Here is a 72,089-nt window from a genome sequence, read left to right on the forward strand (position 1 = left end):
GTGCCTGTAGGGAGGAGTCATAGCATGCTCCGTCCCAGTGATGCTACTATTGTTTGTGAAAAAGAAACTGTGATCTTTGAGAGAAGTGTTAACTTTATGTAACTCATGGGTCCCAGGCTCTACCAGCACAGCTGAGCTAATAATGAGCCAGGGGTTCATTATAGTACCAACTAAGAACCTGAAAGACCTTGTTTGTACTCTTGCCTGCAAGCTAGTCAGCATCGCTTCCCTTAAAGCCAACAACCACTCCATTTACCCCACCTCTAACACACATGTACACACACGCACACACACAAAAGTTTCAAAGATCAGTTTGTATAGATCTCAAACCCACTTGTGAGTTTTTAACAGCTGCCATGGGACATCCACGACGTTTATCTCCTTTTATTTCTTTGCTGTTCCACAAGTGCTGTACAAGAAGCTGTCAGCAACTATCACACTGGCTATAGTCAGTGGTGCCTTTAGGAAAAAAAAGGATCCAAGCAGCCAATTTTCCCAAAGCTCGCAGCTCTGAGGCCTAGATGAAGCCTGTTTCTGTTAAGAGTTCTCCAGAATGGGCCCAGAGCTCCTGTGACTCATCTGGAAACAGCACTCTAGTGTCCTGTGTCTCATGGTGTCTCTCCTCCAAATCAAGTCAAAGTGAAGTCTTTCTCTGAGTGCCCAAATCCAGGGAGAGGAAGCCTGCAGGCAGGGACAGTACAGATGCGCTTGTGTCTTCAGGTAGCAGTGTACAGGAAGCATGGTGTGCCTTCTGGAAATCCACAAGTTACCTATGCATTAAATGTAAAATAATGAAGTACCTGTACAGTGATTTTGCTATGCAATATGTCCTCTTGGCTTCTCATCCCAAGAAGTGTTAGAAAATGTCAAATACAAACTCCTTGCAACTTAAAAGATTCAACTCATGCTGCATTTGTGGCAGGGTGGGTTAGGGGAGGTAGTAGAAAACTGCCCATTAGTTTTAGTTTCTGTGTGTGATGGCTACAGCCCCAGGGACCCCAGGGTCTGAAAAGTGAGGTGCAAGAGTCATTCATGTGAGTATAACTTCCAGCTCAGAATCTACAATGCTATCCTCCAAAACTTGCTCCTTCCTCTTGACATGAAGTGGTCAGACCTGCCTCTGTAGTGGTCCTCATCCAGTTTCAGCCTTCTGAGCCTCCCACTGAAGCTGGCAGGACAGAATTCAGAAAGCTGTGAGGTTGAAAGAAAACGTGTTAGGGAGGAAAATGCCAAGAACAGGGGTTTATTAGGTGGTAATAAGTTTATAATACAGCTCAGGGCCTCACTGTGGTCTGTATCTACAAGGGTGGCACTGTAATTAGAAGGAATTTAAAAGGGAACATTCCAAGCCAGAAATAATATGATTTTAGTCTTTTATCCAAGTATTTTGGTGCCTACACACATGAGCTTATTAAGCCCTGCGGACTCCCAGAATGGGTGGTAAGTATCATTGTGTCTCTCGGGCAATAAAAGGAGCTGTGACCATGGAGTGCTACCTCTGGGCTCCCAGAGTTACCCGCCAGCCCAGTGGTCCTCCAGGGGTGGTCCTAGCTTCCCCGGTGGTCTGCAGGGCTTCCAGGGGTCTGCGGTTGGCCTCCTGGAGCAGTCATGCTTCTCAATAGCACTGTCTCTGCTTAAGCTCTAGGAGGGGTTTGTAATTTACTTGTGCGATGCTTTCTGATAGTTTGCCAAATTTTTAAATACCTCTCCTCTTGTTTCTCCTAGTGACATTGTCCATACCCACTCTGTCCCTCGTTTTTTTTTTTTTTTTTTTTTTTTTTTTTAATGCTGACTGGTTGATGTGTTGGATGGCCTGACCGTTCTCTGGTCCTGACAAACGTAGTCCTTTACTTGAAAGTGTTAGTTTCTCTAGTTTCTCCTGGCTTTAGTTAACTCTGTCTTCAGCTCCTGCATTTCACAACTGTACTGAGCACGGCACTGTTCAGATGTGTTAGTGCAAAGCTCATCTCCTGTTGTGATAACAGTCGTTTTTCCTCACCCAAAGGGAAGTGTTGGTTGTCAAGATATCTCCCAGGTTATACTGCCGGCTCTTTTAGTAAAAGTTTCAAAAAGGAAACTGAAAAGCAGAGAAATTATCTTGGGTCAAGGTTTGTTATTTAACATTAAGATTTCCTTTAAGTGGAAAGAAAGGAAAAGGAACATTCTCAGGCCCACCCAAACAGTTTATTAGCATGCAGTCTTTTGCTTTTGTTTTTGGCTGTTATTTCAAAGGCTTTTGAATGTATATACAGTCATAATTTTTAAAATAGTAAATTTGCAAAATTTTATATTTTTAATTGAACTTCTCTCTACTGGTTCAATTTTTCAGTAACCTAAACTTAAATCTCAACAACCTCAAGATTACTGGAAACTTTTAAACTTTTTTTTCCCTGACAATAAAATTCCACATCTGGTCTGACAAGCCTGGTGCCAAGTTTCAAGCTAACTCAATTTTGAATGGACGAGGTATTATAATCAAGTGAAAAAGAAAACTTGGCCTTCTAATGGGATTGCTTGGTAGCACTTTACACACAACTTGCTGCTGAAATGACAGGATAGCTCTGCCCAGTGATCGGTGACCTCAGCGTCCCGCTGCAGACTATTTTTTCTAGAGAAGAGAAATGGCTTTTTAAATTCATTCTCCCACACAGTTAGTTATCAGACAGTGCCCAAATGTCTAGCCTTTTTCTATTTACACACTCTCAAAAGCCTAGATGTGAAACTCCAGTTAATGGTGGTTCAGTCATTCCAACCAGTCCTCCTGTAGAGGATTGCTCTCACACTGATTACTTCCTGCTTCTCCTTTCTCCACACAACAGCAGCAGTGCTTCATTCAAAACTGCATGCAAGTGCTGTGACAACCCCCCCCCACTGTGTGTCATGGTTAAATGTAGTCAAAGTTTATTTCTTGCTTATAGAGTGTCCAAAATATGCTCCCATTTGGCAGCCTGCTCTATTTCAGTACATGACTCCGGGATCCTGGGTCCTTCCACCTGTGGCTCTGCCATCTGCTTCATGGTCCACCTCGGACAATGTGGCACAAGTAAAAGGCATGGTAGCTTGCACCAAGAGGTTTTTAGGGTTGTGCATGGAGCATCATGTAATCACTTGTGCTCCCAGTTATTTATTTACGAGTCCAAAGTGTTTACTTATGAACCATGAAAAAGTCAGAGAAGCATAATCCAGCTTTGGGTCCAAAGAGAAGCACAAATGGGATTGGCGATTTCTGGTCTGGTGCTGTCTGAGATGTGTGTTTATTGTTACCTTACTTGGGACCCCACCCCACCCAGAGATCATGGGGCCCCCCAATGCAGGCACTATAGTAGACTTGTGTGTATCTTTACTTCGGGTCCTGCCATTTGATAAATGAACAGGTAAATTTCAGCCCAAAGAGGAATAGTGAAGACATGTTTTATGAATTTTGAACCTCCTTATTGAAGGAACAGAATGTGAAGCCAAGCAGATGTAGCTGTTAAGGTCATCTTTTGAAAAATCAAAAAGAAGATTCTTGTCTTTTCTAATTTTAAAATTAATATATGCTCATTGTAAAAATTTATAAAATGCTGAAAATATTTAAGAAAGGAGATAAAAGTCAACCATGTTTATCCAAAACATACTAAAATTTTTCTTGTTTATGGACTCCAATAGATTTATGTGTGCACCATTTTAATTAAATTAATCTACATCTGCAAAACAGATCATATTGTACTATTTAACAATCTTTTTTTACAACAAAATGCTGTTTGCGCATCAGTACATTTAAATAAGTATATAACTGCATCATAAGTTTGACTACACATTATTCGATTTTATGCACATATGAGGGAATAATTGGGTAACATATTTAGCTTAATGAACAAGTGCAGACTGAGTGGTTAGTGAGATCTGAGAGTATGGCTATGTTACTCATCAGTTTACCCCCAGAGCAAGATAAGGATGTCCTACTCATAGTAGTTGCTCAATAGTGCCCTGATGAAGCAGGACTCCACAAGATCGAGAGTCCCTCTCAGACTTTGATGTGCATGTAAATCATGTGACATCTGGTTAAAATATGAACAATGATCCAGAAGGTTTTAGATGGGCCCCGAGATTTAACAAGATTCAGGGATATGTTTCTGCTGCTATGCACTGAGGAGCAAAGATCTAGATCAGTGATTCTTATGCCCCACCCAGGGCATATTCATCAGTGTCTAGAGACAATTTTGATTGTTATGTCTTTTTTTGTGTGTTTGTTTTACTGGCATCTAGTGGATGGACCACACATGCATTTATGCACACACACACACACACACACACATTCACACACTGCTGCCTCCTACTTGTTCTGGTTTCTTGAGACTGCTGACTAATAAATACAGTGGACATCCTGTCCCTTCTAAAAAACGATGACCTCTGTGAATACCATGACCCTACTCCTCTGGTCTCCAGGTGCCTAGTATTTATCCTGGAGCAGAACTTGAGCATCTATGTTTGCACAAGTCAAAAACACGTACAAATATGTCATTACCTAAAGAATATTTGCTAAGCAAATTAACAATGCAAATAAATTACAGAGGTAAGGAATGAGTTCAAGTATTAAGATATTCGAGAACAAACTATGTTTAAGCATCTTAAAATCATCCATTAATATTTAAGTAATTTTAAATTAATTGCAAATGTGTTCTTCCAGGCCACAATTTGTGTGTGTGTGTGTGTGTGTGTGTGTGTGTTTTATATCTGAAATAAGGAAATAGCTGCTTTTAAACTACTCTATGACCCACATATCTCAAACATCCTCAACATACCAACTTACAGACTTGAAAGAAGTGTTATGACTACCACTGCCCATATTTTGGAAACCCCAAGGCCTCTAACTGTTCATAGAGTTTTGCATGCCATTCTGCCTACATATATCCTAAAGAATGACTCATATCTATCATTGAGTCACCTTGGGGACATTGCTTTTTGCTCCCTCTGGTCGCATGTGCATCCTCCCAGGATCTCTGCTGTCCACTGGCCCACCCCTGTCCTGACCTGGACCACCATGACTTGGCCTTTGTCATCTGCAGCTGCAGTCTCCTGCAGACTCTGCCTCCCTGAGTCACATTCCTGCCTTTGACCTGGACCTTTTGCAGTGGATCTCTGCCTGCTCAGGCTAATCCATTCTGTCCAGCAGTACTATCAGTCACTGCAGCACCTGACAGCTTCACAGTTTCTTGTAAATTAGAGAGGAAAACATTCGCTCCTGCTGTCACCTTCAGATGGTGGTGATGGTGAGGCCCCACAGCATGGATCCTCAGTCCTTGGATTAGTATGAGGTTTATTGCAATGCCTATCAGTTTACATTCCCAGTTCCTGTTCTTCAAGAAATGGACTAACTTCCCCCAGGGAGGCAGGGATGTGGAGGATTTCATACTTGAACACTGTGCTGTGTGTTCCAGAAATACCAATAGCGCTTGGAGCTGCAGGCAGAGCTTGTTGGAGGGTCTGGCTGGCAGGCCTGTATTATCTATTTAACGCATGCCATAAGCTCTCCCTGGACCTCCTTTGTTCCTCCCTACATATCCCCTACTTCTTCACCCCTTCAAAACTGGTTGCATATATTTGAATCACATTAAAAAGACATGTAGGCAGCAAGCCCCCTCCATGTTAATCCACTGATGCAGTAGACCTGAGGATGGGGTGAAGTGGCATAGGGACAGGAAAGGGTGGGTGATATTTAGCATATCTTACAATCAAATGCATATTTAATAAGCTCAGACTTTAGGCTAGCCAAGGCCCTTACTATCTATTAATTCATTTTACCATTGTATTCCATTAGTCTATGTTAGTACTCATCTTTGGAGTTCATTTTGGATAAAATGTCTGTACTCATCTTTGGAGCTCATCTTTGGATGTCAACCTGGAATGGGGTCAGTGATCTAAAACCATCATCCTAGGTTTCAATTCTCAATTTCTAACCTAGGGACACTAATAGAGAAAACCCAAGTGTGTAGGAATTATATTTTGAAAATTTAAGATGCATAATTTCTCGAGCTAATAGAGATCATTTTAGCTGAAAATGATACAAATTTGTATGAAATATTTTTTAGTACAAACAATTCAAAAAGCCAGTGAATAATATAATACATACAACAAAGCAGTGTGACTCCATGCATATTTTTCTAAAAGCTCTTAATTACAAAGTTACTCTAATTTTCCAATTCTTTACTGAGAAAGCATTCCAAGAGACTTACAGAAAAATCATAGGTAAGATACTAGAAGATTATAAATTAAATATTTGAACACCACATCCTATCCCCTAAAATAATTTTAAAACATTCTTAGAATTGTTAGGGAGATAGGACAAGGGTTACCTAGACTTAATCTTTGTTCTTTGCCTTTGCCAGCTATAGTACTGCTCTTGAGATCAAATCTTACACTGTCATTTTAACGTCACTCCCACAAAAATGGTGCTCAAAATCCATCTCCTGAGCCCTGACCACTCTGTTAAACCTGGGATTTGGGATTGTTCAAATCAACCCCGGCATTCCTTCCCTTCATCTGAGGCTCAATATCTAAGGCCCAATCCACTCATTCTCTGTACTCTAAGCAAGGTTTCTCTCCAGACTTGACCATTTTAGTTAATCATTCTACTCAGTGATTTTAGTTATTGTATGAAACTTGATAAGTATTTTTTTTTCAAAAGTCCAACAGCCTTTTAAAAAGTCTGTCTAGCACTGAGTGGGATTGTTTCTATTTCTTTTATTGCTTCTTTGAAAGAATGAACAAAGCTGAATGACAGCGGGTTATAGTGGTTGCATTAATAGTGAAAAGAAAGTTATCATCTCCACTGGCTGAGATAGTGAGTTGGCAAAGACGCCACCACCAGATGTCAACCTGGAATGGGGTCAGTGATCTAAAGCCATCGTCCCCCCCCCCTTCCTAGCATCCCAGGGGAAAGCATCTGGAGGTGGGACCTTCACTAAGTGTGATGAGCATCTCCAGTCTCATACGCCTGGGCACCAGGAATGCAGATGATGTCCAAGCTCAGCAGCTCTCATGTGTGCCTTGGGCCTTTGCTCTCAGGCTAGCTCAGGGCCGGCACCGCTCCTGGCTGGGATCAAGCTCATTCTGCGAAGTCGCTGAGCGCACTCTGTGTTTGCAGCCTTTCTCTGACCATGCTTTTCGTCTCCCATCTATTTCCTCCAGAGTGGAGGCTGCGGCAGCTGCTGCTCGCAGCCTGTTCTCCAGGGTCTCTTTCCACACAAATGTCAAGGTTGAGAATGTGGCCTGACAGCTGACAATGATTGGATTTTTGTCTTCTGGTCAAATGGAACACATTAGTGGGGAGCTGAAAGATCCAACTTTCCTATTTCTGTTATTCGTCCAGCTTCTGAGTTTCTTGCAGAGGTCGGAAGCAGCCAAGTTATCTGGGTTCAAATCCTCTGACTATCATTTCATTTCATAAACTGTGCTGAGAAATTTACTTAAGTAAATCTTCCTTGTGCTTCAGTTTCTCCATCTATTAAAAAGAACAAAAATAATATTTATTTCACAGTTATTGTGGAGAATACATATATATTAGAATAGTGCATGACATATAAAATACTCTAGTTATTACAATTTTTATTAGTGAGAAGGAATTTGCTCCACAGTGATCCACACCACAACTGAACTGTTATTGTTTCAAAGAGAAGTGTGAAGTAATAAAATAATAGCTATTTGCTAGCTAATTGTAACATAAGTCAGTACATTCACTATCTCACTAAGTCTTATGAAATAGACAAATAGGATTTTTTGTTATAGCTAGTGAATGTTTTAATAACTTACCTAAGATCAGAGAATTTTTAAGTAGTGAAGTTAAAACTTAAGGAACTTATCTTTTTTCCTAAATTCTGTACTTTTTCTACTGTATCAAGCTGCCTCAGAGTTTTATTGATTCGTCCAATCAATACTTGCTGAGTGCTGACTTAGTACTGAAATAGGTGAAATGAAATTGGATGGGATGATGAACTAGCTGCAATAACCTAGCTGCAAGCAGATTCAAAGCCAACCACTCAACAGCTGTGCACTGCATATGTGTAAGGTGTGACTTCTGTAAAGTGGTAATGGGTTGGGTCAGCTCACTATTGAAAGTCTTCTTTTTTTTTTTTTTTAAGAATGTGTCCTCCTAAATCAGTCAAAGTTTATTCAGAAAAATCCTGCAAAATATTTTAGCAGGAAAGGACTTAATTCAAGAAATTATCTGCCTGAGAAACCATTATAAGAGCTGGTAAAGTCCAGGTCACAGGAAAACTTTGTTATCTTTGAGGACATTGTAAAGTGCCTGTAGCATTCTTAAAACAGGCACATCCTAGGAGCTCCTGGAACCCACTGTAGCTGTCACTTGTATTCTCCAGAGGCCTACTTCTTGCTGCCATGTGGAGAGTACCAAGGGCTTATTCTCTTCTGCCAGCTCCATCTGGCATCACTGTTTTCACTGGCTGAGTCTGAATGGGAAGTCTGTGGCAAAGGAGCATGGGAAATATAGTTTCTCAGCATCCAGTTCTGTGATACAAAGAAATAAGCTCAGAAGGACAAGGATCAATAAACACTGTATAGCACTTCTCTCAGTGATATCTAATAATGGAGGTGATTCTCTTCCTGGGGTTCAAGAGGCTAAATATTTTTTAATGGATGTAGATATCACCATTGTCTGGTCCTATCCAAATAAAAGGGCTGAAAGTATTTGTTTTGTCATTATTTTAACAGGATCAAAACTCCCTCAGAAGCATTGCTTTTATAGCACTGTCTCTATATATTGAGACTGTTATGACATATATCTAGATGTCCCCCCAAAGCCTCATGAATTCATGGGTAGGGCTTTAGTGAGGTGGTTAGGTCATGGGTGCATGATCCTGGAGTAAGGGTTCATGGTACTAAATTAGTTCACTGATGATTTAGTTCTTGGTACGGCTGAATGCATTTACTGAATACAGAAGTTCTACCCTCATGTCAGTGGTACCAACCATCAGCTTTGTAGCCTAGAAGGAATATAAAGGGAGAGAAGGGGAGGCAGGTTGGCTACTTCGCCCTGCCTGCCAGGTCGTGGACTGTTTCTCTCTGCAATGCCTCCTTGCCGTGCCACCTTGCCTTTCAGTCAGCTGATGATGGACTAAACTCTCCCAAACACTGAGTTGACATAAACCTCTCCCCGTTTAACTAGGCATTGTTAGGCATTGTGTGTTGTCTCAATGATAAGACATGTAACTAGACAGGGCCCATGAGGGCCCTGAGTATCAGTTTGGAGCTTGAGAGTCACTTGTATTAGGTGATAAATAGGTGACTTGGAAGGCAAAGTCAAGAAAAATCCTTTTCTTGCTCACATGGCTCAACATTGGTAGCGGTCATAGTCCCTTGAATGACTGTTTTGAAACAACCATGGAATTCTAGGATAAATAGCAATATCAGTCTTTTTTAAAATTTTTTAAAATTTTAAACAGATTAAGAAGAAAGAGGACATAACAAAGCAGATCAGAACAATTTAAGCAACACAATATTTCACCACAAGGTAACCTGATAAAACAGTAGCTACCATAATGCCTCTTTTCTTGAAATAGTTGAGCATACCTTCATACACAATAGTATCAAACATAACAAAATAGTATAAAACCATTAAAGAGAATGAAAGTATTACAGGGCATTCAGAATCAAATAACAGAAAGTGAACAATGGTCACTATATTATCTCATTGTCCATAAAAAATTTGTTTATACACCACACATAATAAAATCCAATAAGATATTATATGATAGAACCAGTGGAAACAGAAGAACAAAAGTATGGTAGGACTTCAAAACAAGATGATATTAAATCAGCACTGGCTATTATAATGTCTTGTTTTCTCAGATAATAAAATTAAACAATTCAGGATAAAACCATTCCAACTAATGAATGGAAACATTATAAGGCTTCAAAGCAATGTAATGGGGACTCATGATTACCATAAACTTTTATGTACTCATCATTTCTTACACTAGACTATACAGTATTTATACATGTGAGTTTGATTTATTTCACTTACGAGTAGGGTCTCAAGTTGCATCCAATTATTTATAAATATCTAACGTGATCATTATTTATAGCTGAGTAGTACTCCATTGTATAAAAATACTACACTTTTTTATCCATTCTTCAGCTGATGGACACTTTGGTTGTTTTCAAGATCTGGCTGTTACAAATTGTGCTGCTATAAACATGGGCGCACATGTATCACTGTGGTATGATGTTTTCATTTCTTCTGGGAATATGCCTAGAAGCAGAATAGTTGGAACAAATGGGACTTCCAATCCCAGCCTTTTTGAGAAATCTCCAGACTGACCTCTATAGTGGTTGCACCAGTCTACACGCCCACCAACAGTGCAGAGAGTTTCTTTTTCCCCCCACAGCCTTTCCAGCATTTGTTGCTGGTAGTTTTCTTGATCCTGGCCATTCTTTCTCGAGTGAGATGGAATCTTAGTGTGGTTTTAATTTGCATTTCTTTGATGAGTAATGATGATGAACATTTTTTCATGTATTTATTTGCCATTTGTACTTCTTCATCTGAGAATTGTGTATTCATCTCTCAGATGCCCATTTTTAGAATGGGTCTTTGAATTTCAGGGGTTCGATTTTTTAAAATTCTTTATATATTTTAGACAGAAGTCCTAAAAATATGGAACGCTTCATGAATTTGTATGTCATCCTTGCACAGGGGCCATGCTAATCTCTGTATCGTTCCAATTTTAGTATATGTGTAACATCATTCTTGTTCTCTCTCTTTCTCTGTCTCTCTCTGTCTTTCTCTCTGTCTCTCTCTCTGTCTCTCTCTCTCTCTCTCTCTCTCTCTCTCTCTCTCTGCTGATTCTTTCCTCCCTAGATAGTGCTTCTGGCCAATCACCTAGCCTTCAGGGGATGTGTCCCATCCAATTCTCTCTCCTTCTACCTCTCAATCCAATGTAAGTTCCTAGCAATTAGGAATTATTAGTCAAAGTCTCTTTTATGTTCTAATTCAGCATTAACACAGCACCCAATTTCCTTTCAGAGCTCAAAGGTTTTTCTAAAATGTAGCTCTAATAAATAAAAATGTTGAGTTTTAAAGCAACTATCTACAGTATAGGTAGCAAGCTCTTGCTTCAAAAGGCAAAAAGCTGTTCAATTATTTTTCTCTAGAAATACTTCCAGAAACAAATCCACGCATATCTAGTCACGTGATTTATGACAGAAGCACATCTCAGTAATAAAAAGATCTTTTTCATGTCATATTAGAACAATTAAATTTTTACATGAAATAATCTTGATAGCTACTTTACACTGTACTTAAATATTAATGTAGGATAGAAAATAGTTTAAAATGTGAAAAACATTAATAAGTATTCTAAAAGATCACTTCTAGGCCTTTTGGTGAAGTATTCTAAAATAAAACCTAGGAAAGAATTTTGACCTTTAGACATGTAAAATTTTAAAAATTTAGGACACAGAGAAGACCAATCATACAAATGCTAATAAATTGGACTTCTTTCAAATAACAACTTATGGTCATCCAAATTTGACAGGAAAAAAATACAAAGTCAAACTACAAACTGGAAGAGAATTTTAACAATAAAAATCTGACAAAATAATGGGGTCCAAAAATCCCCAAAATTGACATTTGTGATATATGAAGAATTTCTATCAATAAGGAAAGGTAAAATAATTGAGAGACCTGAATAGGCCCTACATAAAGGAGAATGTATGAAGGGATATAACCAGATAGAAAAGTGTTCAGCACTATTAGTCATTAGGATAATATCGGTTTAAAACACAGTGCAATAACATTTTGCATTTGTTAGAACTGAAAATATTTTAAACATAGAGAAAGCCAAGTGTTGGCAAGGTTGTACACAACTGAAATGCTCATACATTCCTGGTAGTAGTATAAAATGGCAAAATCACTTTGGAAAACTACTTGGCAGCACCAGTGTTGCTAAACACACATCATTTTCCTATTCATATACACCCCAGAGAAGTGTTTACTTCCAATAAAAACATGGCAAAAAATGGACACAAGAGCTATATTCATTATTGTCAAAGCTAGAAATTACACAAATATCCATCAGTGGGACAAAGGATGAATATATTGTGATATAATTTACACAGTGAATATTACATATAAACTTAAGAATGAGCTACTGTTGTACCAAGCAGCACATACAACCCCCAAAGATGCTGTGTTGAGTAAACGAAACCCACAAAAGAATTCCACCCTGTAAGACTGCATCTATCTGGGCTTCAGGAACAGACTATTTTTGTGGTGACACAAGTGGGAAGAGCTATTACCCTGGGAAGTCTGGGTGTTGACTGTGAAAGGTCAAGGGAAACTTCTGGAATTTGTGGGACTGTTGATGTCTTGATTGAGTGGTAGTTACATGGATACAAATTGTTTGTAAAAATCTACTAAATCACATACTTGAAATTAATACATTTACTGTGTGCATGTTATTTGACAAGGGGAAAATGGAGCCTGCAGTCCTGCATCACTTACTGATGGAGGTAAGTTCTGAGAAGTGAATCAGAGTGTATTCATACAGACCTAGATGGCTTGGGCCTGCCACTCCACATGGCTTATTGATGCAATCAAGAGGGGACTGTTTTAGGTCAATGTTTTTTTTTAACAAAGAATAAGAATACACTCAAGACATCAATAAAAAGTATAGTACATACATGAACTAGTAAGATAATCTTTTATTAACAAGCCTTGTGTACTGGACATAACCATATGTGCTATACATTATTACATGATTGGCAATCAGGTAGGTTTGTTTATACCAACACAACTGCACAAATGTTAGGAGTGCATCGTATTATGACTTCAGCATGATTCCAACATCACTAGATGACCAGACTTTTTCAGCTCCAATATAACCTTGTGGGACTACTATTAAATATGGGTTCCATTTTTCATGGAAACCTTGGTATGACCCAGGTGATTATATTTAGGAAAAATTTTAAAACATCACATTTAGTTTCCTAATGACTTCTTGCAGAAAATTTAATTCTTTTCCTGAAATGCACCTGTGATTGCCACCTATATGTGAGGTCCCACAAAAAACACACAATTGCTTTTTCTCAGAACATGTAGAAGAGATGGCTGTGCAGTATATACCAGAATAGGGTGTGGGAAGGCAACACAAGAGCCAGCTCAGCTGCCTTTGTAGCCCTCAGTGCCTCCTAGCACACTGCTTCACACCCAGATGCCTGTAGACTCTGAGTTTTTGTAAGCATACTCAACCCATTACAAGCAAAGAAAACAAGTGTATCTCATCAAGGTGCACACAGTTAACCTAGGTGTCTTGTGAAGTAAGTATGTGCATCTTGACACTATATACTTGTTCCCTCTTCTCAATATAGGATGAGAGAGACGGCTCAGAATAACCACGTAGTGATGCAGTGTCAGCATAGCCTTTTGCAGGGAGATGGCAGATTCACTTGATAATTACCTTTCCAGTTTAGGGAAGTCCCTTCAATATAAAACTTTCTGGCCTGCTTCCCACTTTCCCTCCTGTTTTGCTTGGTGGCCTCTGAATAAACTAGACATCTTACATTTGAACAAACCCATGATCAGCAGACAAGTTTATCTCAGTCTAGCCAGAGACTTAAAAGTACCTGCATTTTCTGTTTTGGAAAAGCCATCCTGTGTCTACAGAAATGAACATCCCCTCCCATGAACTCCTAATAAATATCTGGAAGATCTCAAGGAGTGAACCTTGGCTGACCCAGTTCTGCACATCTTTGAAATCCCTCCCTTCCGCACTTTCTGTGGAGTCAGGCGAGGGGTCTGAAAACCCTTGAACACTTTTGTGAACCATAAATTCAGAGAACTGTTAGTTTGGGGATTTGAGGAACAGATTTCAGGAAGTAGCAAGGAATAATCATGCTTTGGGTCATTTCATCATTGTCCATTCCCAAGAGTTTACATATGTTCTTTGCCTCTATCCCTACAGAGCTGCATTTCCTGTTGGAACAAAAGGCACCAAGTCAGTATTCAATTTGCAAGTGATATTAATCACAATTGAATTTTAAGTGACAGCTCTCTGTAATATGTGGGGATAGCCCATCTCTCACAAAAGATCTATTTTGTCTGCTTGAAAATGAACAAAAAGCAATGTATGTGGAAGACATACAGAAAGAATCATCCCATAAATATATATTCCCTTCTCATATGCCACATCCTTACAGCCTAGTTGCATTCAGAGGAACAGTAAAAAGGAGCTTTCAATTGTATTGTACCAGGCTCATGCTCCTTTAAGAACACAAACGTTTGACCTCAGCTCAGAGTCCTACTTCAAACCGATGGATTCTATGACTTGTAATTGTAAAAATGGGAATTCTTTGTTTGATGAGTTTATATCATCATCTCTTTGAGGTAGAATAAATGATTAGAGTGATAATTAGAGAAAGAATAATTCATTTTTGTCTCTGTGTAGAAGTCGAATCCTTAAATTTTGGGTTAAAGCCTAGAAGCGGAATCCTTTGGTGTTTGAACTTGTTTATGTTAGTCAAGATGTGACTATAGAGGGAAAAGACTAGAATGTTTCTTGAATGACTTCCAAAACCATCATAGACATCAAAAGGCTTTTATCAAACAACATTTTAATGATTTAATGTAAATGAACCAGAAATGGACATATTACATTTCCTTTAGATGTACAGGAGTTTCAAATTAAAGAGGAAATGCCTACAGATAAAGTTGCTGATTTTATTAAACCAAAAATGTTCCTAAGACTGATTCTGTGTTGGATAGAATAAAAGACTAGCTTGCTTTTTTAAAAAAGCATTAATTTGGTAAAAATTTTTAAATTGATGTATCTCAGTATTAGCTAACATTTAGATGCAAATTATCTCTGTTCGTTATTGAAAGTTGGAGGCTACTATGTAACAATGTTTCATTTGCTTCACACTAAACAGTAATTTATAGTAGTGAAAAATACAAATGAGATGTGAGTGTCAGCAGACATTACAAGAACATGTTAAAGCAAAGGTTGCAAGCTGGTGACCCATGTCTGAAATGATTCTGCACTCATGTTTATTTGGCCTAGAGAATATTCAAAAATGTTTTTGAGGACTTAAAACTTGGGTGATTTGATTGAAAAGTTAGATTTCTAGCTTCCATTGACAAGTAGAAAAACCTCATTGCCACTAAATCTGATTTCAGCATGGTCACCATCAACAGGAGCTGAGAGCTGGCTGCCTCTCTCTGAGACATGGGTCCTCCAGACTCTTCTGCTTTCTTCTGTAATAGCACTTGACCAGAGGCTCTAGCCTCTGAATGCACGATCCATACTGAGGAATAGAAGTATAATGCAATGCCCACTGAAAACTGCAACCTCCTGAACAAAGATATGGAGATGTCCCTCAAATAAGAAATCAATTCTGAACCATTTCAGGTTTTAGCAATTCTCACATGCACACTTTTTGCTTTACCTTCACTTACCTGAGTGCCCTAGCTTGTTGGTCATAGATACTTCATCAAAGGGGCCAGAGAGTCACAGAGATCACATCTCTGGTAAATACTTCAGCTGCTGTTGAAAGAGATGGCTTTTGAATATAAAATTCAAGTACGGGATTAACTACAATTCTCCAAATTCTATTCTCAAGCACTTTGTATTAGGAGCTACATAATTCACTAGCCTGTTTATTGCCAGGAAACTTTGGTGGACACAAAATAATGATTAGTTCTATTGGCTTAAGCATTTGGTTGGTTAAGATATTGTCCTAAAAATTACAAGACAATGAGATCAAGTAAGGCATAGAGCATCACAAATTATGACTGTAGAAAATATATTACAATAAAGCTAGCTACTTTGCATAAGTAAACTGTTTATCATAAGTCTAGGAAATGTACCCAAATTACCATGAAAACTCATTCTCATTATGAATAAGCAACTAAGAACAGGTACGAGCAGAAAAAGGTGATGTTGTAATAAGTTTGACTTCTGTATTTTTTCATGCAACATGTTTTTCATTGCTGAGACAGAGTACCTAACACCTGCAAGTTAAAGGAGCAGAGGTTTATTTGGCTCACCTTTTGTAGAAGTTTCAGTCGGTGGTCTGCTTGCTCTAAGACAGGATGACATGGCAGAGGGGCGTGGCGGAGGAATAGCTGCTCAGGGCATGGTGGACAGGAAGCAGAGAGAAATCAAGGGAGGAGCCGGGAGAGAAGATACACTGTTTTGACCAGACCCCTTCTAAATGCAATTGATTTATAATACCCTCATCATCCAGTCACTTTTCACAAACTTCTCTTCAGCCCTTGAGGCACTGGGGAGGACATCCCATAGAAACCACAGCAGCTTTTTCATAGTTGCCTCACGGCCATGACTTGAGCAAAATGGCTAAGGTTATGCAGGACAATAACTCCCATGCCAGCCTCTCCGTACATGCTGCAGTCAGCCCAAATGCCACATCCACGAGGCTGTGGCTTACAACATTGAGGTTAAGCCAACAGGTGACTGTTTTGAGGCAAGCCAACTCAATGCTAAAAACAAAATTCATGTACAGAGTTGGTCCATATTCACTTTCTTGGCATGAATTAGAGTCATCATTTGATCACAAACCACTTTTTCTCCAATTCAGATGGATATAGAGAAGACTCCCCTCTGCCATCACCATGTGACAGTGGCATGGTACATTCTTGTCTTCTCGTTGACTCTTCTGGAGTCAAATCTTACTACCATTGCTCCTCAAAAAGGTTTCTGGAATGTTCCTTCCTCTATACTGTGAGGGGCTAGGTTATGGGGCAATCTTTGGTGTTCTTTCTCAACGATAGCTCTAGGGGCGTGGCAAAAAGACCAGTGTGGAGATTAGTCTCTGAAGAAACCAGAAGTTATGATTTGCAGTTATAACTGATGGCACGTATTTGCTTCCCCATTCTATATTTACTCAACAAATGTTTATTAGCTATGTACTCCAGAAGAAGTATAATTCCTGAGCTGTGGCCTTAAACAATCAACAATTTCTCAATAATCACCCGTAATGGAAAATGAATCCCTCAGTCTGCAACCCTTGCTAGAGTATTAATTTTCACATAATAACTTTCTTATTGTTGGTCATTTTCACATACACACACACATACACACATATATATCACATTTATTGGCTTAAAATTATTCATTTAGTTTCTTCTGTTTCTGAAAACATCTCACAAGGATATATAATGAATAGTAATCAAATTTCCATTTGCCTGCTCTCTTTCTTTCAGATGAATTAAATGCTTTTCAAGGGGATATTATTGATGGTTCATTGTTTCTTAACTGAGAAACAATGTTATTCTTTTATTATTTTAAACATTTTGTTCCATCTAGAAATGCACATTTGCCACTTGGTCCATACCAAATTGTGAAGTGTAGCAGGCGTATCTCACTCCGAGAAGGTTATTTCATCTCCATTTTCCCTAGATTATCTCAGTTAATCTGCATTGTTGTCCATACTTACAAGAGAATTTATATAAAATTAGAAGTTGTAGCCATTGACCTATGAACCGAAGTGTCAGGTAAAGATTTATGCTGCCACCGTAATGACATCCGGAGCATGATGGAGACTTCACGACAAGAGGCTTGTGTATGTGTCTCAGATTCCTCAGCAATTTAGAGCTCCAGAGCCTAACTTTGTTAATGAATGATCTATCTATCCAGGACATCAGGGTCCATCTGTAATTTAGTTGCAGAGTGGAGACAAAAGAAAATTGTGGGAGAAATTTGGACAAAAGAAAAGCCCAGAGAAGCATGTGGGAAGAAAACTCTCTCACCTTCTCTCAGGATGGGTGCCTAAAATATGTTTGTTATATGTTATATGTTTGATATGTTATAATGGGATCTATTGTGCCTTGAGGTTACAGTGAAAGCCAGTTACCAATAATTCTGGTTAGTGATGAAACTTGCAGAGAAATGAGTTACTCAAAGTTATGAAAAAGATGCATATCACTAAGTAGAAAAATGACTGGTTTTTGTTTGTTTGTTTGTTTGGTGGTGCCTCACACTTGCCAAGCAGGTGCTGAGCTAAACCCCTGGCCAGAAATGACTGTTTATTCATTTGAACTCCAAATTTAGTAAGCACTAGTGCTAATTTCCATGAGTGTAGCTTCCTATCAAAGTTTCATGATAAATGCAGAAACTTCCACAACTCACAGACTGCATAGGAAGAACACAGCAAGCGTACTCCAGCACTGTGGTCTGCATCTCCAGCTTTTCCCCCATGCAAGAATCTGGCCAGCTACCAAGAACACCACTTCATTTTTACCCATGAGTATCAATTAGTGCTGACAGCAGGACTCCAGAGCTCAGCTCCCACTCAGCTGCCTGAGCACCACCAGACACTGCAGCCAGGCCTTGGGAGCCCACCAGCTAACTAGACGGACTTCCTGGAGGAAGCGCTCAAATGCAGAGCGGTCATGTAACCAACATCAGGGAATAAATATTGCTGAACTGGTAGGTAAGGAGAGGTCTGTATCAACTCTAGAAGCCCCAAATATAATCTATAATTTTATCATTTGGTTATTTATTTAATTCCTCTAGGATAAAAGGCAAGACTAAGCAACTGGGAATTACATTAAAATTTTTATCTTTTGTTAGAAAAGACTTAACTAGTCTTCATGAATTCTGGCAAAGATATTCAAGCTAAAACTGTTTTGGAGTCATTAGTTCAGTCCATATTAAATATAATTTAATTACTCATTGAGAACAAATTAAGATATCATCCTGATATGGTTATCTTTTGTTGCATAGAGGGAAATTTAAAAGTGGAATTATCATCAGAACCAAATATGCGTCAATAAAGAGAGACTCAGCAAGATATCTTAAAAATAATTTTAAAAATTTTGTTAGTGGCTGGGCATGGTGGCACATGCCTGTAATCCCAGCTCTTGGGAGGCCAAGGCAGGAGGATCACTGCAAGTTCAAGACCAGTGTGGGCTACATAGTAAGTTCAGGGACAGCCTTAAGTAATACAAGACCCTGTCTCAAAAACAAACAAACAAACAAAAAAACCACCAAAAAACAAAAACCAAAAATCATTGCTGTTAGAAAATACTATAGAAAAAAAAGGGGGATTAGGTAAGGATAAGGAGTTTAGGGAACACATCAACAATTTTTCATGGCGAATTACAACACATAGTCAATGATCTAACTGTCTACATATTGAATAAAAACTTTGAACATCAGCTGGCCATGATGGAATACATATTATCCCAGGAGGCAGAGGCAAGAGGATTGAAAGTTCTAGCCCAGCCTAGGCGATTTAGTCCATAAAGTTGTGCTCTGTGATAACAAACATGAAGAGGTTGTGAAAACTGCTGAACTAGTCGGGCGTGGTGGCTCATGCCTGTAATCCCAGCACTCGGGAGCCTGAGACAGGAGGATCATTTCGAGTTCGAGACTAGCCTGGGCTACAAAGTGAGCTCAAGGCCAGCCTGAACTGCGTAGCAAGACCCTGTCTCAAAAAGACAAAAAAAGAAAAAGAAAACTGCTGAACTTGTAGCTAGTTGATCAAAAGGATGACCTAAGGACCTTACACATAGCTGGTCTCTGAAGTAGGGGAACTCTTCTGGGGATCACATTCTTAAACCTGTAGAGTCTGATACACATTTCCAATGGTTACCACCAGAATTAAACTGCAGTACATCTTGCTGGGTAGAAGCAGGACAACTGATGTGTCACCATTTATCTCTATGTCCAGTGCCCAGAGGTGTTTCTGGGCTAGCTCCATTTTGGAGCACACACTGGTTCTAGGGGAGCCCGTGGGACTCTTCGGTGACATGAGGAACTAACACTGTGTTTTGACCACTGCCACCTCCACCTACTGTCCAGAGCAGCTGTCTGCTCATCAGCATGTGGATGCTCCAATCCCCTGGGAGTCATGGTCCACTCAGGCAGAAGACCAGTGAGGCAGGCCAAGTCCAGCCCCCTTCCTTTGTGATCCAGAGCCCTGCAGGGGCCTCACAAGTGTGGAGAGCTCTGATTATGCCCCCTCCCACTCTGCCATCTCCTCAAAGATGTATCTCTTTGTGAGAACACCCATGCACTTGGGTTCTGTTGTCATTTTATTAAGTCTTTTTGTTCAGCTTATGACTACACAAAGGTCATGCAAGTCAGACTTCAATGTGAGGTTGATAATAACTGTCCCCTCTGAAGTAAGGGAAGGAATTCATTCTGTTAAATACCTACGTTCCACTCAAACTTAGGTTTCTGACACCCCCACCCCCACCCCCGCCGCCTCCAGGCTCTTTTAGGTTGGAGAGGGATCCTTGACTGGTGACAGTGGGCCGGATGTCATGAGCACCCATAGCAAGGTGCCTCTGATGTGCACAGGTTTCACTAGGATGCAGGCATCCTCAGGTTTAGGTCTCACTGTTTCTGGCAGAGTCCTTTTATGAACAAACAAGCAAACAAATAAGTGAAAATATGCCAGATTAATTAACGAGCGCATTTTGGGCAACCCATTTCCTGCATTACACCATGGAGTGAATATGGAAAACAATGACCGGATTCATGGTAAGGAGACCTTAGTGCATTAAGGCAAGTTAAATATCTCTAATAAGAGACGGCGCAGGAAATCACAGATGAGGGAGGGAACTGGTCCTCATCAGCAGCCAGCTGTAATTCCATGTTTGCAGTTTGTGCAGTCCCCCCCCCCACCTCCTCCATTATAGCAGCACTAATTACAGGCAGGGGAAGGTAAGCGCTGCATAACTAAATTGGATTATTTTTATTGTTTCCACAGGAACTTGCCATGTGGGTAATTTTTTGTTCAGGGAATAAGCTATGTTTGTCTTCACTACACCCAGTTGTCCACAAGAATATTTGAACTTTATGTTCTATAACTCTAATGCACACAAAATGTGCGTGAAGTGTATACACAGGATGTGAATGTCAAAGCTCTTGAGCTGTATCTCTTTGTGCTTCTCACCCATGTACTTGGATTCTGCTGTCATTTTATTAAGTTGATTTTCATTTCTGTGTGGCTTTGTTAAATTACAAAAGCTCAGTGGCCATTTGCAAACCCTTGTGGCTGGACCTGAGGCTCAGTGTTTGTGCCTGGTGCCCACTGCCATGCTGGAATGCATTTTGATGGGACCTCTACTCCATCCCGCCGCAGCACGGAAAGCGAGTAGTATCACCCATACCAGAGTCTAATGGTTGGAAAGTCAGGCAGCTCTGTGACTTTGGAAAGTTGCTTACTCTTCCTGAATTGCCATTTTATTATTTGTACAATAGCAATAAAAATCTTACCTCCCTAACAGGGCTGTCAGGAGGATAAGATGAGAAAGTTTGTGTAAATCTCTTCAGACACTACCTGACACATAATAGTGCCTAATAAATATGACATGCTACTCCAACAGGCAGGATGGGTGCAGGTGGAGAAGGAACGTTCATGGTATGTGCAGAGTCCTACAAATTTTACAAGCACTTTGGCATTCCTGTGGACTTTGCTGTCCCCAGGCGGGATCTATAGCTTTTCATTAGGTTGGAGGGCTTCTCTGTGAAGAAGGAAATTATCTCATCAGGGTTCAAGCTCTGCAGTTACAGCACCAGCTGATGTTGATTCAGCTCTTTCACAAAGCCACACACCGGGCAACCACACTCATCACCTTCTGTGTTAGCTTATTAATCCTGGAGCCAGTCCGCCATGGTCAGAGGCTGTGTTTGCTTTCCAGCAGGGCCACCAAGGGGTGAAATAGTGTTCTTCAATGGGGCAGGAAGGGAGGGGTGACACTTAGCTTTCCTGAGGCCTACCACAGTTGGAGGACCTCTGCTCACTGAAGACTTTTTAATCCCTCAAATTAATGCTTTCATTGTAGGTGTTTCATTTACTAAGTGAGAAAGAGGCAGTGGGGGATAATAGAGTATTAACTGAACCAGTAATTGCTTAGGATTTTAATCCCTGCCCTGCCCTCACTGGTACTGGCTACAATTCATCACATGATCTCTCCAGCCCACTCTTCCAGGTCTGCAGTGATTTGGGATCACATGGGAACACTCTTCAGGCTCCTCCCAATGGAAACACTCTGTGTGCTCAAGCTGATGGAGAAGGGAGTTGATTCTTATTAAGGTCCTAAAATCATACTTTTTAAGAGATACCTCAGCCATAAACTAATAGGAAGCAAGTTTTGCTCCCCTGGCAAGTGACAGCTGAGTGCTGCTTTGGGCATTTTCAGATAAAAGGAAGCACAAGGAGAGCAATCAGTGAATGATCTGACTTCCCCAAGGCTAGGATCCTGTCCCGGGCCCACCCTGCCCCCGCCCTGGGCTCTATCCCCATACTGTGGGTGGTGCTGCTTCCCGAGCAGCTTCCTGGCAGCTGCTGCTTTTGGATCCCTGTCTTCAGTGGGTTGCCAAAGACAGTGAGCTCATGACACGGCAGTCTGGCCCAGCACTCAGCTCCCGGATCTCTTTTCTGCAGAGGCCTCTAGCCATTCTCCTCCCAGGCAATGTACAGCTGGCTTCAGTGACATGGAACAGTAGTATAATCGCTCCTCTGTTCCCTGAAATTCCAGGGCCCACTTCTATCCTGCTTGGCAAGCAAACTGTACACACTGTGACGGTGTCCTAGCTGGTTCCTGGAGGTGCACATGATAAAGCCTCCTTTTCCTGTGAGTATATCACTTGAAGGAGAAGCCCTAATACTGTATTCCAGAGTCTGCATCCACAGTATCCAAATGCTGTCTTTCCTGAGCACTGAGTTTCCAAAGAAGTCCTAGGATAATTCTGCACAGATTTTAGAAGCTAAGTAGTTTTTCCCCACAGCTTGCTGCAAAAAGAGGGTGAACTCCAGTTTTCCAATAGCCAGATTTCCTGTGAAGCCAAAATACTTGGCCATTTTAACTGAAAATGATTCCTATAGGAGGGTAGCAGTGGTGATAATGGAAGTGAGCTTTACTCTTCCTCGAGCAGCTTATAGGTTGAGAATCGTGTGAGCCAAGCACTCTTAATGTTACTACCATCATCGAGATTAAAAACCAGGAACTCAAAGAAATGCAATAAGGCTCATAAAAAGTAGAACTAAAATTTAATTGAAATGAAAACAAATTCATGAGAAGAAGTATGGATGCCCAAGGTTGCAGGGGCTGGGAGATCAGTCTTGTTTTGTAGACACTTGGTGTGCTTACCAAGGTGTGCCAGAGTGCTGAGCTCTATTTCTTCCCTCACATGCATGGTAGCCTATGTACCTGCTCAACAAGCTCCTGCTGCAAGGAATACCTGCCCTGTGCTGGAGAACATAGGGAACCTGCATGTGAGCTGCTGTGTTTCTATAGAAAGTCCCCCTCCATCACTCAGAAAGTTGGCATGACTGGCAGCAGAAAAATCCCTCAGAGCGCAGCTGAGTGCCTGAGAGAAGGAGCCAATAAACTCCATTTGTGGCACTGGCTCTGTCCGTCCTCCACTTCTTCAGGTTTTCTGTGAATTGTAATACTTCGTCTCAGATTACTTTGGATTGAAGTATTACATGCTAATCGAAGGGTATGACTGAAAAACACGGTGAATGTTTGCATTTTCAGAATTTTATCACAGTGAATGACAAATTGTGATGAATGTCCCTCAAAAGACTGCTGCACACTTGGAACACACTTGCCCCATAATTTGCCTCCGACTCTATGAAGCAGTTCTGGAAATCTTCTTCTGTGAATGTCTTTAGCTGTGCTACCATGACTGCCTCAACAGCCTGAATCAATTCAAAATTTGACTTGGGGATGAAGTAGAGGTCACACTGTGTCAGATACGTTTCGTGAGCCTGCCTTTCTGTTGGATGTCCCTCTGCAGCAGGTTCATGATCTTCTTTATCAAGCCTTGTAAAGACACTCAGGAAAGAGGACTTCCAGACTGCTTCAAAAAGTGGCGAGAGGGACGGGACTAATGTGTTTGAAGCAAGGGGGTAGAGGTGTTTCTAGATAGGTTAGTAACAATGTATCTTTCACTATAATAATTTTATAAAAATTTCTTACTCCTTAATTCATTTGAAAAAGATCTTCCTAGATCCCATTTACCTATCTTCTATTTTGTACTCTCTCTTTCTCTGTTTCTGTTTCTGTTTCTGTCTCTCTCTCTCTCTCTCTCTCTCTTCCTTTCTCTATCTGTTTTAAGTTTCTCATATAAGAGAAACCATGTAGTACTTAGCTTGAGAGATGAAGGAAGATGGAGAGAAGGGAAGGGAAGCAGATTTTTTTAAAAAAGGAAAATGATAAAAATAGAGCATCTGAAAATATGAAGGGGCCCAAGACTTGAAGGGAGAGGAAAAAGGGAGGAAGAAATACAAGAGAATTAAGATGTCATGAATGTGTACCCAACTCCCTAAACATATAGTAATCAAAAATTTTCAGTACTCATTATATATTTCTATCATACTTTGTAAGTATTACATCTTGCTTTAATGGAGTATTATACTTGCACACAAGTTGTACATATCCTAATATATATATATATATAGTATATTTGCATTATGGAAATTTAAACATACACAAGAACACATATCCTAAGTATGCGGCATGAGGGCTTTTTTTTTTTAAAAACATTGAGCATACGTTTACTAGCCAGTGCCCAGTAAGAGATAAAACATACCCCAGAAGCCCACTTTTACACCCCATGCACAAAGATGATTATCGTCTGAACTTCTAGCATGGTAGATTGCTTTGGGTCACTTTTACACTTTTAAAGTACTATGCAAGTATAAATAAATAAGCTAATACATATGTGCTCTTATGTGTGATTTTCCTACTCAGCACCATATTTGTGAGATTTATACATAATCCTGAAAAAAATTCTCATTCTCAGTACTCCCAAGTATTCCATTGTGTAGAAATACAAATTGATTTATCTATTCATCAGCTGGTGCACATTGGGGCTTCCATTTAGGGTCTATTATGGCAAATATGTATAAATTTAAAAACATCTTTGGTAAAGCATCTTTGGTAAAGCATCTGGTGCAGAGTAACTAGCACTCAAGCGTGGCCACCTCTGTGCTTGACCTATCTAGACTTGGCTGGGAGATCTCCCGGGATGCTTGGAGGATTAGCTGGGTTGAACTGGACCTCTAGTCCTAGTTTTTCAAAGGAATCTCTACACTGATTTTCACAGTGGTCACACCAGTCTGCATTCTCACCAACAGTGAAGGATTCCCTTTTCTTTACAGCCCCTCCAGCATGTGTTATTGCTGAATTTCTTGATAGTAGCCCTGCTTTTTAGGGTGAGGTGGAATCTCAATGTTGTTTTAATTTGCATCTCTCAGATGACCAGTGGTGCTGAACATTTTTTCACATATTTATTTGCTGTTCATATTTTTTCATCTGAGAAGTGTGTGTTTATCTCAGATGCTCATTTTTGGATTGGATCTTTAAATCTGGGAGGATTGATTTTTTTGAGTTCTTTATATGTTCTTGATAGTAATCCTCTGTCTAAGGTAGAGCTGGCAAACATTTTCTCCCACTCTGTGGGTTGTCTCTTCACTCTGTTGGTGGTTTCTCTGTCTGTGCAGAAGCTTTTCAATAGGGTGAGATCCCAGTTGTCGATTCTTTGTGTCACTTCTTGCGCAGTTGAGGCTTTGTTCATAAAGTCTTTGCATACATCAATGTGTTCAAGAGTTTTATCTACTCTAACTTCCAGCATATTTAATGTTTCTGTTTTAATGTTAAGACCTTTGATCCATTCTGATTTTAGCTTGCTATATGGTGAAAGATATGGGTCCAGTTTTAATGTTTGGCGTGTATAAAGTTAGTTTTTCCAGCACCATTTATTTGACTATATTTCTTCCAGTAAATGTGTTCAGCATATTTGTCAAAGATAAGGTGGCTTAGTGTGCCTGCAGCTGTTTCTGCATTTTATAATTTGGTCCATTGATCTTTGGGTCTGTTTTTCCCAGTACCAGACTGTTTCTCTCACAGTAGATTTATAGTATAATTTCAAGTCAGGCATTGTGTTGTCTTTGTTGCCCAGGATTGTCTTTGCTATTCTAGGTCTCTTCTGGTTCCAGATAAATTTTGGGATTGTTTTTTCTAATTCTGTGAGATATGATATTAGAATTTTGATTGCAATTGTACTGAATCAGTAGAATACTTTTGGAAGTATAGCCATTTTTACTATAGTGGTTCTTCTTACCCAAAAGCATAGAATATCTCTCTGTTTTCTAATGTCCTCTTCAATCTCCTTTTTTCAGAGTACTGTGGTTTCAATGTAGAGGTCTCTTACTTCCTGTGTTAGGTTGATTCCTAAATATTTCCCTTTATTTGGATGCTATTTTAAAAGATATTGTTTCCCTAACTTCTTTCTCTGTGAGTTTGTTATTCATGTACAGGAAGGATTATTGATTTTTTAGTATTGACTTCATAACCAGCTACATTAATGAATTTTCTTATTAAATCTAGAAGTCTTTTGGTAGAGTTTTGGTAGTCTTCTAATAGAGTACCATGTCATCTGCAAATAACAATAGTTTCACTTCTTCCTTTCCTACTTTTATTCCTTTTATTTCTTTCTCTTGTCTAATTGCTCCAGCTAAAGTTTCCAGGACTATGTTGAATAAGAGTGGAAATAGTGGACATCTTTTCTTGTTCCTGATTTTGAATTAAAGCTTTCAGTTTTTGTCCATTTAGTATGATGTTGATTGTTGATTTTTCATAGATAGCTTTTTCAGATTGAGTTAAAAACCATCTATTCCAATTTTTGTAGGGTTTTTAAAATCATGAATGGATACAGGTCTTTGTCAAAAGCTTTTTCCACATTATTTAGATGATTGTATGACTGTTGTTCTGAACATTAGTATTACATTTATGAATTTATGTACATTGAAGCATCCTCGCATCTCTGGAATGAATCCCATTTGATCATGGTGTGCAATCTTCTTGATGACTTGCTGCAGTATCTTTGATGATTTGTTTGCCAGTATCTTATTGAGGATTTTTGCATCAATATTCATTAGGAAGCTTGGCTTGCAATTCTCTTTCTTAGTTGGGTCCTTCTCTGGTTTTGGTATCAAAGTAATGCAAGCAAGCATTACTTTGAATGAATGAATTTAGAAGGGCTGCTTCCCTTTCAATTTCATTAAAGAGTTTGAAAAGTAGTGGTATTAGGTCTTCACTAAATTTCTTGTAGAACTCAGCAGTAAATCCTGTGTTGACAGATATTTTTATTTGTTTGTTTGTATTTGTATCAAACTCATGATCTTCCACTTGCTAGGCAGGTGCTTATGTCGCTGAGCTAAATCCCTGGCCTGGTTGATAGGTTTTTAATTACATCTTCAATTTCATTTATTGAGTTTGGGTTATTTAGGATTTTTATATCTTCTTGATTCAGCTATGATAATTCATAAGTGTCTAAGAATCTGTTCATTTCTTTTGTATTTTCAATCTTATTAGAATACCAGTTTTCAAAGTAGGTGTAGATGATTTTCTGGATTTCTGCAGGGTATGTTGTGATTTCATCCTTTTTGTTCCTTATGACATGGAGTTGAGTCCTTTGTTTCCTTTTTTTTATAAAAGGTTGGCTAAGGATTTGTCAACTGTGTTTAATCTTTCAAAGAACCAACTCTTGGATTCATTGATCCCCTATATATTTTTTAGTCTCCAGTGTGTTAATTTATGCTCTGATCTTTAAAATTTACTCCTTTATATGAGTTTTTTATTTAGCCTGCTCTTTTTTTAGAAGTTTCAGGTTCAACATTAAATCGTTCATGTGCACTTGCTTTTCCTGATATGAGTATTTACTGCTATAAATTTCCTTCTTAAGACTGCTTTCATTGTGTCCCACAAGTTCCAGTATGTTGTATTGTCATTATCACTCAACTGTAAAAACTGTCTAATTTCTTCTTTAATTTCATCTGTGACCCATTGGTTGTTCAGTAGGGTGCTATTTAATTTCCATGTGTTTATAAAGTTCTTGTGGTTTCCCTTGGCATAGATTTCCAATTCCATTGCACTATGGTCTCCTAGTATGCATGAGATAATTTCAATTTCTTTTCAGTTACTTCATCATGTTCTATGAGCCAGTATATAGCCTATTTTGGAGAATATCCAATGTGCAGCTGAGAAGCATGTGCCTTCTGATGTACAGTGGAATACTACAGACATTTACTAAGTTCATGTGTTCAAAAGTTTGATTTATTTCTAATATTTCATTATTGATTTTTTGTCAAGTTGATCTGTCTTTTTGTGACAGTGGCATATTGAGGTCTTCCAATACAAATGTATTACGACTTATTTGATTTTTTCATGTCCATTAGTAATTGATTTCTATAGTTGGGTACACTGGTATTTGTTGCATATATATTTATGTTTTTTTATCTCTTCCTCTTGGATTGTTCTCTTTATGAGGATATAGTGACCTTCTTTATCTCTCTTAATCAGTCTTGGCTTGAAATTTACTTTGTTTGCAAATAGAATACCTACCCCTGCTTTTCTCTGGGTTCTTATCACATGGAGTATTGTTTCCCATCATTTGAATTCCAATCTATGAATTTCTTTTGGAACTAAATGTGTTTCTTGTGTGCAGCGTATTGTTGGATCTTGCTTCTTGATCCATTCTGCCAGTCTGTGTCTCTTGATTGGTGAATTGAGACCACTGACATTCTCTCTTCTTTAATTCCTAGGGTGATCTTGTTAGCTGATATGTATTGACTTACCCTTGTCATGTTATTTTCCTGTTGTTGGCTCCCCCATTTCCTTCCTTCCCTCTAATTGTTTGCCTTTCCTGGTCGATTCCTTCTGTTGGGGTTCATGGAGCTATAGTCCTTATTGGCTCTTTTAGAATGCCCTTCAGAACATTTTGGAGTGCTGGTTTTATAGTCATAAATTTCCTCAGATGTTCTTTGTCATGGAAATATCTTATTTCTCCATCAAGTTTGAAAGATAGTTTTGTGGGATACATCACTCTGGACTGAAAGTTGTTTTCCTTTAGAACTTGGAGTGCTTCATTCCATACTCTCCTTGACTTGAGAGTTTCTGCTGAGAAGTCAGCTGTAATTTTGATGGACTTTCCTTTATAGGTGATTTGTTTCTTTCTCTAACAGGTTTTAGAATTCTATTCTTGTGTTGAAGTCCCAGTATCTTGACAATGATATGACTGGCCATAGTTTTTTGTTTTTTGTTTTATCTTTGCTAACTGTAGTAATACATGCCTCATTTATCAGTATGTCAAATTCTTTTTCTACCAGGAAAGTTTTCTGTCATGATGTCTGTGAACATTTTTTAATGTAATTTGTGGTATCTCCTGCTTTTCATTGACTCCAATCAGTCTTAAGTCATTCTTCTTTGTCTCATCTAGCAGATGCTGGATTGATTTCTCATGGTCCTTTGCTAATTTTGAGAAATCTTTCTTTTCCTGGTTGCTAATTGCAAACCTGTCTTCAGTATCTGAGGTCCTGTAGTCACAGAGGCCTAATCTGCTTTAAATACTTTCTTCTGTATATCTGCTTGAATCTGCTTTATGGATTCCATTTCTTTCCTATGCTGTATTTTCATAATTTGCTTAAGCTCATCTATTTTTTTTTTTTTTTTTTTTTGTCTATGCCTGCTCTAACATCGCTAAGCATGGTATGTATTTTGGTAATCTCTGTAATTATCTGAGAGATTATTTCTGATTTTATTTTTTCCAGAGTTTCATTCCATTACTTTGTTGTTACCATTTCAGAGAGACCTGGGGATGGGGCTTTTGGATCGTCCCACCTCATAGCCCCCTGGATTTGCCTTCGGTGAACTGGATGTCTGAGGTTGCATTTTGCTTAAACATCTTCTCATTTTATTCTCTCTCTCTCTCTCTCTCTCTCTCTCTCTCTCTCTCTCATTTAATTACTAGGGTGATGCTTGTAAGTTGTCTGTGGTGGGTTGCTTAATTGGTAGTATTTAGGACACTTAGATGATGAATATTCTCTGAGGTATCTTCTAGGTGTAGTTGGTTTTGGGTTTAAATTTGTTGGAAAATCTTCAGTTTGTTGGAGATGAGAAGTTGTTGCTTGTTTGGCCTAATCCCTGGTTCTTTGGCACTATTTTCTGTGACCCCTTTATTAATCTCAGTCATGGAATACCAGAGCCAATAGCTGTTTAGAATAATTATGTCAATTTTGACTATGGCAATACCAATTGCATCAAACATAACCTAGAAAACAACAAACTGAGCTAACCCTTAATTTGAAACTTTTAATCATATGAACTAGATTTGTAATTTTGTAACAAAATATAAAACAAATCAGATAATTATATGTAATACACAAGTCTGTAATGTGTCAATTTTACCCTCAGGATTAAAATTTAAAATGGATTAATGGAAGAAGAAAAAGAGATTAGAAGTAAGGAAGACAAAGGGGAATCATGCCAACTTGGGAAAACTGGTGCAGAAGACTGAAGGAAAAGAGAGATGGAAGAGATAAAAGGAAGAAGAGAACAAAATAGAACCATACTCACAAAGAGATTATGAACACTTTCATACTCAAAAAATCAATAAAGGAGAAGAAAAATCACTAACAACAACAACAAAAAGTAAAACAGATTGTCCATTTCCAGTGTCCTCTCTGCTTTTACTAGTAGATAACCTGTGGAGACAAAGTCCCAAACTGTGCTGCTCTATCCCAGCGAGCCAGCAAGCAAAATATGGAGGATTTCCTTCTATCTTCTGTTTGAAGGCAAATGTTGTTTTCACTATGTTACTTTGTTCTGATTGTTCTGCTCTATTCAGTATTCTCTTTTGATTGGTTTTATAATGTTCTGTTTTTGGTTTGATTTCACTATACCTAATTGTCTAGACAACAATTTTGAAGATAACGAGATATACTATAGTATCTATTACTACTATCCCAGTATCCTGTTGTGAAGTTCTGTACCAGTTTCACTGCATTGTCTCAATTGGCTTTGTTCTGTCTTGTTCTGTTATATTTTATCTTGAAAATAAAATTAAAAAAAAAACAGCAGTTGCTTTTTGGTGTAGTAGTTGATAACCTCAGCAGGCCTCTTCTAAAACCAGATTCATAGGATTTGCCACAGTCCAAACAATTTCCACGAGTCTGTGCCTACCTAGGAGCTGCTAGAGGAAGCCAGCAGCAGTTCTGGGTTCTGGGCTTATCTGTCCCAACTCCGAAGTGGCTCCTGGCCAATTGCTCCCTTCCCATGGGAGAATTAGGTCCTTTGCACTCCCTGCCAGCCAGAGTCCTCCATGTCTTCTGCTCCCATCCACTGCCATGCCTCTCTGTAGAGGCCTCCAGGGTCACTAGCCCTCTCCGTCACTGTGACCATGCATCTCCAGGTGTGAACAGCTCCGCTCTCACAGTGAGTCCCATCTCAGGGAGAAGGCGCCACTGGCTACCACTTTCTTCTTTGTTGAAGTTTTTCTTCTTACTCTGTAGGCTTCAACTCGCACTTCAGATTCTTCCTGAGTCCAAGGGACTCGCCTCCTTCTTTCTTATCTTCCTCACGATGCTATATTCCAGCATCTGGACGGTGACTCAGAGAGGCTGTGTTCCCTGATGCTATTGTTCTGCCATCTTCCCAGAAATTCGTACTTTTCTCTGTTACTTGTATTTTTGATGCATCCTGTATTTATTGAGATAGAATTTTATTGATGTCAAGTGATAATGGGTTTATCTGGACACACTCTATCCACCAGAAGTGGTGGAGCATTTGTACAGCAATGTAATAAATTGACTTTTTTGTCATCTCAGTTTGTAAAAAAAAAAAAAAAAAAAAATATATATATATATATATATATATATATATATATATATATAAATTTTTTCTTATCTAGTAGCATGAAAAGTTTGCTTTCTAACTTTTAATTAACAGATGACCACTGTAACAAAATTACATAATCAGTAACATATAAAAACACTCAGTCCTGTCATCCACAATTGGCCTCTGTGTTTTTAGCTATATTTCTCTTTCTCCTCTTACTTGGCTATAATTAGGTTTGTGCCATATAAAAGCAATTTAATCTACTCTATAACTTTTATATTGTGAAAATATTTTAAATGGAGTTCAGTCTGAAACACACCTATAATCCCAGCACTAAAGTTCTCCAGAGGCAGGAGGCTTTCTGTGTTTGAGGCCAACATGAGCTACATAGTAAGTTCAAGATCAGACTGAACTACATAGTAAGACCTTGTTTAAAACAAAAACAAACAAAAAAACATAGACTTCAAAAGTATTCTTTTGGGGCTGGTGGTTTAGCTCAGTGACATAAGTGCTTGCCTGGCAGGTAGGAGGTCATGACTTTGAACCCTGGTACCGAAAAAAAATAATATTCCTTTTGTCTAATAATGTACCACACGAATGTGTCAAATTTATTTAAATTCCCTCCACCCTATTTCAGAGGTACCGTGACTGTGTTATCTACCCTACTTCATGCATTGTTGGATTCATCTTCATCAGTTAAATTCTATTAATTCCAAATAATAATTGAAGTTTATGCAAATTATTCCTAGTAGTTAGGATAGAAAGTAGCTGTATACCATCTTTCTTGCATTCTCTGAGAAGTACAAGATTGGAATGCATGGTTTTCCCTTTAGCAAACATGTCTGTTCAGCACTGTTGAATCCACTTAGTGCAGCCCTCTGTTGAAAAGCTTTGAACTTGTTATCCAGATCTTCTCCAAGTGGGAGTACAGAGGCTTGAAATCCTTAGCAGCTGAGTGCAATGCCTCAGAACTCCTTGTCACAGCCAAGCCTGTGAGCCTCACAGAGGAAACCAAATGCTTCTGGTGTGCAATTGCCCACATGAGTTAGCGGTAAGCAGGCTGAATCCATTAGCCACAGTGATGCTACAACGTGATCCTCTGAGATCTCTCCCCAAGCCAAGAGCTCCTTACATCCCATATCCAGGAGAGATACTTAGTTCCTAATCCCACAGACCAAAAAAACCAAAACTGAACACCAGATTAACAGAGGTTCCAAGACTCACAAGCAGCTTTTCAAAGTCAGCAGCCATCTGGAGAGAGGAAGAAAATTGACTTGCCAAGAAGGTGGACAAGAAAGAGGCACCAACCCAGCTCAGGTGGCCAGGCTCACATCTGCTCCGTAAATGCCACAGAGTCCTGGTGAAGTCAGATTGAGCCTCACAAGTCTATGTAATGGGTCCTAGACTTTCAGTTACTTCAGAGTCCGCAGTCTCGAGGGCAGGAAATCATCTATGCAGCATGCACCTACACAAACACCCCCGCCTCCAGCTTCTGCCCGGCAAAGGTGCCCTTTGCCTTTAGGTAGGCAAAATACAATAGGAGTGCAACTGCTCTTTCCAGCAGATGGTCACAGGATCCCGGGTGCTTCTGTGCTCTCCTTGGGACCACGTCACTTGTGTTCTTTCACCCTGTCCTTTTCTGTTTCCCTTGCTCCACTTCTCACCCTCTTGATAGGATTGCTGGTGTTTGCACAGGAACATTCCTGCCGTCGGGAGTCATGTCTGTGTCTTTCTTCTTTGTTTCATTTTGGTTCACAGCAGGGTGTCACAATTTTCTTACTTTCTGTTAATAAAAATTAAGCAATCAATTTCCTTCCCCTCCATTACACCTAATTCCCTCGGTAACTCAATTATTATTGCAACTCTGGCAAGTGCTTTCCAAGGCAGATGGCAGGAAAGACATGTTGCCAAAATAAAAGGCACTGTGTATAGAGGAATATTATTTACATGGAGATGATGGCACTTGCCTTCCAGAAAGAGATTATTTTTTTCTAAAATCAAATTCATGTAATTCTAATAATATGATAAGTTTATGCATGTACCGCCAAGGCTAACAAGAGTATATGTAACAAACTACAGTTACCACTAAAATTTCTACACACACACACACACACACACACCCATATGTACAGTAAAGCCTTGTTTTGAGTATAGTTTGTTCCAGAAACATGTTTGTAATCCAAAGTGCTTGTATATCAAAGTGAAATCCTCATTAGAAGTAATGAAAATGCAAATAATTCTTTCTACAACCCAAAAATATTCATATAAAATGATAATACTTTAATACAGGACAAAATAATAAAGAAAATAAACAAATAACCTGAACTTCCTTTTGAAAACCTTCATGGCTGGTGTGTAGCAGATGAGGTAGGAAAAGTTACTGTGCAGGAGAACTCCTGCTCTCCGCTGTCACCTAACAGAAGCACTGCTGTTGACACCAGGCTGTCTGTTTCCAATCCTGCAGCTTTAACAAGGCACCTACTCAATGACACTGTTACAGCTTTATTTGGGTGATGCTTTTCTATAAAATTTTCCATATTTCCTGCATTTTACACATTTCCTAATCTCACTTGAAGTAAGGGATTCCTCTGCCTTTTTCTCCTCCTCCTCTGCCAAAGAGAGACAAAGGGAGGAAGAGAGAGAGAAAATAACCACTGGCTCACTTGAGATCATGTGACTCTTGGCCTCACATACTACTCATATTGCAAGACATTGCTTGTTTGTCCAGTTACTGCTTTTCTTGCCATTCATCACAGTACAAGTTATTCATGATCCTGTCCAGAGTTTTACTCCGCATGCTCTTTTTCCGGGGTTTAAGAGAAGTTAGGAGGCTGGAGCATCTGGCAGGATTTTCCTTCTCCTTCTAAAATAACTTGAATAAATTTACTTAAGTGATTAATAGTCATAAGTGTAAAACTAATATGTTTCCTTTGTACAATGCTTTTGCAAAACTGTGATAATGATAGGAAGACATACTTAACTATTGAAAAACCTAGAAAATATAAATACCATAAATAAGGGCCAGGGATGTAGTTCATGGCGTAAGTGCCTGCTTGGCAAGTGTGAGGTCCGGAGTTTGATTCCTGGTACCAAAGAAAGAAAGAAAGATCATATATATATATGAGAGAGAGAATATGAACAATGTGAACAGCCCTTTCCTGGATCTCATATCAGTCTGTAAGGTTTATATTTGTAATCTCATGGAGAAGTTAGAATTCTAATTCCAGTTACCACCTCTAGTGCAACCCAAGGTGAGAATAAAGACATTAATATATGTGTGTGTGTGTGTGTGTGTGTGTGTGTGTGTGTGTGTGTGTGTTATGGGGAGTTAAGGGAGTCCTAAGTCCAGTCAAGATGGTTCACCAGAAAGAAGGCCCTAACCCAGGGTCCAACCTGGAATTTATTAATTCTTCATGAGAGGAGTGGCTGGGGAACGAGTTACAGTGAGAGTGGCAGGTAATATGTGAGAGCCTTGAGCTGAGCTAGGTAAGAGGCCTGAGATCACCTCTGTGATATGCAGAGGGCCAGAAGTGCAGAGAGCATGGTGGTGCACTCCTGTAATCCCAGCACTCCGGAGGTGGAAGCAGGAGGATCACTGCAAGTTCAAGACCAGCCTGGGTGACAAAGTGAGCTCAAGGCCAGCCTGCACTGCATAGCAAGACCCTGCCTAAAAAAAAAAAAAAAAAAAAAAAAAAAGAAAGAAAGAAAAGAAAAGAAAGAAAGAAATACAGAGAGTAATCTGCATTACACAAATGAGATAGTATATAATATTTTGAAGTCAGTTCTTCAGTGCTTCAGCTCTGATATGCAATCTTTTTTGTCCTGGCAAGTCATAGCCCCTTCCTGCAGACTCTGTTCTAACCACCAGTGAAGAGCACAGCTCTTCATCCCACTGGCTCAACTGCTTTTCAGGAGTCACTGGGTAGGGAAAGAGTGACTGTCACTTTGCTTCAAAGATTGAATATCAGCTCCTCAGCTAGCCCTACTTACATTGCTTAAAGCTAATTGAAGGGACAGAGAAATGGCCTTGCCAACTCTGTGTATATGACTACATAGAGATGGAGCCAAGTTTATCCAAAACAGAGATAGTTATTCTTTCACGTAGAATCTTTCCCCACAGAGGATAAACTCACCTATAATTCTACTCCATGGAGCAATAGCCATAAACATTTTATTGGATCCTTGGGTATTTTTTAGTGTAATATATTCTTTAAACGCAATCACATAGATAGTCTGTTATGTTTTTTCCTTCAGTAGCATATTACTAATATCTGTTTTTGTTTTATCAAACAGAATAGTTTGTACTGTCATTATCTGATTGTCCACTTTTTATGCTTTGATTTTGTAACTTGAACAACTACTTCTAAGATAATAGTATGTAATTTATCAACTAGTGATTTCTTACTGTTTTTTAAAATTATGTATTATTCCCACCTTTTTCTGTTTTGCTTTTTTCTCTAAATAAAAATATTGTTTGCATTTCATCAAATATACTTTAACATTGTTTTTAATGGTTACAAAGTACTCTCTTACATAGATACACTGTGATACACTTTAACCAGTTCCCTTGTGATTTACCTTTAGCAGATTTCTGAAGGTTAACGTATTCATGAGGTCGCCATTATTCATGTCTCACTGCTGGATGGCTCTGAACCTGTGTACAAGTGTGACTGTCCCATCAGGTGACTTGAGACAGTCCCACAGGGTGGTACAAGCCACTCAATGGGACAGTCATGCATGGTTCAAGCTGGGGATTGTGTTAAGTGATTATATAACTACGTTGGATTTTCTTATGGTGAAGAGTTTGCATATCTCAATTTTTACTTTAGGAGAAATTACTAGAGGTAAAGTCACTGAGTCAAAAGACAACACCGAGTCCTGTAAATTTTGATAGTGATTGCCAAACTGACATCCTGGAAAGCTATATGACACTTAGTAAGTTATGATATTTTTGAGGCTGCATAATTTGATATCTATGTTCAGTGTCTGAAAAGCCTTCCATTTATGTAGGTTTTTTTTGCCTGGTCCCTTCAGCTATACAGCCAGAGTCCTGGCCCTGAGAACAATCATGAACTGTCTCTCCTTAGTTACCAGTTTCTGAAACTTGCCAATTATTTCAAAAATCATTCCTCATTTGTACAACCATTTTTATACTTAACATTGCAAATCTGTTGCCCTGGGCTTGCAGTAGGGTTGAGATGTCTGTTCTCTTACAGCTCTTTTCATAATTTATTGTATGATTTTTGCTCAATATTCATTAAACCAAATGTTCAGATAGTTTGTCTGCCTGGCTCTTTGGGCCCTGCCATTGTGCAGGGGTGGGGGGTGGGGGTGGGATTGATGCTTGAAGCAGGATTGGCTGCCGCCCCAACTCAAGGCACACAATACAGGTAATGCTACTTTGGCTCACTCCCAAAACCTCAGCACACAGATGGCAGAGAACAAAAAGCCTGCATGGCCCACCACAGTTCAGCTGCCCCCAAGCCCTCCTGGGTCCACTCCCCCACCTTCTCTCACCACTCTCCCCAACCCCCACAAGCACCCCTGAGCTCTGCAGCTCTTGGGCTAACAAAAGGACTGCTCAAAATACACCAAATGTTGGGCCAACATGATGAAGCTGAAAGAGGAACGCGTTAATATCACTCCGTCTCTCATTAGATGTTCTCACTGCCCTCTTCTGCAAATGTCAGGGAAATAAAGTCCATCTAGGTGCCAATGAATCCTCCCGATGGGGCTGTTGCTGTGGCAACCTCACAGAGATGAATTAAGCAGCAAACCATGCAGCAGAAGGTGTTGGCTCGGAAACTACCCTGCATGGTGCCTCACCTTCTTTTGAAACTAGATGATTCTCTGTGACCAGAATCTATTTTGTACTTCTGTATTTCGGGCACAATTCTTTTTAAGGTATTTGATTTATAGTAGAATTAAGACTCTCTGTGTGGGGTGGGGGGAGAATAGATGGGGTGGAGAATAGCTAAAGACTGGAAAAATATGACAAATACAAGAGGCAGGAGCTTAAATAGAATGAATTCATTGAAAACCAGGTGCAGAGGACTAATGTAAATTCTGTACCCTGAAAGACAAAAACCAGCTCTATCTAATGTGGGGCTGGTTTAAAATAAACCTCATGCTATTATTAATCTAATCCCTGCTTTGTAAGCCATGACATTTAACCAGGTAATTAAATAATAATTGAATAAGTCTGTGAGGCATGGAAACAGGCTGAAAGGCATATTCCCTTGAGACAATTTTTATCAAATATTGACTTATTACTCAATATTAATGATGTGAACTTAATGTTGTATTTTATATTTACATACTAACATTGTTTGAAAGGCCCTTTGTAATTTACAGGTTCGCAGATTACATATGTGACTGGAATTAAAAACCCAAAAGAAAACTCCAAGGACTGGGGAATGGGCATAAATGGAAGATGTGGGTGGGAACAAATCTCCTCTGCAGTTAGTTTTGCAGCTGCTGGGGCGTTTACCTATCATGGTCTCCATACTCACATCTCCTACTGTAAAAATCTTGACTTTTTTTCCACCATGGGCAGAAGTGGAGCTTTGTTTTTCAAGCAATCCTCTTCTTTTTTGTCTTGGTTACTTTTTCTCTTGTTGCTGAGCCAAAATTCCCAACACCTAAAGTTAAAGGGGGAAAAGTCTGTTTAGCTCACAGCTTGTGGAGGTTTCAGTCCATAACCAGCTGGCTCCAAGGCAGAGTGGCTCATGGCAGAGGGGCAACAGTTCAAGGCAGCAGAAGTAGCAACAGTGACAAGAGCAAAAGGAGAGAAAAGCGAGTCTCTTTTCCTTACTTGTATTGTAAGCAGGCTACCCACCCTAGGCAGGTGTAGCACTCACCATCTCCATGCCCTCCTCTTGCACAAGCTGAGGAGGTTTACAAAGTGAAGACTCTGGCCCCCTGCTGAGTCACTTAGTTAAACTTCTAAACTTCTCAAGTTAACACAATAAACAACATGGTAGAGGGATAAGGGTGTGTCCTTTACACCCTAGGATGTACAACTGATGAATAATTTAGTTAAGCTTCTCCACTTCTCAAGGTGACACAGTATGTCAACCATTATAGTGTTGGTTGCTTACTGAGCATGCCAACTAGAGAAGGGTATAATGTGGTATGCTGGGAATGTTAACAACTTACTTCTCGAAATGGAAATGGTATGCACTTGCATAGGTGCTCAGGCTTTTTCTCAATTTAATCAATATAAAGGATGTGACATACAACTTAAGATTAACCATTTACCAGTCCAATTATTTAAATGCAGACTGATCAAAAATTGCATATATTTTATTAATTTTTATAAGAATATAACAAGAAATATAAAAATGATAATTTTAGCAAATTTATTCAATACAAGAATCAACTGGTTGGAATCACACTTGCCCCAGCAATGCTCAGGATAGTCAACATGTAAGCAAATACAGTGTCTAAATGAATGCTTGGGGTGAATTGTTATGTGAATGATAATAAGATATACAACACTTTCTTATTGTCATGTAGCAAATTTATGCACACAAAATGCTTCCTGGTTTTTACTAAACTTTTACATCCATAGTCAACCTATAATTGCTTGCCACTGAGAAGTATAGTTCCTCCAAGAGCATTGCTGATATCTTCATTTGTGTGGAGTATGATGAAAATAATACAACAAAACTACATTGAGACTTCTCTCCGGTGAGGGGTGTAAATGACACCTCTGTTGAATCAGATTATGGCTTTCTAACATTGGAAGAACATTCCATCAATGCTTTCTGCCATTCACAGCATAATGGCTCTGGACAGCATACCTTTAAAAGCTAATTTGCATTCTTAATATTTTCATCATATTCTTCAGTCTTAACAATCAATAAAGTAATAAATTAAGAGGTACAGCTTGGTGGTGGCTTTGCTGGTGTGTTTCAGTGGATTTGGTGCTGTGTCTTTATTCCAAATCATCATGTATACCTTAAAAATTCAAAAGCTATCTTACATCCCCACCTAACTGTTATAACTTGGATCTGGACTGTCACCCAAAGGATCATGTGCTGAAGGCTTGTTCCCACCTGTTGTGCCGTTAGAAGGCATTGGAAACTTTAGGGAGCAGCGCCTAGCTCGATGTACGTCACTGAGAGGGCTCCGTTGAAGGGTACGTCTTATTCCTATTCCCTTCCTTTCTCTTTCAGTGTTCAACTACCAAGCGATGAACACTTTGCTCCACCAACCTCTTCTTCCATGATGTTTCTGCCTCACCACAGGTCAGAAAAAATGGAGACAGCTCAGTATGGACTGACACCTCTGAAGCCATGAATCAAAATAAATCTTTCCTTCTGTAAACTGATCTATGTCAGGTACTGTGTTTCAGTGATGGAAAGCTAAGGAGAAAAATAGTGTCTAGTTAATTCAAGTGATCATGCTATATTCATGGGATACAGAGAAGACCTGAATCTTTCTCTAGTCTTACTGACTGTCATGAATTGTCCTCCATGAAAGAGACTAGGACCAAACTTTCCATAGAGGGCCTCCAACCAAGGAAATCTGGAAGTGCTACACTTTTAGAGAAATGTTCTTTAGTTTTCCGGACACCTGCCAGCTCCACACCCATGGGAGAAATTCAAACATCACTTTTAAGAACACATTATTGAATTCAGACAGCAGCTAGAACTCGGCCCAAGGATCCATCAGTGAGCAAAGTTTTAAAAATTAAGTCAAAACTCTGTTCCATTCTGTATGATAGTATCAAGTTTGAGGGTATAGGCAACAACTTTGAAGGCAATAAGATTCACTAAGATGCCCATTCTGGTTTGACTATTGTCTCCTTTGGAAGTCCTGTAATGTTTACAATGCCTAAGTTTTATTGGTCTTGTTCTCTACTGTTTTGTCCAACTTTATAATATCTAATGAGATAGACAATTCTTTTTAAGGAAACGAGACAACGTTGATAACCATTGTTGATAACCTTGTACTCTGTTCTACATCATGTGCTATGTCTATCCTTGGTTTTGACTGACAGCTTTGTTTTGCCATATTTGACTTTATTCTCTGCCCCCCCAAAAAGTAATAAGAACTAAGGAGTAATAAAATCCAAAATGTGTAAATTTTGTTGTAAAAAAGAGAGGGAAAAAAAAGAGCTCTAAAGGATACAACAGCAAGTGTGTTTAGGGGTGTTAAATAGCTGACTATATCAATGTTTTTGGATCACTGAACACAGCTGTTTGCAGTCTCTCTGTTTGAATGTCAACTTTTTATTCTTTGAGACTGTGATTTGAGCAACTATTTCCAAGATGATAATATGTAATCTATTAACAGGTGATTTCTTACTGTTACGGTTTTTTTTTTTTTTGTAGTTCTGTATTACGTGTACCCTTACACCGCTTTGTTTTGTTTTGTGTTTTTCTCTTTTTCCTCTTAAATAAAATTAAAAAAAAAATTAAGTCAAAAGTAGAGAAACCCCCGTACTCTCAGTTCTATACTCCAAAAGTAAAAAGCCTTGAAAATAGTTTTGGAACTACACATAACATCTACTTATTTCTTCAAATCATTTATAAATGATTTAAAATGGCCAATCTTTCATATCTCAGAAAATATGAAGTTTTAATGATAGAAACGGGAGTTGAAGGAAAAGGATCACAGAATTGTAGTCTCCTTCCTCCACATCAGAATGCAGAGAGGTGGTCACTGTTAAGAGAGATGCAAAGCCCCCATGTTGATTCCTGAACCTGTGAGACTCCTAGGTAGCAACATTGGAGACTTTTGCATGAGGATTCAGGAAGAATAAGGCCCCAGCTTCTCTGCAGGCACAATTAAACTTCAAAGATTAAACATTACTTCTGAAAGAGGACAGTCACTCTTTCTTCCTGGCCTACTCTACATCGGATGTCAGAGAAAGGGCCTTCCCTCTGCTGTTGGTTCAATCAGTCTGAGCTGCACCGTGCCTCCTTCAAAAGTCTCATCTTCCAAGCCCCATTGAAACCAAAGAATAGGAATAGCCAGTGCTCAGTGCTTGTTGTGAAAGTTTTGACGCATATGAAGTGCCCGGCACGGTGCACACCTGGCATGGAACTTGACCAGTGCCAAGGCTCCATCACTGCCTCATTGGTGCCTGTGGCACCTCTGCCTCTCACCATTTCCGTGGGTAGCCTCCGGGAAACTTGCATGGCAGTATTCAGACCTTTTGACTGACTAAATGAAATCTTAAGGTTTTCTACACTTGGTATGAATACAACAAAGATGATAGATAGATAGATAGATAGATAGATAGATAGATAGATAGATAGATAATAGATAGATATTTCCCATTATTCTAAACAAACAATGTTTGTCAAAATGCAATTTTGTATTTCTAAAAATAACTGAGACCTCTCAGCCTCTGTTTTAAAAAGATTCTGATGCTTTTCTTATCAAAAGTATTGTTTTCTTTTGCAATTTTACCCTGTTATGGTGGATACACTGTATCAACTTGAGAAGTTTAGAAGTTTTAACTTGGAGAAACAGCAGGGAGCCAAGGTTCTTATTTTGTAAATATCCTCATCCTGTGCAAGAGGAAGGCAAAGCTTTTGTGAGTGTTACAGGGCTCTGGGGTGTGGGATTGGAAAGAGGCTCCTTTCTCCCCTCTTTTTCCCTGGCTTCCGTTTCTCTGGCTGCTGCCTTGAAGTATTGCCCCAGTGCCATGCCACTTGCCTTGGAACCAGCTGATTATGGACTGAAACATCCAAAAACTGTAAGATAAATAAATCTTTCCTTCCTTCATTCTGGGTGTCAGGTATTTTGTCCCAGCAATGAGAAAAAAGTAAAGGGAATCAAAACATACCAAGTTCCTCTTCACAGAAGGTCAAAGCATATTATTATTGAATTCATCAAGCATCATTTTCCTGGTACTGGTTAGAATGTAATTTTTCTAATACATATTTTGCTTATGTAGAATACAAACATTGCACATTTTAAAAATTTTCATGTGGTCCAGAAGAAACTTGAGTTAACATCCATTATTAGAAAAGAAGTTAATTGTGTTTATATTTATATTATGAATTAGAAATGATAGATGTTTCAATTTTACAGTTATTCTTACCGTAGAATATGTTGGCTTTCACATACATGTGTTAGTTGTATCTCTTATTTTCCTAGAAGAAGTTATGGCTCTCTATGATTTCATATAATTTTTACTCGTAGAAAGATACAATGATCATGTAAGCTAGCAAAAGGTTCATAATAGCACTGTAAACTACATTTTGATTAGTTGATTTTAAATAGTGGCACATTTTCAAAGCATATTGTGCTTTTAAGTGCAAGATGGACGCTAAAATCTTTTCCATATCATTTTACTTTATGGTTCAAATCTAATTCCATAAGTGGAGCCTCTAACATTATTACTGTTTTCTGCTCATGATTCTCATAGTGTATCCTCAGAGAGATATTTCTGTAATCAAATCATTTGGCACTAATTTGGAAATCTTTATACTAAGAACAAAGTAGAAAAAAAGTTTTTTGTTGGATAATCAGTTTTACTTGAGTACTAGTTGAACCTAATCCTGATTCCAAATCAAAGTCCTATAGGACTCTAGAATAAGCTTTCTGGAACAAATAAATTAGATCATTATCAGGGTGATAGTATAAACAAAGCTTTACAAAGCCAAATCTGAAAGCTGTTTGGCAGTGAGTTTGGAAAACAAATCCTGAGTTGGTATACGACGAGGGTCCTCTATTACTGTATTTAGAACATACAGTAAGGCTCTCCTTGATTTACAGCTATGTTTTTAGGGTCAAAAGCCCATACACCTCTGGAAAACCTGTAATTCAGTGCAGTGACTTGGCACAGTGACAGATGTAGTCATTGTTGGTGAGGGAGAGCCGCAGACTAAGCACAGAGCAAAGCGTCAAACAAGAACTTGCCTCGTGATCTGAAAACACATGACTTCCTAAAACATCTCCTAGTTGGGCACAGAGCCACTACACGAAAGGCAAAATGTGAGTCCCTAAATGCAGCCCGCAAAACTATCTGTAGTCTGCCCTGGCTTCACACTCCAGACTGAGCTGTCACGACAGCCTTTCAAGGCCACTGTGGCCAGGCAGACAGAGATGAATCATGTTCCACAAAACAGGCACTCTAGTCTTGTTAAGGACTCAGGGAGGGTAACTTTCCTTAGGAGGCTGTGTCTGGGGCTCTAATCAGCAAGCCGGGAAGAACATTAAGATGATCCATTTGCCATACTGCTGTATTTTTGAAAATGACTTAAAATTTATGTATAATGAAATATGTCATTAAATGTACAGTTCAGTCAGCTTTAAATTTTTCTGTTCATTTGCTGCTGTTATGTGGAAAGAAGATTGATTTCTGTCTTTTAATTTTAGGTCAGGAAATACTTTAGGATTTTCTATGTCAGTAATGGCATCATTTCTAAGAAACGGAGTTTTGCTTCTTTTCTAACTGATGAGCCTTTTGTGTCTTTGCACTGGCTGGGATCCCTGGGACAATGCTGAAGAGGAGTTGTAATGGCAGGCATTCTTTTCTGGATCTGGATCCTAGAAGGGAAGATTCAGCACATGATTTTTAAGTATGAGACTAACTCTAGGTTTTCAGTAGAGTCCTCTGTAAGATTGAAAGTTTCCATTTACCTTTCATTTTTTAAAAATTTTAAATATAAGTACTTGTTGAATTTTGTCACATATCTTTGTCTATTGAAATAATTACTTTGTTTTTCTCCTTTATTGACACAAGGAATTGCATTAATTGTCTTCTAATGCGAAGCTAACATTGCATTCCTGGAATGAATCCTACTTGGCTATGATGTATCATTCTTTCTCCATGTTGAATCTGATTTGTTAATATTTTATTAAGGGTTTTACACAAATCTTTGCAAGGAAAACAATTTAATACAGGATGCATAATTTATTATAGTTACCCAAAGAATCAAATACAAAAGAGTACAGGAAATCTGTCCACACAGAGAGACACAAAGAATTCAGCTGAGAGCATGGATCCTATAGCAATGTCCTGCATGAGTCCAGCTGAAGATCTAGAACCCATGGCAATGCTCCCACAAGTCCAGATGGAGCGCATGATCATGTCTCATGCGCGTCTGTGTCACGGATCTGTACTCAGAAGGTCCAGGGATCAGTGGTGGAAACTAGAAAGTCTCCTCCAGCGTGATGAAGGACCTGTGCCAGCAGGCTGAGGAATCTGCACGGGAGCTCAGAAGACACTCAAGGTAAGAACCAGAGCTCCCCAAAAAAGTACCACAGCCATCCTCAGCAACAGGAGGTCCCGAGTTCTTCTAATGAGACAGCCGAGTTCATATCAGTGAAATCATGGGACAAGCTTCTCCAGGAGACCGACAGCATCACCTCTTCCTCTCCAGTTCTCCTTTCATGTTGTTGGCAGCAGTCCTCAGGTGGGCCCTCCACAGCATGAGGATTCAATTCAGCGGGCTGTTACAAGTTGACCACCAGTTGTCCATATACCACCACACATGAATGAGAGGTATTAGTCTGCTATTTCTTTGCAATATCTTTTTAAGGTTTTTATACTAGGGTTATGCTTGCCTTATAAAGATAATTGACAGATGCGTCTTCTCTATTTTCTGACAAGGTTTAAGTAAAATCCATGCTACTTTATTCTTGAATCTTTAATAGAGTTTATCAGAAAAATCAGCTGGGCCTGGAGGTTTGGGGGTTTTTTGATAGAATGTTTTAAAATATTTAAAATAGATGTAGGTGTATTCATATTTTTTGTTTCATCTTGTGTCAATTTTGGTAACTTTGACTTTTTACAACTATTTTTCCTGTCATATAAGTTGGTGTATTTGTCAGCATGAAGTTGTCTCTTGCACTATCTTTTAAAAACAGTGTATAGTATTACTATAGATAGTTAAGTTAGGTAACAATATTGTACGAAGTCAGGCAGGACTAGGCCCCTGAAGAAGTCAATGCAGATGATAAGAACATATTGCAACTGGGTCTGGAGACACATCCATTGGTGGTCAAGGCCTTAAGAGAAAAACGGAGGACTACACTTACATACTTCTCTGAGGAGTAAAAATAATGATCACTATTCTAAATAGGCATTTTGAATAGATGTTGGTCACCTGGGTAGGGGACCGAGCCCTCCTGCCTCATGTCTTCCAAGACAGGTCCTTGTTTTTCCATGCACAATTGCTGCATGACCTGCTCCCCCACTGGATCAATGAAATCCTTATAATCCTATTGGTTGATGGTAGTTTTGTCCCACCTTATACTTACCTTGTGATTTTGTACCCACCTCCTGATTTTGCTCAATAAAAGCCCCCACTTTCCATGTCCCCTCCTATCTTGCTCAGGCAGAAGCTGTCTTTTCCTCAATAACATTTCCTACTCTTCACCTTTACAGTTCCTCAGAATTCATTCTTTGATTTTGAGGGACTCAAACTCAGTTTCGGAGTAATAATATTTTCCTCGTATCATTTGGAGGTCTTATATCATTTCTCTGTCAGTATTACAGAATATACTATAGTAATATCTTTCTGCCATTTCTGATATTGGTGAATTTTTTTTGTTCTTTTTTTAATCTTTCTAGTTAGTGATAAATAATTTTTGTTGACTTTTTTCAAAAGTTTTGGCTTTGTTAATTTTATGAGGTTTTTTCTATCTTGTTAATTTCTGCCTCTACCTATATTATTTACTTTGGTCTATTTCTACTTACTTTGGGTTTACTTTATTCTTGCTCTATTTTTGGAGAAACTCAGGTTGTTGATTTGAGACTTTTTTCTTTTTAAATCTGAGCAACTATGATTATCAATATAAATTTCCCTCTAAACACCAATAAATTTTGCTATACTACAAGTATAGTTAAATTTTGCTATAATTACAATTACACTATTGATTTAGTTCCAAACAATATTTTCATGTTTGTTCGATATTTATTCTCTAACCCTTGAATCACTTAGAAACATGTGGCTCAAAACTTAAATGGTTTATATTTGCCTGGGAATCTTATTATTATTGATTTGTATTAACTATACTATAGCAAGAGAACCATAGAATCAGCCCTGCAGTATTTCAGAACTTATTTATTAGCATCGATGGCATTAGCCTGCCTTGTACAGTGAGCTATGTTGTACAAGGCTTAGAAACAATGTCTTGTCTATGGTTACTGAGCATAGTATTCTATAAATATTAGTTAAATCAAGGAGATTTATATAGTTGTTCAGTGTTTACTAGTTTTTAACATTTTATTAGTACATGTTTTCAGTACATGAAGTTTACATGCCTATTAGGGAGTAGGCCCGTGTATGTAACACAACTTGATATTTTTTCTGAACGCTGTCTCTTTCTAAATACTGCCCTCTCTCCTACTCTGAATCCCCCTTCCCCATTTTCATCCTTACTGTTCTTATTTTTAGCTCATGCTTGTGACACATAACGTTTACATTGATCATGGGTGTTAGTGCCTGTCATGACACCTTCAGTCCTCTAACTTCCCCTCCCCTGTCCTTCCTCCCTTCACCTCATTCTCCTAGAACCCTTCCCATATGCAAAAGATCTATCTCCTTGATTCCTTGTTTCTGTCCATCAATCCTTTATTTTGCTCTTTATTTGTACTTTTCCTTACTCAAATGAGAGCTGTCATACTCATACAGGTTTAGGACTGTGTGTCTGATTTAGTTCATTTAGCATTTTGTGTTCCAAGTATACCTATTTTCCCTCAAATGTTTCAAATGCATCCTTCTTTATTGCCAAGTAATATTCCATTATGTATAGATTCAGTACTATATTTTCTCTGTCCATTTTTCTGCTGATAGGCTTTAGCTACTATGCTGATAGGCTTTAGCTACTTCCAAGCTTTAGCTACTATGAACTGTATTGCTACAAAAATGTATATGCCCAGCCCTCACCTGCCTTTGTCATCTTTATAGGACTTTTCAGTCCTATGGATGCCACCTGCCTCACATCCACTATGCTCTGTGAGATCAGGCACTTTGCCGGTTCTGTCCCTCACTAAATTCCAGTGTCTAGGACAGTGCCTGGGATTTACTGAGCGCCCAAGATTTTCAAATGAACCAAGCAATCTTTATTAATTAATTAATGACTAATTGATACTATGAGAAAATTGCTCCTTTTTCAGCTCCCCTGAATGAGTTTGACATCCTTACATATAAATACAAAAAATACAATAATAATAATAAGCTAGCCTAGTGATACATATTTTTAAAATGTTATTCCTAAAAGATCAATAAACTACCCAAGGTCCAACAGCTAATAAGTGGCTCCTACTATTCATTCCAAAAGCCACATTTCCTAAACACTATCTTACCTGGAGAGAATAGGACTGCTGCAGACAACGACAGAATAATAAGGAAGGTCCACATTTATTACATAAGGCAGCTTAACAGAGGAGAAATTACATGCGTTAATGTTTTGAGGCAAATGAATCACAACATTTATTAATAATCATTCCTTAATAATGGAGAATTACAGCAGTCTGCCTTTTAACATTGCATCTGGAAAATAAAGCAATAAAGTTTTATTTTAAATGAAGCTATCAAAAATGTCCAGAAGGGTAGTATTTATGAGTAAAACTAATCACAGGGATATTAAAATCTGAAGGGTTTATACATTAAAAATAGGAAGTAGAGGAAATAAGCAATTGTAATACAGAAAGATCAGATGAGATGGCGATGATGGTTTTTCCAGCTGTTTAATTAGGAGAATCTGCAGGCTGCGAGAGCTGTTTGGAAGCTCAGATGAGGGCAGATGAGCGGATCCCGTTACAGCGGTGTCGGTCCAGCACATAATGTTTCAGGACAGTGTTCTCAAGGGTGGCGGAACTGCTTCCCAAACACAATGATGTGCCACTCACTCACATGTGCACGTCGCATGCCCTCGGCTTTGCAGGGACTGGGAAGGACCTCTGAGCACGGGAAGCAACCGCAGTAGCCGAGCAAAGAAGCCAGGCTGTGAGTCACATGCCCACTCCTCCAAAGGAAGCTGCCTTCACTGGCCTGGATGGGACTGGTGACAAAAAGCAGCATCAAAACCAATAAAAAGTGAAAACAAACTGGGAGAGCTTGTATAGAAACTAGCAGTCCCACCTGAACAAGTGGAAGGGCGCACACTGAGGCGCACACACAGACACACACACCCGGGGAGCTCAGTAGTTTTCCCCAACTCTGTTTCAAGTGATTTCTTCAAAATTATGGTGGTCATATAGGAAAATAGTTTGGTGCCAGGTATGGTGTGCATACATGTAATCCCAGCACTCAGGAGACTGGGGCAGAAGGTTACTGCGAGTTCAAAACCAACGTGGGCTACAAAGTGAGTTCAAGGCAAACCTAAACTGCATAAAGAAATTCTGTCTCAAAAAGACAAAAAGAAAAGAAAAGAAAAAGGAAGGAAGAGGAAGGGAAGGGAGGGGAGGGGAGGGGAAGGAAATGAAACTAAACAAAACTCTGTGCATTCTCCTGGAATCCTTTAGGTTAAGAAAATTCTGTAACAAAGAGACATACTTAACATAGTTCCATATTCAGTTGTTATAAACTGCATTGTTTTCTCCCTGAAATTCCCATTTAAAGCTCTGACCCCCAGAGAGATTGTATCTGGAGATGAGGTCTTTAAAGAGGCAATGAAGCTTCAATAAACCCATAGGATTGAAGTCAATGAAGTCATAACCCTAACAACAGAGACACCGGCATTGCAGGCACCCGTGGGAGAGACTGTGTGAAGACACAGAGAGAAGGGGCCACCAGCAAATCAGGGAGAAAGGCCTCACCAGAAGCCAAGCGTGTTGGTCCCATGATCCTGGATGCCCAGCCTCCAGAGCAGAGAGAAAATGAATGTCAGCTGTTTAAGCCATCCTGTTGGGCAGCGCACGTGGACAAATACAACAATATTTACAAAATGTACCTGAATACAGGAGGACCCGCCCCAAGCTCGTAGTAACATCTCTCAAAATGGTTCAGAAAATATTGTCTAAGAGGAATCAGAGAATTAGCTTGCAGCTTTGCCTATACATGCTAGGAGGGAACAACTGAGCTTTCTTTCCAAAATGATTGTTTCCTCAGTGTGCACTCCATAAGGAAGGCAATAAGAAAAGTCTCCTTCAGAACTGGTGTTCATTTACTTTGGTTTTATGAGACATGGTAGTCCAAGTAGGACTTGAAGTTGAATTCCTCCTGCCTCAGCCTCCAAAGCAGGATGGGATAGACTTGTCTGGCTTGTAACCAGGCATCTCACAATGAGTGGTTGGTGATCCAGACAAGAATAAGGGAGAAAGAGCATCAACCAGAGGTGGTCAGATGTGGTTTACAGTTGGCATCTCCAGTGCATCCAGAGCTGGTCACCTCAGATTCATTTCACATAATGGGAGATTGGTGCTTTAAAAACTATCAAAGTAACATAATCTCACTCTGCAGGTGTAAACTGCCATCAATAAAATATTTTTCTTTTTCTTTTTTTGTCTTTTTCCTTTTTATCGGTACCAGGGATCAAACTCACGACTGCCTGCCTACAAGGCAGGCGCTTATGCCGCTGAGCTAAATCCCCAGCCCCTAAAATATTTTTCTTAATTATCAAATGAATCCTTTTGAAAATACTTTGCCTTGACAAATTTTATCTTAACAAGTCTGCCGCTACAAAGCAAATTATCTCAGAAGGATCATTTATCAGCTGATATTGTTTGTGCCCATAAGAACAAGAGGGGAACTTTCCATATCCTGAGTAAAGAATGTTTCCATTTATTCCTAGTTGATGAGAAAAATCAATGAGTCAGATTCTGAAAATGATTAATTAGAGTTGTCTTATTTCCACTATTTTGTATGAAAGAGAAAAATTCTTGAACTATTTAATGAATGCTGGGGTCTGTGCACTGCCCCCTCCACACCTGCCTCCTGCTTGGAAAATCCAAGGCCACCATCTTCAGTCTCTTCCCGTCTCCAAGGTTAACTACTGTTCCTGTCCTTGGGAGCCCACCCGCTACTGGCAGCACTGCCTGGAACTAAGCCTCTGCTGCTCCACAGACCCACGTGGTTCAATGACCATGGACAACTGTACACCATCCACACACTGGACCACACTGAGGCCTTCAAGTGGATGGCAATGTGCCCGTTCAATGGGCCCACTCCAGGCCATCACACCTCTGCAAGGAAGTCGGCCCACTGTGATCATCAGCCACTTCCCTGGCCTGGCCACAAATGCGGGGAATTCTGGGCTACTTTTCTCTTGCTTGGACCTGGCCTTGTGTCCACTGCTTTTTCCCAGGGGTCACTTTCTGCTATCTATTTGCCTCAGGCCATTGTATTTCTCCCATTATGTACACAAAATCTGGTTGCTTTTTAGTCTGCCTATGTTTACATGTGTTCTTTGCTATTTTTCTCAAATCTTTTATTTTTTCATTGCTACCTGTTTGTAGTACACAGTGTTCACATTCCTTGTGTGGAGCTGGCACCTGTGCATAACACACCCCAGTTCTCTTTTTCATCCCTTTTCCTCCGCTCCCCTCTCCTCCATCTGCTGATCCCCTTCTATTTGGGAAGATCTCTCTCCCTTCTTCTATCTTCTTTTATTTTGCTCTTCATTTATACTTTGGGTTTCTCATATAAGAGAAACCATCATGCAATATTTAATCTCCTGTGTCTGATTTTTTTTACTTAAGATTATGGTCTCAAAATGCATCCCCTTTCCTATTTATGACTCATATTTATTTTTCTTTATGACAGAATAGTACCCCTTTGTGTGTAGATGCCATATTGTTTTTATCCATTTTTTTGTTGTTGTTGATGGACAGATAGACCTCTTCCAACATTTACCTGTTATGAGTTGTGCTGCTATAAACATGAGTATGCATGTATTTCTGTAATATGCATTTAACTCTTCTGGGAAGATATCTAGAAGAGAAATAGCTGAGTCAAGTGGAATTTCTAGTTTTAATTTTTGAGGAATCTCTATACCAATTTCCAAAGTGATTGTACTAGTTTACATTCTGCCAGCTGTGTGGAAGTCCCCTGTTAACCCAGAGCCTCACCAGATTTTTCATTATTTCATTTCTTGATGATGAGCATTATTTTCTGGGGTAAGATGAAATTTTAATATTTAATTTATATTTCTCCAATAGACAGTGGTGTTGAACAGCTTTTCTAGCATTTGTTGGACATTTGTACTTCTGAGAAACATCTATTCATTTCAATTGCCTATTTCTTGATTAGATCTTTTATTTTTGTTAGTCTAATTTTTTGAGTTCTTTATATTATCTACATACTAGTCCTCTGTCTGAGGAGTAGCTGCAAAGATTTTCCATTCTGTAGATTGTCTCTATTAATTCTTCCTTAACTTTTTAGTTAATATGATCCCATTTGTTGATTCTTGCTGTTACTTCTTGTCTTGGAGTTCTGGTCAGCAAGTCTTTACCTACACCTATAACCTCAAGTATTTTGCCTATTTTATCTTAAATTTCGTATTGAATCAGAAGAGAACAAATAACAAAAGCCATCCTGGGCAACAAGATCAAAGTGGAAGGCAATAGTTGATTTCTACAAATTATACAACAAAGCAACTATGATAAAAATGGCATGGCATTGGTACAGAAATAGACATATGGATCAATGGAGCAGAATAGAGAATACAGAAATATTCCCAGACACATTCAGCTATTTGATCATCACCTAAAATACTAAAAATATATACCAAAGGAATGACAGCTTATTTAACAAATGGTGTTGGGAAATATATATTTGCAAAATATTGAAGCTGGACCCATATCTCTCACCATATATTAAACTAAAATAAAAGATGAATTATAGCTATAAACATGATAGCAGAAACAAGGAGCTTCCTGGAAGATAAAATTGGTAGAACACTTTTTAAAAATATACCTGCCTATTAGTAATTGAGAAAATAATGTTAAAATCACCTGTTATGATTATAGACTTTTCTATTTAAGACTAAATCTCTTTTTCCATCTATTTTAAGGTTCTGAATTAGGCAAATCTATATTTATGACTGTTGTGTCCTTCTGATGAGTTCACCCTCTTTTCCCTGTTGAAATCAGAGTGACTGTCTAATTATTTTATATTCCCATTGTGTTGAACTCTTACAAAGCACACAGAAACCTGCAGATGCTACATTTATCCTTTCCAAGAGAAGGTGCCGCCACTCCCTAACTTAGCTCATTCCATTTTATACACTCTCTCAATAAGGCACCTCTTGTCGTGAGACAGCACAAGCCACGCAGTTCCTTCCCCAACCTGATGGCCTCCCTCTACCCCATGCTCTCCAGTGAACGCTGCACTCAGATGTTTTTCTCTACTACAAGAACTTGGACATCTCATGAATTCCATATTTAGAGCTCCAACTTTCATATGTTGCATACAGATTTCACCAAGTCGAAAAATACCACCTGGGCAAAAAGCAAGTAAAGCAGAGCGAAGGTAAGTGTGGGCAACGACAGCGGATTCCACGGCTGCACCGTCCTGTTCTCGCTCTCAACACTAGAACGTCGCCTCTGCTTTGTCATCCACACACACGCCCAGCAACAAACACAGTCTCTCCATTCTTCCCATCTGTTCAGAGACACAAAATCCAAATGCTGTCAATAGCTTAGAAAATCTCCAAAATGCTTAGTAAACATGCTCCTGCACCGAGCAGATGAAGAGGACACCTTGCGAGGAGAGCACGGCTGGCGCGGGCCTGTCGTTGCATCCCTCGCCGTCACGGCTGCGCACTTGCCCATCTGCCTGGGCAGCGCCGCTGACAGTTAGCAATGCACGAAGGTGCCGTTTGGAAGGCTCCTAAGTTCCAGGCGGCCTTTTCTCTCACTTCCCTTTTTGATCATTGTCCTAAATAGGTCTAGGGCTTGCATGCAGTCTTACTTTCTTTCCCACCAAATGCTTCCATCAGGCTCCATTTCAAAGTGAAACGTGAAGAGATTTTATGATGTACATAAATGAGGAGACATTTTAGTCTGTGTAATGGGATGGGGTTCGACAACTGAGGGGACTGATGTATAACCTGATGGCCATGACAAGGGCAGCACACCTGTACCAACAGGTCCTCCCTGGGCCTGCTTGCGTGTGAATCCCACCTCCGTCACTTGTGGCTTTGGACTCTCCCTTCAGCAGAACAAGGCTTCTATGAAATCTAAAGGAACGTGGCCGGCTACACAACCTGCAGGGTTCAATGTAATAGAAAATGAATATTACATATTACATTTTTCTTCCTCCTAAAGCATGAACAGAGTGCCATTAAAGGTACCAAGTTTTAAGCATTCCTTCTTCTATGGCCGCTCACATGGGAAGATTGTGAGGTAACTAGTGATTGTCCCAGTTACCTAGGGGCCTGTTCAGTGACTGGAAACATGACAGCAACCCAGTGGCTGCCAGGTTGTCTTTCCTGCAAGCCACTAGGTGGAGGCAGGGGGACTGGGCCAGGTGACTCGTGTTCTCAGAGGCCTGCTGTCCAGCTGCCTTGGTCAGAAGATGGTCTGAGTGTGTCCCCCAAAGGTGCATGTTTTGGGAGGTTGGTACCTAAGGTGGTCATGTTGGGAGCTGTTGAAATCTTTGACAAGAGGTGGGGCCTAATGAAAGATAATTAGGTCACTGGAAGTGTTGCCCAGGAAAGCATTGATGTAACATCCTGGGGCCCTAAGTATTTCATGTGAGAGTGGGCTCTTCTGAAAAGAGAGAGTTTAGCACCTGAACTGCTCTGGCTTCCTGTCTTTCCATGTGCTCTACCCCATGATGCCAGCTGCCCCGTTGTTATGCAGCCAGGGGGCCCTTGCCAAAGCTGGCCAATGCTGTTTGAGCCTTTCATCTCTAACTCAATAATTCTTTTTTAGGTTTTTTTAAAATACCTAGATTGAGTGTTTTATTATAGCAACAGAAAAAGATACCAACCCACACCATAGAAGACAGGTGATCTCCATGAGATTACAACCTCTTCAAAGGAACTTAGGGGCTGGGCCAGGGATGGATAAGAAACTCTCCCCATCATATTTCCATGTCAAATCGTTATGGAGTTGCATGAGACACATCTGCTGACCCCAGATCTCCCTGCGAGTCTCTTATAGCAGCTGGAGAGCCTCATCAATTGCTATACAAGCACACAGAGCAGGATCTACCGTGCTGGGGACAGGGTGATAGATGCTAGGAGATGAATGGTGTTTGAGCTGAATCTCTAGGATTCTAGTATATGCTCCTTTGTATCACTAGCCATTACTTAAAAATACAAATTCAAATATCAAATTAGGGTTTTCAAAAGAATGCAACCATAAATGCAGGACTTTTTCGAAGAAACTACCTGTATACAACAGCATTGTCATTTGGCTAAAAAGCTAGTCCTCAAGAGGAGTAATACATATAACTCTCTACATGGTGCCTGAGGCAGTCAAGTCAATAAATACAAGCTATTGGTGTTATCATTAGCTACCTGGTCAGTACAAAATAGAATATGCATCATATATTTCAGAAATGACTATGTCGATAAACAAAAGTAAAAAGAAACCCATGCCTTGGATGGTTGTTACTTAAAGCCTCCTAGAGAGCTGTTGACCAGTACCAAAAAAAAAAAAAAGAAAAAGAAAAAAAGAATACAAAACGTATATAGGAAAATAGAGAAAGAATAAGAAGAAAGGAAGTGCAAATCTAATACACACGTTCATAACAAACTCTTTGAAACACACAGTCTGCCACAGTTTTGATAGATGCATGCTGGTTCCCAGTGCTGGTGTCGGCCAGAGTGTGTTTCCATGATGTACACATCTGGATCTTAGACTCAGTGGAAGTATCATGATTAAATGTCAAATTTCAATAGGAAATCTCAGCCTTTAATGAGTAAATGGCGTGGAATTCTAAGTCACCACGTCAGGGTGCAGGGAGTCACTGGTGGTATGCTTAGTTTTCTGTATTTACCAGGCTTCTATGCAACCTCAGGCCATGATCCAAGCACAGTGTGCAGGATGAGACCATTCACACCATCCACTCCTTTCAGATGGAGAGAAGATGAAGGGCATTCGGTTACCTGGAGTCTCAGCAAGCTGGCCACACCACCAGTTTAGACTGAAGGGCCAGACTCTCCTGAATCCTTTCAGGACTCCTTTCAGAGCCAGACTTAAGACACTGAACCCTGGGGATCTTAAGGATCTAGGGAGGAAGGTTTTCCAACCTCATATACTTTGCCTCATATACTTCATAGCATGATGCTTGAAACTTTCTAAAATTGGTAATAAATATGTCAGAAATGTGGACATACAAGAAAGAGGAGTTTCTTCAGTTTTCTGATCCAATCAAGACTTCATTTTCACTTTGGGTCCCCAAATCTCAGGTAACTTCCACAATAACCAAATAATGTCTAAGGCCCAGCTGCAGACATGGCTTGAGGGGGAAGTGGGGAGGGCAGGGGGAGGGAGTCTCAGCCTCATCAGTGGGCTTTGAGACTGACCTCTGAGATATGTGCTGTCCCATGCAAACAGCTCACACTCAGCCTGGTGGTTCATGTGTTAGCCATTCCCAGCGCCTGAAGATATTTATTATTCTCCCACAGAGGGGGGTGGTGGCTAAGGACAGAATGGGATACATGGGGCCCTGTGTGATTTTATTTAGTTTTTCCTGGGCTCTCCTTGGCTGAGACTTGGCCAGGGATGGGGAAGCCCTGCCACCGTGACCCACTGGCATTGTGCTCGCTTCTGATTGTCTTTTCTCAAAATTTAGGCAACTTGCCTTAATGCAGAGGTAGCATGGGGATTGGGAGGGATGGCGAACAACTCTAGCTGATTTCATAATTATCCACATACTTTGTTAATGTCCTGGGCCTGGACTTCTGAAAAGGAGAAGCCAACAGTTTGATTTCTTTGTCGCCCCCACTGAGACATAAGCATCCCTCCCCAGAGGCAATAGAGACAAAACAAATAGGGGCTCTAAGAGGAGTGAAAGTGGGGGAAACAGGAAACAATCATCACCTCAAAGTGACCCCACCAGTCAGGCCCATATGCCTCATTCTAGTAATTTTTTCTTTCATTCTGAATGGTAAAGCCCAGGTCATTGCCCAAGGCATGATGGCATTTCACGTAAGTGTGTATTGATGGCAAAGAGCCCCCCCCCTCCTGTGGGGTCTTAGGGGGGCCCTGAAGGCAGGAGTTTGGGATAAGAGCCTCAACAAAGAGGGGAACAGAGTCTTCCTGAGCTATGGAATCTTGCTCGGAGCACATTTTCCAGTCCTGGGGAAATTAGCACCCAAGTTTCCACGTGATGGCATCTACCTGGGAGGCCCCATTCCACTTTGGCACCAGCCTACTCCAAAGAGGCCCTGCTTGAAAATCTCATTTTTCTTACAACAGATGCTGGGTTTCAGTCCAGATGTCTTAGACATGTGTTCAGTGTATGCACATTGCAGGCGCTGGGATGCAAAGAGAGCCAGAAAATGATGGCAGGGTATGAAAAAGTCTCCTCCCTCCCCCTGCTGATGCTTTGAACGTATTTGTTTTCTCCTCCAAACTTGGCTGGCAGTAGTGAGGGTTACAGGAGTGGAGCAGGGAAGGGGCTAGGCCAGCAATCTGGATCTTTTCAGTGGAAAATCTTCCCAAGCATCTTAGCAAGACTCGTCCATCTCTGGGATTCTTTTATTTAGAATAACAGATTTATAAATTTTAATCAGCAGAAAACTCACCGAGGGAGTTAATCAATAATGCAGATGTCTAAGTTTCATCTCCCAGTTATTCTTGCTCTCTTATCTGGTTGGGGACTAAAAACTGACATTTTTACTAAGTACCCGTGTGATACTGATGCATGAGACTCCAGGCCACACAATGAGAAACAAGGTGGTGAAACCGCTTTGGTGGCCCTTCGTGAGGCATCCCTGCTATCACCCTGCTGTTCCCCTCCTCTATTTCCTGAGCTTCAAACGTACCCCTTCTTCACACCCAGGTGTGTAAGATTCCTCCTATCCTTGCGTATCTGCTTTCCGTAATAGTGCAACCGCACTTGGGCATTCTCGAAGAGCATCACGCCCACAAAGCATCTCTGAACAGGTGTCTGGGAGCCAGTGTAAATAAACAATGGGAAAAACAACTTCTGAACTTGCTTTTCCAACTCTGAAACACTTAACTGTCAGCCTCACATAACTCAAGCCTGACTTATACTGTCTTTACTGCTTTTTGTTTCTTATGTGCTTGTGTCTCCCAAACAAGCTAACTTCTGGGGAAGAAGTGTCAGTCTGACTTTTTCTATGTATTCCCTACAGTGTCTACTCTATAACCACTGCTCAGTACAGGATGAGAGTTTTTAACTTCTCATCAGGTTGCTTCCCAAAGCTCATTCTTCAGGCAGTTATTTGGATCTTGCTGCTCATTAGGACGATGTTATAAAAGGCAGTCATGCTCCTAGACCTGCCCCCAGATGCCTATTTAACCTGCAATGTAGCTGAAATACGCTTCTAATAGTACTACAGAACCTAAAATCATCTATAACTTTGTTTTTATGGGGAAATGGCTTCCAGATTCCAATTGAAGATGCCAGGAGCTCATTTTTATGGCCACAGCTATGGGTCAGTCCTTGACCCTAGGGCAGTTAGAACTCCGCACTGTGGGTGGGCACACACACACACACACACACACACGCACGCACGCACGCACGCACACATATACCACCATGGTGAAGGGGTGTCACAAGCTCCTATTGGAGGCCAGGAAAGGCAGGCAGGGCAAGGCATACTCCTGTCTGAAACACTTCCATCAGTCTTAGCAGAGTCAGGACAAGGGATCTGAAAGAAAATGTGTTTTAGGACCAGGGCCAGGTGATATTCTGGAATCCTGAGAGCACTGACTCCCTTGATTGCAGTTGCAGAAGTCAGCTGGGACTCTCTTGGAAGTCACAGAAGTAATAGCACAGTGGTCACATTGGCTATGGCCTATCACACGTCTATAGATATTTAGAGAGGAGGAGGAGGAGTGTTGTGGTTATTTATTGATGGATAGTAAACAGCTAGAAAATGTAGTGACTTAAGAAAACAACTTTTATTGGATTTTACTTTCCCATATATGTGTAGTATGGTTGCCTGTGGGCGCTGTGAAGCTGCGTTCAGCTCATAGGTAATTGTGGTCTTGACCTTGCTGGAAGCTGGAACCCTGGATTCATTCTCCTCTTTCTCTTTCTCTGTCTCTCTGTCTCTGTCTCCCTCTGTCTCTCTGTGTCTCTCTGTTTCTCTCTCTGTCTCTCCCTCTGTCTCTCTGTCTCTGTCTCTGTCTCTCTCTCTGTCTCTCCCTCTGTCTCTCTGTCTCTGTCTCTCTCTCTCTGTGTCTCTCCCTCTCCCTCTGTCTCTCTCTCTCTGTCTCTCTCTCTCTCTCTGTCTGTCTCTCTCTCTCTCTCTGTCTCTCTGTCTCTCTCTGTCTCTCTCTCCTGTAGTTTTGGGGCATCCTCTCTTTTTCACCTGTTCACTGAATATCTCTAGTGGGATAGCTAGAAATTTTATTCCATAGTTCAGAATGTTTAAAGTCTAAAATTTCTTAAAGCTGGGATGATCACTGACATCACTTTACTTCTGGTTAAAGGATCTCAGGACAGCCCAGATTCAGGGGTAGGGTCTATGCAAAAGCATATTTCCCTGGGGGCCTTGGTCGCTGATCTTCTGTGGTAGAGAAGGCTCTGAGACCAAGAGTATTCATAAAGATTTCCATTGTAACTGCCAGACACGTTGCTCACTTTCCTAAAAGAAGTGTCCATATTTCCTTAATTTATCACTTCTTTTCATGTCTAACAGTAAGTTATCTGGTTGTAAACTTCAACCTGTCACTTTTCCATTATATTTTTCCATCCTGGGCTTTCTCTTCATTGACACAGCTATATTCTCTGTATAGGCATTGTCCTCAGTTGTAGTGTCACAGCACCTTGATATATTTTGGTGAATTCTGAAGTGTATTCAGATAATAACACATACACCCCCAAAGAGTGAAAATACTTTCTTCTTTTTAAAAAGTCAACATGTGCAGATTCAAAGTTGACTTTGTAATAATATTTTTCAGATTCATTACTTGGCTAGGGGAAGAGGGACGGGTGGAGCTGGTGATGGGGCTTTGGGAATTGTGTGGGAACCCTGGTATGGAAAAGGCAGATCTGGCTGCTTCTCTCAATTGCCTGCCCCCTTGCACACAATTTCTGTTTGATGGTTGAGGCCAATGTGCGCTAATTCTTTGCTGTCTCTTTTTGTCCATATACAAAGCTCTAGGTAATAAAATAAAAGAAAGTATCATGTCTGAGACTTCCAGAGAGGTAGTTAAAAGGGAAGTGACTTAACTGGGATGGGCTTCTTGGGTTTCACTTGACATTTCTTCTTCCTGTTGCCTATGCCACAGAAGTAATAGCTATTTGGGAACTCATGGTGACTTTAAGATAGAAGATAGTCTCTGGGTCAGTGATGACTCTGGAGCTTCATTCCAACCCTGGACTCTAGAAATAAAGTTTGAGATGAGGATCAAGATGAAAGTATAGAAGTTCTTGTTTAAATCATTGTTATCTTGAATTTCCTGCTATTAATCCCATCTCAATACCTGAGTCCTCCCATAAGCAGACATAGGGCCCATTGTGAGTGCCACCTATTAGGACTACTGCAGCAAAAGACATGGTTAGGAGCCAGGGGCCAAGATTACAGGGACTTCTCATCTAGACCATCCTCCAACTTTTTCTGCAGTCTTCAGCCCACTTCTAATCAGTCCTTAATGAGATAAGGAAGTGATGTCTCCATTTGGTGTGTCATGGGACTGTCTAAAGGTGGGACTGTTTAGACATGGGACTGTTTCCTGGTTTTCTCCATTCTTCACATATAACTTCCTTGCAGATGTGAGATGACCCTTCAACCTTGGCATCTTTTTGTAGTTGTTCTTGTATATTTTCCTGCTTTTTTTTCTTATTTTTAATTAAGGCATTTTTATTTTGGTTATTTGAATTATGAACATATCTAGCTAATGTAACTGTCCAAATAGTAAAACTGCTACTTCCTCTCTTATTTCACTTATTTTTAACATTAGACTTTATTATGATATTAGAAGCATTTGATGAGAGTGATTAGGCCTATACTCTCAACGAAGAGCCATAAAACATATAGATGTTAATTGCATGCAACTGAGGAAAAGATGCAGCTTCTGACTTTCCAGACTCTCTTTTCAATGAGGCCGAGAGACAGCCGTTAGCAGTGCAGTGAAGTAAATCTCTAAGTTGGGCTAGTCTGGAGCTTCTGGAAAGTTCTGTGGGAATCTTGCCTCAACAATCTCACCCGTTCTGAGATGTCCACTTCTGCTTCAGTGTTTCTATTATGAAATTTTATTTTTGCTCTATCATGTGTCCAAATATGTTAAGAACTGTCTTCTGTGGAAGAGTCTGCATTTCTATATTATGTTAGGTAAAATATTCACTGTTACTCGGGATACAATAGCCCTGTTACAGTAACTTGAGGACTCATGGTTATTTTTGCACAAATCAGAACAGTAGAAGAATGCATCTGGTTATACTTTCTAAGAAATTAACTGAACTAGAAGAAAATATAAACATCTCACATAGATTTGTGCTGCTGCTGCTACACATGATCTCACCCTTTTACTTTAAGGAATCTGAAAGTTTCTTGAAAATAAACACATCTGGATTGCAAGCTAACCATGTAAATAAGATCTAGGCTCCATGCTCCCATCTGAAAAGCACTATCAAGGGCTTACTTGAGATTATCTCAGCAGGCCTTAGAGAGTTGAGTATCCTCAGTCTTTTCCTTCTCTGACCTTTATGTTTATTTGATTTCTTTTTCAAAAATCTGTATCAGTTCTCCAACATGTGCAAAACTCAGCCCTCAGGTCTACACATATTTACTTCTTAGCACTCGTCATGCAATTAAAGCTGGGAAATAAATGCTAAATGTAAATACCTGCTTGCTGAGTGGCTCTTCATCAACATGAGCCTGGCAATAACCAAGTCTGGGACTCCAGATTCTCAGGGTTTGTGTGGGCCTGTGACCTCCACAAGGCACTGGCTATATTTTGAACTCCATCTGTAACTCACTGAATGACACAGAGACATTTTTTCCATGCCTTGTTGATTTCAGAAAGCCTTAGAAATGATAATAACACACTGAAAATGTAAATACCTTCAACTATTGCTGCATGTTACTGGGGTGAGAATGTGGAATAGTTTTCTTCATGTTGATGCTGTTGATTTTTTTTGTACCTAAAAATTTTGTAGTTTATTTGCAGCTTATTCCAGAGATTATCTAGATTTTAAATATGATTTTCTCTAGGCCTCTACTCCCCCCCACCCCCCAGTACTGGGGATCGAACTCACAACCTCACGCTTCTTAGGCAAGCGCATAAGCCACTGAGCTAAATCCCTAGCTAGGCCTCTACTTTTTTAAAACAACATGTGTAAGTATTCTGCTATAACTAAGGCTGTAAGAGAAGGACAATACATACAGTTTTTCACCTTCACCAATTTATTACTTCTCTAAGTAAGGAGACTAAACTCAAAGCAACGCACTATGTATTTTACTTTATTGACTTTTTGAAGGAACTAAAATATTCATCATTGAATTATTATCCTCAGGGGCGACTGTTTGATGAAACTTTTTAAAAAGGGAAATTGGTGTTTTCAGGGTAATTTCTAAAACCTTAAACATCGTTACTTAATCAGCATCAAATCCCCTTAGAGAAGGAAGGTGACTTCACCAGCAATGAGCCCAGCTTATTGTTCCAGAAAGTATAGATCATGCTCTTGGCTTCCTACCAGTGATCTAATTTGCATGGCTATATTAAAACACACACACACACACACACACACACACACACACACACACACAAAATAAAAAGATTTAAAGAGCCTTGTTTATTTCATGTAGGGAAAGTACTTCAATTTATAGTCATGTACTTAATCAAAATGCTTTATCTTAGTGTGAGGGACTGTAAGTTTCATTTCAGAAAGATATCTGAAGATCTCCACCAAATGAAAAAGCCAAAATTATCTGGGTAGATTCCAGGCATGTTTTCTAGCTGGAAGAAATTATAACACCACCACTTCCTAGCACTGGTCTTCATGAACAGGACTGAGGCTCACATTCCAAAATGTTAGATTCTAGAAGAGAAGTTCTCAAGACTGATCCTGTGGCAAGATCACCTGGATGGCTTGTTAACACACATTGCCAAGCTCATCCCTGGAACTTCTAATTCAGTAAGTCTGGAATTGGACCCGAAAATTTGTTTGTTGCTGTTTGTTGGTCCAGAGAGAACACTCTGAGTGTTTGGCCAGCTGATGCCCATTCACAGTCAAAAGAATCAGGCTGGGAGGCTTCAGAAATTGGTATTAAATGTATTGAGGGAATAACCAGACACAAATTGAGGAGGGAGGTCATGTTTATATATAGTGAGACTGAGCAGGGAATCTTAAAAAAGAAAAAAAGAAACAAAGAAAGGTAAACAAGCACTTAGCACTGGGTTTTCACATCAGCAAAACATCTCAGGTCGACAATGACAGAATACAAAATAATAGCTTCAAGTTTTAGGTCACCAGGCTGGGTTCATGGATGGGCACCAAGACAGTGGGGACAACTTATACGAGTACTGCGTGGCCCTCACCCTCAAAAATACTTGAAAAATCAAAGCAAATAATATCAATAGCAGCAACAAAAAATCCATACATTTGTTAGGGTAACTATTGCTGCTAGTCACAGTGGCTTAAATGTTCATCAGTTGATCACAAAAATTCCAAGCCAGGTATCCGTTGATTATCTGCAGATCACCTTGAAAGGTGACTCAGTGACCCAGGCTTCTTCCGCCTTATAGCTCTGACATCATCAAATATAACTCTCACTGTCACTGACAGGGATGCTCAAGAGAACTGTAGCCAGGAAGTATTTAATGGCCAAAGTCCTGAGGGGGCCTTTAACACTTTGCCTAAAATCCACTGGACTGGGATTGATCACATGGTCATGTTAGCCCAGGAAATCTGGACAGCAGTCCACCTGGCTCTGTGCTCAGGAAGAAAAAACAGTTTTGTGGCCAGTTAGCCCAGCTGTGTCACACTCACAAAAAGGGAGCCTTACCGCATTTTAGTTACTATGGTTCAATCAAAGCAGGCTCCCTGTCCAACAAGCGATGCTACTGGGTGTTGCATCAGGGCCGCCGGCTCACACAATCTGTCCTGTTACTGCACCAATCCTCGGGTAGGCGGGGAGCAAAGCGGGCTGTGGGGCTGTGAGTCAGCCAGTATCACGGGACCCGCTCTGATCACCAGAGTTTCCTGAATAGACTTCAGGGAGGCTGTGCTCTCTCTAAACTAAAACCTCTCCACTAAAAATACCCAATGAAGGAATGCAGTCACGTCCGGCAGCTGTAAAAGAAGATACATACTTTCTCCATCTAGTATCTTTTGAATGAACCCATCCAAAATATCCTGGATGGAAGACTTCCTGTTTCTAATGTGGGTACACATTTCTTTTTTTTAGATTTATTTTTAGGATTTGGTTGCATTGTTTGGAAATGTTAATTGTGAAAAGTTATCACCGGGCTTCCTCTCTTTAATACATTTAGAGAACATTCCTAAAGATGAGAAGCTGCCTGGGAGAGAGTTTAATGTGCTGCAAGACTGAGAAGTGTTCAGTCTCAGGGAAAAATGAAGAGAGTGAGAATACAGTAATAGAAAAATCTGGACGAAGGGGCTGGGGATTTAGCTCAGCGGCATAAGCACCTGCCTTGCAAGCAGGCAGTCATGAGTTCGATTCCCGGTACCGATAAAAAGGAAAAAGACAAAAAAAAAAAAAAAAAAAAAAATCTGGACGTATCTTAATCGGTTTACTTTCTCACCATGGCCCAGGAAAAGGTGTCTGCTTCCCATTTCTTTCATTTGCCTTGGAGAACAATTTAACATCTAGGTGTTTGTTTCCCAAAAATATGGAAACCACAAAAAGACTCAAAAGGATTTTCTAAAAGGATCAACCATTTTAAAAAAAGAAAACACCATAACACCCTTGAAATAACTGAGAAGTGGTTCAATGTTATACATGATGATCTGATTCAGAGACCTGCTCAGTGAAGTTAGTGGAGTCACACTTGATTCCATAGCAATGTCACAGCACACTCATTAGCTGTTTTTGTTGTTGTTTGTTTGTTTTTTTTGGTACCTGTGAGGTGATAGAGCTCACGACCTTGCCAGGCAGGTGCTTATCGCACTGAGCTAAATTCCCAGCCCCTCTTATTATTTTTTTTAGTCTATTTTATTTCTAGGTTTTGTTTGCTTATTGTCTGCAGTTTTTTATCCAGGGTTGTGTATAATAGTTTAAAGCACTTATTTTAAATCACGTAAGACATTCCACAAAAACATCTTTGTAAAATTCTTCTTTGGGAGTTACTGCCTAAACACTAAACATATCTTTAAGAGCAGTTAAGTCTTGAACACAAAATCTTCTGCAACATTTAACCCTTTAGATTTCTCAAAAGAGGGGCAGGGAACAGCTCCTATGCACCCTAACTAGCCACAGGAAGAAGTGGATATGTGCTGTGGGGAGTGAAGATTTGATGTCTGACCAGGAAGGGGCTCTTAACACCCAGCTGCATTTTACCATCCCCCGGGGAGCTTGTGAGAAACAATTCCAACCTCGTCAGCCATGGTGCTCTGAAGCTCTTGGGCAGTTACACCGTTGTCTTAAACCTCTGCAAGAAGGAGCTGCGAGCTTCTCCCACTTGCGGGGCTTTATTCACTTGGTCCATAGATGAGAGTGTGAGGCAAAGGACTCTAAACCGGACAAGGAGAACGCTGTGCAGAAAGCAAAGATGAAAGAGGACGACGACTTGACATAATTTCTTGTCATTAAACCTCTCTATTGACAATACAGATTGGCTTTCTCCAGGGAACCACTTGCCACTTCTGCTGATGAAGCAGTGCGTCAGAATAAAATCAACAAGGGTGAACTTTGCAGTCTATCAAAGGAAGTATAACTCAGAATGCTACCTTTGCTTGTATTTTTAAAAAAGTAAATTATTGCGGTAAATTATTGTGTTAATTGTGAAACAACCCACAGGTGACAATTCAAAATTTCCAGACGAGAGTCTCACCAATTTTATATGAAAGTTGAAGGTTCAATGAGAAAATTAATTCTGGACCTGCTTTTATAAATATGTGAAATTTTTGTCCTAGTGCCAGAGAAACGTAGTCCCACTTTCTATGACACGAAATGTCTTCACACTTGTCTTAGTCCACTTGTGCTAGTATAACAGACTATCACAGACAAGGGAGTTTATAAAGAACAGACTCATTTCTCATAGTTCAGGAGGTCTGGGAAGTCCTAGGTCAACATGCCAGCACTTGGCAAGGGCTTACTGCTGCATCTTTAATAATGATAGATAGGGAAAAGAGAAAACAAAATACTGGTCAAGCCCTTGTAAGGGTGTTGGGAGCCGCAGCCCCGAGCCCGGTCGCCTCACTTGGCGGACGTGAGGCCTGTGGTAAAGAGCAAAGCCTGAGGTAGATTACCCCTCCCATCGAATATGTTAGTTTCCTGCTTACCGCGTAAACAACCCGCTCAACAATATAGTCTGCCTGGCAACTGATGATGTTAGCCAATCAGCTTGCCTTGCTTACTTTAACATGATTGGACACTGTACCCGTATATATACCGGTGCCACCCCTGGGCGGAAGAAGAAGCCCGGAAGTAGAAGCCCAGAAGGAGCCGCGGAGAGCGGACCGGTAGAGGCTTCGGAGTGAAGCCCAGAAGGAGCCGCGGGGAGCGGACCAGAAGAGGCTTCGGCTGGGAGCGATCCCAGGGCAGGCTGTACGGAGAAGGAAAATAAAAAGAAAAGGTTGTCCACTGCCAGACTTTGTCGTGTGTCCTTCCTGCCGGCCGGGAGCGGACATCGACATAAGGGAACCCTATCCCACTCACAATGGAGAGGTCCGTATGGTCTAATCCATCGCCTCAGAAAGGCTCCACCTCGTAATTCTAAAATCTTGTCATGAACTAGATTTTGGAAGGGTGCATTCAAGCCAAGGGTATGCGTGGTAATATTTCAGCACTGATACTGGCAATCACAACACATAGCTCAGGTTGCTTTCAAACACTTGGACCAATCTGGCTCTTGTCTAACTATCAACAAAAACAATGGATTCTTGACACTGAGGCTCTCTGAGTCATGCTGACCATCCATCCCTCTTGGCCCTCTGAGCTCTGTCTGTATGCAAGATAAATCACCTGAGAGGTATGGGTCTGGACCCCATTAACTAAACTCCCTAAAGAAATATCTTCACTGAATTATAATTTAATAAACAGCTTGGTCTCAGTGTTTATTGTAGGCCAGTATAAGAAACGGTTCGAATAAAATAATTTCTGCATCTTTTGTAAGCCTCTTTTCAGGCTGTATTGTCATTCATACAAAAATCAATCAAACAAAAACCTCTGAGAATTTATTGCTAGAACAAGTCCCTACCAAAGAACTCATAAACTTCCTTTATCAGACCCTGAAAATTATAAACTCAACACATTTCCTTGCTTCCTTTGATTGCTCTGAGGTTTATCATTCAATTTAATACTCAACTATAAATTTTCTTCAGGCTAGATCTCTAATGTTATTCTTTCTCTTTTTAATTCCTAGCTTTTGAGCATTTTTAACCTTATTTTTCTATTCATTTCTCTTCTTTGACAAGGTGTTAATTTTGTACTTTATGTTCCTGGATTCCAGGCTTAAGTATGTTTCATTTAGTCGAATGAAGATTGTACGAGAGCAAGATACAAATTGTGTCTATAGGTTTGGGACCTGCCATTGAAGTCATACCACTGGCTTACACCTTTACTACACTACATGTTTTGTCATTATGTTAGAGTATGTTTCTTCTTATAAAAAACCAAGATTACTGTAAAACAGTATGCAATGACATGCTGGATGTAGTGTCTACCTCTTATCTTACCACATCTATCAATTTTATCAGGAGAGTGCATCAAATTACTCATTTGTGTGTTGGTCCGTTTTCCATTACTGTAACAAACACCTGGGATGATTAATGTACAGAAAAAGTTTTGTTTGGTTCATAGTTTAGGAAGTTGAAGTCTGCGGTCTGTTAGTTCTGCTGTGTGTAGGTTTATCACAATGCAGTCCTTCATGGAAGGCAATATATGGCAAAACAAGACTGTCTCCCTAAGGCTGGAAAGTGAAAAGGTGGAAGAGAAAGGGTTTGAAAACTCCTTCCCTGGTTCCACCTCTTGAAGGTTACACCAGTTTTCAATCACACCACAGGTTGAGGGCCAAGCCTATAACGTGTAGGAGCTCGGGGACAGTTCAGATCTGAACTATAGCAACCTCTACAGTTAGGCTTGTGTGTTAACCCAGTTTTGCCATTGCGAGGACACCTGGCACCCACAAGGTTTTTTTTACTTGTACATGTTTGTGATACATAATGAATACATGCATCTAAGTGAGTTGTTACACGTACAATTACATCTTAATCCTTTCGACTTTTCTCTCCTTTTCCTTTCCCTTCCCCTACACCTCTAGATTCTCTTCTTGTTTGCAAAAAGGTCTATCTCCTTGTTTCTTCTTATTTACCTTTTAAATTACTTACTTAAAAAAATTATTGGGTTTCTCATATAAAAGATACCATGCAATATTTGTTTCTGTGTCTGATCTCACCAAGGATTATGATCGCAAGGTGCATCCATTTTCTTTTAACTGACATATTTATCTCGCTTTATGACTAATATTCTATTGTATTTATATGCATATTTCCTTTATTCATTCATCCGTTGATGGACATACATGTGGCCAACAGTTAGCTATTAAGAGTTGTCCTGATGTGAACACAGGTATCCATGCTTTACTGTAATATGATGCCTTTAACACTTTGGAAGATAGGTAGACAAGGAATAGCTGAGTTAAATGGAATTTCTAATTTAGTTTTATGAAGAATTTCCATATGGATTCTATTTCTGTTTTTGTGGCAGAACTAAAGATCCAAGATTGTGATTCTTCCTGTTTGCTTTTGTTGTCCAGGATTGCTTTTATAGTCTGGATCCTTTCTGGTTCCATACATATTTTTGAAATTTCTTTCTGATTCTGTGAAGAAGGTTGTTGGTAGTTTGAGACTGCAATGTATCGGTTTTGTTAATATGACCATTGGGACAGTATTGGTTCTGCCTATTCAAGAATAAAGGATGTCTTTCCATTTTTGGTGTCCTCTTCAGTCTCCTCTTTCAGAGTATAACTTCACTTTCTTGGTAATACCTAGACATTTGGTTGGATTTTTTGTTTTGTGTAGTTCTGTTTTTTGTTTGTTTGTTTGGATTTTTTAAGCTATTATATACAGTATTTTTAATTTTTTTTCAGTGTGTCATTGTGATTTTTGCATGGTGATTTTGTGTCATTACTTCAGTGAACTTGTTTTTTTCTAGGAGTCTTTTAGTGAATTTTTTTGGTTCTTTGTGGGTGAGGTCATCTGACTTCCTCCTTCCCTATATACATCGTTTTTATTTCTTTCTCTTCCCTGATAGGGCTGGCTAAACTTTTGTGTCTTATCTTGAACAAAAGCAATGAATGAACAACTTTGTCTTCTTTTGATTTGAGGAGAAAAGTTTTCAGTTTTTCTCCCTTAGCATAATGTTGGTAATGAGTTTGTCTTAAATGACTTTTACCTGGTTGATATAAGATCCTTTTATGCTTATTTTCTTCAGAGTTTTTAAATCATAAATGGATATTGTAGTTTGTCAAAAGTTGTTCTATCTCTATTGAGATGATCATGTGGTTTTGGTTTGAGGTAGTGCAGTTATTGATTTATACATGTTAAACCATCCTTCCATCCTATAGATGAAGGCATCTTGGTCATCATGTATGAATGTTTTGTGTAGTTTGGTTTTTTTTTTTTTTTTTTTTTTTTTTTTTTGTACCAAGGATTGAACTCAAAACCTCATGCTTGCTAGGCAGGCGCTTATGCCACTGAGCTAAGTCCCGAGGCCTCATGAATGAATTTTTTAATGATTTCTTATATTCTGTTCACAAGTGCCTTATTCAAGAATTTTGCTTCTGCCTGTATTAAAGAGATTATCCTGTAGTTTTCTTTGATTGTTAAGCCCTTTTCTGCTTTTGGTATCATAGTAATGTTAGATTCCAGGAATATATTTGGTAGCACTCCTTCCCTTTCAGTTTCACTGAAGAGTTTGGAGAGTATTGACTTTAGATCTTCCCTGAAGTTCCTATAAAATTCAATGGTGAACCCATCAGGTTTTACACTTTTCTTAGTTGGTAAATTTTTATTACTCTCTCAATTTTATTGTTGTTGTTGGACTGTTTAATTTTTCTTATCTTTTTGGTTCAGTTTTGGTTTGCAAGTGTTTAGAAATCTTTCTATTTCTTTGAAATTCTCCACTTTATTGAAGTATAGGTTTTCAAAGTAGTTACTTACAATCTTCTCAATATCAGGGATTTCTACTGTGATTTCACCTTTTTCATGTCTAATTGAATTGATTTTTTTCCCTCTTTTGGTGTGTTTTGCTAAGGTTATATCTATTTTCTTTAGCCTTTTTTTTTTTTATCGATACCACGCTTTTCATCATGACCACGCACTTGCAAGGCATACATGTATGCCACTGAGCTAAATCCCCAGCCCCTTGTTTAGCCTTTCTAAAAGTGAGTTCTTTGATTTATTAATTCTTTGTATTGTGCTTTTCTTAGTCTCAATTTCCTTAATGATCACATTGATCTTTATAATTTCCTTCTTTGTGCTAGTTTTGGATTTGAATTGTTTTTGTTTCTCTAGGGCCTTGATTTGTATCATTATGGTATTTATTTGGCATTGCTCTTTTTTTCTATATAAATGTTCACAGCTATAATCTTGTCTCTCAGGACTGCTTTCATTGTGTCCTATAGGTTGTTTTCTGCTGACATTAGCTTTGGATTTTTGGAACTATTTAATTTCTCTGATTTCTCACTTGACCCACTGATAATTAACCAAGTATGTATCATTTCATCTCCATGCATTTACACAATTTCTGTGGTTTCTTTTGCCATTGATTTCTATTTAATTGTACCATGATCTGATGCTGTACATGGCATTAATTCTACTTTTTTGAACTCTTGTAAGCAGGCTTTATGACCTAGTATGCTGACACCCACTTTGAAGGAGGAGAAGCTTATAGTAGCTTATCATTTCAGGGGATCTAGCCCATTGTTGTTTGGCACCAAGGAAGACACATTATAGTGAAAGCATGTGGTAGAGCAAAGCTCTCCATTGTGATCAGAAAGCAGAAGAGAAAAGCATCACCAGTGAAGAAAAAGGGTCCAGACATAGTAGCAAAGAGCACACCTCCATGACCCACCCAAACATGCCAAAGAGTATGCTCCATCAATCCGCTGAGTAGCTCCCAAGCCAATAAAATTGACCCAATCAAGCTTTGCCATAACAGTCTGTACCAGTACACTCTGATTTTCTCACAAGGATTAAATCATCTAACAATACAGTTCTCAGAACATATTCACATTGTTAATTAACACATGACTGTATAGCAACATCAAAATAAGTATATCCAAGTGTCACACTGTACATCTTACATTAAAAATTTAAAAATAAAAAAGTAAGAAAAGAAAGCACCAACATGATGCATTTGGAGAGTTCATGGCTGAATGAGATCAAAATAGAGTTTGAGATGTTATATTGAACCCCAGCTGTTATTGGGACCTTCAAATCCTTTTCTATCCTACCTCGCATTAATTTTTGGTGTATACTCCTCACTGAATAATTGACATCAGTCAGGAGAACTTCCAAAAACATCTTTCACTACAAATGTCTCTGAAAATACTATTTCTTAATTGGAGATTAAATGAGAGGCATTGCCTTAATTTGTACCCCATTTAAACCCAATTTACAATCTGTGACTTTCCTTGTAACTCCTGGAAATGGTACCTATGAAAAACTACACTTGTCTTATCCTCGTATAACATATGTGATTGCTTTTTAGTCATGGCTCTAATTTATTAGCAAAGTGTTTTTCATGATTAAATTTGTAGCAAGTCTTTGAAATCCTGGTATTTTGTACTTAGAGCCTTGCATTTCACATGCTAGTGGCTACCATATTGAATAGGTTATTGATCTGTATTTTAACATTGGCCTTGAAGTTGTACCCCTGTTAATGACAGAAAGGGTAAGAAGCTGAATTATATGGAGTGACAAAGTAAGGAAAAATAAATCTTTCTCCTTAAGGATTATTTCTGAGCAGAACCTGAATTACTTAAAGTGCTAATTAAAAGTGCACTATCCTGTTTGCACTAAATCTACCCAACAATAACCTCTAAACTTGATACCTGAGCATTTGCATTTGAAAGCTCTGGGATAATTCTCCCACATATTTCCTAAATCTTCTGATGTCCAGAAAAGAAGCTATGTTTTCAAAACAGATTTGTGTGTACTCTTGAAAAAGTAAAAATCATAGAAAGCCAAGTCCTGTGTTTCTTAGTGAGGTGAGCAGTTGAATATTTTCTAGGCAGGGCAAG

At 39.6% G+C, this 72,089-nt stretch overlaps 1 long non-coding RNA gene and 1 pseudogene across 1 annotated transcript; both read right to left on the reverse strand.

The window, feature by feature from the left end:
• Positions 1-370: 370 nt before the first annotated feature.
• On the reverse strand, positions 371-38,294 carry LOC134478014 (uncharacterized). Its single transcript, XR_010050356.1, has 5 exons — positions 38,164-38,294; positions 16,043-16,120; positions 15,452-15,539; positions 6,939-7,483; positions 371-1,191 (listed from the first exon to the last, which is right to left on the reverse strand). It is a non-coding gene; the product is annotated as an uncharacterized LOC134478014 (long non-coding RNA).
• On the reverse strand, positions 10,649-10,747 carry LOC111758297 (U6 spliceosomal RNA; annotated as a pseudogene).
• Positions 38,295-72,089: the final 33,795 nt, after the last annotated feature.

The sequence above is a fragment of the Cavia porcellus genome, unplaced genomic scaffold (genome assembly GCF_034190915.1).
Source record: "Cavia porcellus strain 051 isolate PalLab524CR breed Dunkin Hartley unplaced genomic scaffold, mCavPor4.1 scaffold_11, whole genome shotgun sequence".
In the NCBI taxonomy this organism is placed as follows: domain Eukaryota; kingdom Metazoa; phylum Chordata; class Mammalia; order Rodentia; family Caviidae; genus Cavia; species Cavia porcellus.